The 72,089-nt window shown below is 42.2% G+C and overlaps 1 protein-coding gene across 2 annotated transcripts; it reads left to right on the forward strand.

Annotated features, from left to right (window-relative positions):
* The first annotated feature begins 18,870 nt into the window (after positions 1 to 18,870).
* On the forward strand, positions 18,871 to 48,852 carry RGMB (repulsive guidance molecule BMP co-receptor b). Of its 2 annotated transcripts, none has more exons than XM_090038326.1 (5): positions 18,871 to 19,199; positions 20,517 to 20,649; positions 24,404 to 24,618; positions 29,756 to 30,264; positions 44,693 to 48,852. In XM_090038326.1, exons 2-5 carry the CDS (start codon positions 20,645 to 20,647, stop codon positions 45,359 to 45,361), a joined length of 1,398 nt encoding a protein of 465 aa, XP_089894452.1. In that variant the 5' UTR covers positions 18,871 to 19,199; positions 20,517 to 20,644; the 3' UTR covers positions 45,362 to 48,852. The 2 variants fall into 2 exon arrangements, with proteins under 2 accessions (XP_089894452.1, XP_089894454.1); XM_090038328.1 differs by having other exon boundaries at positions 20,559 to 20,649.
* The last annotated feature ends 23,237 nt before the right edge of the window (positions 48,853 to 72,089 follow it).

A 72,089-nucleotide genomic window follows, 5' to 3' on the forward strand; every position in this document is an offset into this window, starting at 1 on the left:
TTGGCTTTATTTAGTCTGGAGAGAAGACAGGGGAGCCATATTAATGGCCTGGAAATATGTAAAAGTTTACTAAAAAAAGAAAAGAAAAGTTATAAACTTATCTTCACTGGAAATGAGCTTAAGTTGCCTTAAGGGAGATTTGGGCTTGATATCAGGAAGAACTTGCAATGATAAATTAAACTCCAGAATAAATTACACTGTTACAATCAAAAATGGTTTAGAAATGGATAAATCCTTTTTAGGGAAGGGGGTTGTACTAGATAACCTCCTGAAGTACCTTCAATCCACCCCTATTTTCTATGATTCCGTGGTTGGGGCGTCTCAGCATAATATCGCTATTGATAACATCAACAATAATAAATAAGATTATCTAACTGGGGAAGTAATCATTTGAAAGGAGTAAATTAAACAAGTGGGAGATAAGAATGTGCCTATCAAATTTAGGGATGTTAAGAAACTCAGGGCATGTCTAAACAAGATGTTTACCCTGGAGCTGACTAATTAGCTGTGTAGTAAATGTCTCGGCCTTTTACACATGTGCCCTTATTAGAGCACAGGAAACAAATAAATTCTGCAGCGGGGTAGTACATGTAGATACTTTTTGTGCACAGCAGTGCATGCATAGATGCTGTCCTGACTGGCTGGGGCACAAAGGTGCTTCTGTGTAGCACCCTCACGCCCTGGAAGCCCCTCTGCAGCACATCTGGAGCAGCTGTGGGTTGGCAGGCTGACCCCAAAGCCCCCTCCCAGCTGGGGCTGCTCTAACCAGGCTCCACATGAATAAACTCCAGAGCCGATTGCTCCCGAGTTAATTGCTCTGAGGCACACGTTCAAACGGCGCGTACGGGAACAAAAGACTTTGGAGCAATAAGCTCCAAAGTTTACTCATGTGGACTAATTATACATGCAGATGTGCTCTCAGACACATTAGAATAGCTCTGAAGCAGTAAAACGATTAAGGGGAGAGCACAGAAATAGCTACCACTATGGCTGGCCATGCTGCCACCAGCAGCAGGCTCCACTGCCTGGGGCACAGAAATAGCCTTTCATGCCTCTGCTCTGAGGGAGAATAATCATTTCAAGAAGCAGCAACTTGGATGACTTTTTTCTTCAGGGACTTCTACCCATTGTAAAACTTTAGCCCATAAATCTTACCTTCTAGAGATCATATACATCAGGCTTGCCCAACATGCAGCCCTCCAAGCTGTTTTCTGAGGGCTGAAGTGCTGCAATGGGAAACGAAAGTAAACACTGTACTTTTGTTTCAGGAGGTGCTGTGATACTGCTTCCTGTGAGGTCTTTGAATATGGCTTGCCATATAAAAAATAAAAAATTCATGATCCAGCCCCACATTCAAAAAGGTGGGACACCCCTGATCTACATCATCTCTCTCTAGACAACCATGCACTCTTTTTTCTGCTCCTACGCCTTTTTGTAGTCTTCTCTTCTGCAAAATGTGGCCCTGGTCTCATAAGTGTTAAAACAACATGAATTATTGTTATTCTTAATAATAGAGTGTTCATATCAGTAATCTCACTGGATAGCAGCAATGAACTCATCCAGATGGGTACTCTCTTAAATTATGTCAGCTGATGTAATGAAGTAGAGAATCCGGTCCATACTGCCAGATCTCTCTTACAAGGTTTTAACTCAGGGTTAGCTCCACTGTCCCATTTTAGATGTTAGTGAAATCAGAATCAAGTGTGATAGTGTCCTTGTATTAATGAGTCTGTTTTCAGTTTATATGCAACACATTCCTTATCCCTGCTGCTTATTAAGTAAAGATTTTGTTTTCATTTTAACTTTGATAACATATCACACAGATTTTAGTCCCCTTCAATAAGCGATGAGAGTTTTTAATCAACTATAAGAGTGCCCAAATGTTACCCACTTTAAGGGGAATTGGTAAAAATAGTTAAAATGGTGGAGTGATGACTAGGAGGTGGCAAAGAAGGATCTAAGTAATGAAATGGACGATAAAATGAATATGACCATTTGACTTGAACATAAAGAAAGACAACAGAATGTGACATTTAACAGGAAAAAACATTTAAAATACAATAGGTTTTTTTACTTTAATAGTACTAAGAACTCACCTGAAGCATGGCTTTTGTCCATCACAATTAAAAAAAAGGAACAAACAAACTGGAAAGGAATTTAAAGAGCAAGAGAACTGACAAAGGTCTGTAAAATTAAGGCTATGAAGAAAAATTTACATGGGCACCAGGCATAACCAAGCCAGAATAAAAAAAAGATGTAGTGGAGGTCATCTACGTTAATCACCTACATATCCATCAAAAGATCCTATCAAGGAAGAAAGGACCAGTCAGTCAGAGAGGACAAAGTAATGGGATTTAGGTTAAATATTAAGAAAAATTATGAAAATAAGAGCAGTTATGTAATAAAGGAAGCTGCCAAGAGAGGTTGTGGAATTGCTGTCAGTGCACATATTCAAGGTTAGTCCTGACACTCATCAATTACAAAAGGTTTAAGAACAATTAAATTAATCCTTCCACAGAGGAATGGACTAGATGACCCACTAGAGGTCTGTTTCATACCAAAATGATTCTATGAACTATCTGAATCAAAATTAATGACATGCTAACATTGTTGCATGGGAAGTATTAATATTCATTGCTTATCTGACATTCACAACCTGGGGAGAGAGAGAGAGAGAGTGACTCTCTCTTCCAGGATACTATAAATCTGTCCAGGTGTCTGAAGTGTAAAGAATATCTGCAATGTACTCTGGAGAAGAAAATAGAGTAAACATGGAAAGTGTTAAAATGGAGGTTACACAACATGCGATTCATCTTACGAGATCTGTCACCCACCATCCTGCGGCACAAGACTGAAGAGAGTCACCTCTGAAGAGAAAATTAGTTCATTCCTTATTGGAAACAGCTATATTTGGCTGATAGAGGCAGAAAGAAGAACCCAGAGTTGCTTTAGATATGCCTGTGTAATTCCTGTACCCTTCTAGATAGTTTTAGGTTTTTCTGCATTGCCAAGGCTGCAATTCAATATCCTTTTTGATCTGAAGAGTTAGACTATCCAAAGCCAGGGAGGGGGCTGCAGTATTAAGAGAAAAAAAATGATGATGGAGTTGCTTTTCTTTGATGTAATCCTGTCCAGTGATGAAGAATATACACAAAGCCCTATTTCTTTGAATGTTGTGGGATCAAATAAGGAGCAGATTCCTTGCTTATAAGTCCAAACCTGCTTTTTCAGCCACTACACTGCACCAAAATTCTTGGCTTTCTTTCCAAGCCATTTTCTATAGTAGAGCCTTGCCTACTGTCCCCTGGTTTTCTGATGGCTCTCTGACTGCAGCTATTATTATTATTCTTCACACAGGTTATGGACATATGTACATTTGGAGATATTTCAAAAGGGGAACATTGCAAAAGGGCACAGCTATTATGTTTTTATTATCAAGTGTGGACATGCTGAGAACAATGCTAATGCAGCAAAATGAACACTGCATTACCCCATGTTAACGTTGAAGTGGTTTTGCTACGTTTTTCTTGCTCCTGCCTTGTCTATACATAACAATTAGAACGTGACGGCAGTTCCCCTCTTGAAACATTCCCCTTTTGAAGTGCCTGTATGTTTGTGTGCATGTTTGGTTGCAAAGATAATTGCAACCAAAACAGACACCATGGGCCTGACACAAGTAAAATTTTGTCATGCAGTCAGCCACTGGAAGCACTCTACAGCTATGCCCGTACAGAAGTGCATGGTTGCAGAGCTTTTTAAAGGGACTCAGTCCCACAACAATCTGAACCCTCATTATATGAAGGTTCAGACCAAGGCGCGTCAAAGCAGAACACCTGCATTAACTTGCGTCAGCACATACCAGGAGCAGGGCTGGGCTGACGCAATCGAGCACTGCTCCCATTGCTGTTTTCAGAATGGGAGGGATGTGAGGGGGCTTCAATCTGTCTGACCTACCCTTCAGAGTCCTCTGAGGAACCCTCAGAAAAGCTTGCTCCACTCCCTGTCCTTTCTCCCATTCTGAGGATAGCACCAGGGCTGTGGGGGAAAGGGTGGAGCTAGGGGAGAGCAGGTACATACTCTCAGCCACTGTAAACTACAGCTTGATCCCTCAACCCCCAGGACCCAGCAACAAGTGTCTACCACATCAATTGCTTTCTTCATTTATTCATAAAGCATTATTAAAAACAAAAAAAAAACAAATAACAAAAAAATCACCTTTGAAAAAAATGTACATAAGAAAAAAATATGATATTAAAATAGCTTATAGAGTGGCCTCTTCCACACCTTTAATTGCCATTTTTTACCATAGCAGTGCTGTAACCTGAATATTTGGCCATTAACATTCATTAAATGTTTTTTATTATGACTTTAAGAGGACATACCAGCAAGTTCTCTCCTCCTACACTGAAATTCACAGCAGAACCTCTTTTTGATACTAGTGAAGTACAAAGTATCTAGGGAGTCTTATTCTTAGAAAAATTGAAATGTTGTTTGCTCTCTTTAAAGCTAAATATCTTACAGTAGCATATGTCCTAGCAGACTTCCCTATGAACCCAGACTATATTTACCATTGCCTGGATTTTTTTATTGGAGAACCTCAAACCCCTTGGGGTGGGGGAAGGGGGTTACATTCAGTAATGTTATTTTGGGCCCTGTACTGGGTGTTAAATTCTAAGACTAGGACACAGTTACTTCTTAACCAATAACACGTTTATTAAGCCCTTAGCAGTTACAATATTAGTACTATAGTTAGTTAAAAGCCATACAACATGGTTACCGCTCCAAGATTTAACAAACACGGTGTTACTGGATGGTAAGTCTGTGAGGTCTTGCTCAGGGCTTCTGACTTCTTTGTCTGAGTTTTGGATTGGTGACTGGATTTCTTAGGAGTAGGTTTCAAAAGGTAAGCTTTTTTTGCTTTTTTATATACCATATAGCTTGTGTTTTTTAATAAATAAAATTAGCATAAGCCTTTTTTTCTAATGCATATTAATAATGTTGCTTTTGTTTGCTAAATATGGTTACCCTTAACTGGAATTTTTAGTTCTAAGATAATTTTTTCATTCTTAGGTATAGATAGGCTTTTCTCTGACTGTTCCTCTTTTGCCCAGGCTATATTTATTTAATTTAGTTAGCCAACTTCCTGATTAATTTTAAGTCAGGAACAGTATTTTTTTCATCTCTTCCTTTTCACAATGTGCAAGTTTCAACCTCAATTCAAGTTAAGCACACAGCTTAAGCTAAGCACAAAAGTCAAAACCCAGGCCTGAAGGCATGGGTGAAACCAGAGGGAGAGATTTTGCTATGACCATCAGTTTGTCCCATTCTATGTTTGTATCTACTCATTTTACTAGATTGGCAAGAATAATACTTAAATTAATCTATCCACTTCTCCAGGAGTCATGAAACTTAAAAACTTACTGTTGTGTTCTTGAGAGAATCTCTCAAAGAGGAGATGCTGTATTGAGATTGTATAGCTTATCCCTATTCCTTTCCTGTTCGGGGACAGCTTTCAGTGAGACCGTTACAACGTGAATAGACTTACTTCTATCTCTTAATCAAAGAGGTTCTGCTCCAGTGCAAAGAAAGGCTTTCACTGTAATGCCTTCCTAATACTAAAACAAAAGGAAAGCTGGCACCCAATTCCACATTTGAGAAAGCTCCACAACTTCATCACCACTTCAAATTCAGAATTATGACCTTAGTCTCCATAATTACTTATTTAAATCCAGAGGGCCCAGTGGCTGCTCTTAAATATCTGTTCAGGAATGCTCACTTCCATATTTCTATATATCTGGTTCTCAGGAAGTACTTAGGATTCTTGGTGTCAAACTACAATCAGTACAGCATCCTGCCTTTTTGTCTGGTCTTCACAACAGTTCTGGAATTCTTGCTACCCACCTAAAAAAAGACAGATATATGTAAGCAACTGGATCCATGAAAGAAAGGTATCAGAACAGCTGGAAAGAGCCATCTAGCAGATAGTCTAACTTTCTTGCCATTGAATTGAAAATTAACAGAAAGAAATCTATCAGCACTAGCTATAAGAATAGAATTCACAGGGCTTATATTAAACTCAACAATATCTAGAGTTTTATGAGAAAGACATGGGTATGAATTCAGATGCACAACCAGGTAGCTGACAAATTTATACATGAGAGGGGTTTATTTTATGACTCTTCTTGCTATCGTGAAGAAAAACAGTCCTTCATACCTCATGAAGGCATTTGGTTAATTGCAAATTAGTAAGCAAATAATTTTTTTAAAGAATTAAAAACCAAACTAAATTATTATAAATTTAATTAAACTAGTTAATATTAATAACATTAAGTCAATTGAAAAAAAATTATCATTGATAAGGGCCTCAGCAATGCCCCAGAGAGGTGGGAAGCAGAATATGGTCCTTAGGTTAGTGCTTTGTTAACATCAGTCATACATTTTGTAACAGCTTCAGGAGCTGTAGTCAGAGGCAAGAACCCAAACCAGAAAACCATTAAAAAAAACCCACTGAAGATCAGGAGCAAAAACAATTTCACTTCTGTCTAGACAAGGGAGCTCCAGGCTTAGCTTGGCTTTTTCAGAGCTGAAGCAGGTTGGGCTGCTGCTTGTGACTTCATGGGATTGGCTGCCCTGAGCACAGGTCATTCAACCCAGCTGGGATCTGGGACCTGGCCTGGGTTTGCTGCAGGTGACCTGTATTCTGTGAATAACTTGCTCTGATTTCTTAATTGGGACTGGCTGAGTTCAGGGTCCTGACCTAGACTCATTAAATGTACCTTGATTGTTCTTGTGCTTCCGCATCAAGAACAGACTGGATAGAGCAAGCTCAGCTGTTGCTCCATTCCTTCTCATGCTCATGGTGGCAAGAAGAAACTCCCTAATATTCATATTTCAACGTATCATCTTTTTTAATTTCCAGGTATTGTGGTATATTATTACTAGTTAGGATAAATAGTCAGCAAACTTTGGGTAAGCTTTGGGATAGGTTAGTAAATTTTTATTTTCCTTATTTGCTGCTGTTTGATTTCTTAACTGAGATATTTTCTAAGGAGCTAGGTCTTAGATATATCCCATTCTAAGGCACCCATTCTGAAGTGGCAACTTGATCCTCCTGGATCATGGTGTATGCATGAGGGCCACGCAGATCTTCAATACATATGCCTGGGCAGGAATTTTTGGAGGAGTGAAGGCTGTCCAGACCTTGCAGTCTTTGGAGATAGAATCCAAAGGCCAGACTGAGTCCAGAAGTTTGGTGCCTCGATGGCTGTAGCTGTATAAGTGTCTGGGAATTGAACCCAGGTCTCCTATGTGGTAAATAAAGAGTCTACCATTGAACCATAAGGGACTCCTCATTTTGATACAGCATTTCCAATAGACAATGGGCACAATAATGTGGCCTTTTGGGGGTGGGGGGAGCAGGAAGGGACTTCTATATCCCCAGTAAAAGTTTGGTGTTTATGTCTGTCTCTAAAATATATTTAATAGTTAGGGAGGTGTGTCTAATATAGTTTTGTCTGCTCATTCCATGGAGCCAGCTTCTGACTTGGACAGAGCATCTCTCTGGAGGAGTTGCACTTCCTTCCAGGAATTCCACCTGAGTGCCAGATCCATGCGTGCCGAGTTTCATCTTCGGGCTAGGTCACCTTGTTTTCCTTAGTCAAAACTAACTCCATGGTGCAAATAGGTACTATGAGGGCTCTGACGGAGCTTAGTGCTGAGACCTCCATTATACACAGGACCCAAATCTACCAGCCTCTGCTACCAAGAGCGGATCATCTTAATTTACATTGTGACAGATTACTTAGATGCTTTGTATTGGGTCTGTTTCTTGAGCTCTTCAAATTTGCTCCAGTGATGCTCACTTCAACACTGGATGTATCAGTAAAAGACATACTGGCAAGTTCTTTCCTTCTATACCAAGATTCACAGCAGAATCTCTTTTTGATACTAGGGAAATACAAAGTATCTAGGGAGGCTTGTTATTAGAAAATTGGAATGTTGTTTGCTCTCTTCAAAGCTAAATACCTTATCATAGCATATGTCCTGGTAGACTTCCCTATGACCCCAGACTATATTTATTCTAAATGGGCACCGTTGCCTGGAAGGTTCATCGGAGAACCTCAGACCATTCAAGGGTGGGGAGGAAAATGCTATATTTAGTAACGTTATTTTGGGCCTTGTATCAGGTATTAATTTTAAGATTAGGACATGGTTACTTCCTAAACAATTACAATTTTTTTAAAGCCCTTAGCAGTTATAATTTTAATACTGCCGTTAGTTAAAAGCAATACAATATGGTTACCACCCCAAGATTTAATGAACGCAATGTTACCGGATGGTCAGTCTGTGAGGTCTTGTTCAGGGCTTCTGACTTCTTTGTTTGAATTTTGGATTGGTGACTGGATCTTTTAGGAGTAGGTTTCAAAAGGTATGCTTTTTAACCTTTTTTAATACCATATAGCTTGCATTTTTAATACATAAAATTAGCCTAAGCCTCTTATCTAATGCACATAAATAATGTTGCTTTTGTATGCCAAATATGGTTACCCGTAACTGGAATTTTCTGTTCTAAGGCAATTTTTTTTTTCTGACTGTTTATAGCCCAGGCTATATTTATTTAATTTAGTTAGCCAACTTCCTGATTTATTTTAAGTCAGGAACAGTATTTTGCCATCTGTTCCTTTTCATTGGGTGCAAGAATCAACTACGAATCAAGTTAAGCATGCCGCTTAAGCTAAGCCCAGAGGTCAAAACCTAGGCCTGAAGGCCTCTGGGTCCCAATGGGGGAGAGAGAGATTTTGCCTTGACCATCAGGTTGTCCCATTCTGACATTTTAGCTTACAAATTTATAAATGAGCAAAAAGAGTCATAAAATAAAAAACCTATCTTGAAAGCAAAGCAGTGTTTCATAAGTTAAAATAATTAAAAATCAAACTAAATTATTATAATTATAATTAAATTAATTAAAAATCATAATAAAAACTCAAGTCAATTGAAAAAGCCAATCAATTACTAAATTATCAATAAGATTAAATGAAATCAACAGATGATCAATTTATTATATGGACTCAAGATTTATTTAATTAAGATACAGAACATCTGACTTATACTTCTAAAGCAATAACCTAAGGACCATAGTCTGTTTCCCAGCCTTCTGAGGCACTAATGAGGCCCTTCAGCATTAATGTTTATTTCATTTGGATGTTTTAATACTAAGTAGTCTGCAATTCTCAATTTCCCTTTCTGACAGATTAGTTTTAAGCAGAAAAACTTACCCCTGAATATGACACAAGGGAACTTAAGATAGCACTTGCTAGAAATCTGGATGCATGTGCCCTATCACTGTACACACGCATGCTCATTCAAACCACCTAAAACTGTTCTAAAAAGAGTAATAATAAGCATGTGTCCACCATCAAGGAAAGGACAGGACAGGAATCCAGTATCAAATGAAGCATCTAAATGCCAGTTTTCTAGTCATGGTAACTGCAGTTTTTGGCACATATTGTTTATGATCCTTCTCCTATGCATCTGCATGGCTACTGAAATTACATAGTGAGCTGACCTCTGACTGAGCAAATACCTGAGTAAAATAAGTTCTGAAAGTGCAATCTGGGAAAACCAAGAGAGGAAAGCCCTCCCATATTTTACCTACAAGAAATGAGGGACTCAGGCACTTACCCAGTAAGCCAAACTCAGGAGCTCAGCCCAGGGGTAGGTTGAGGGGGAGAGGTGCACCCACCTACTCCTTCTGATTCCTGCTGTACCCTGACTTTATAATGGACTGCTGGGAAGGGCATTCTTTTCAGGCAGTGCTGAGAAAGTCAACTGACCTCATGGGTTACTGTTATCTCTTCACTGCCCAGGTGTTAATGACCCTCTGTCCTTTTTAATGGTTTTAATGTTCCACAACTCTATTCTTTCTTCTGCAATTTTGCTGTCTGTTAGCCATTTCTAGTAATGTCTCTCTTCCATTTCAAAGCCCAGATTATTTTTAGCTCTAGTTAAAAAACTTAACTCATATATGATAATATTAATTCAGATGTAAAAGTGACTGACAGTAAAGTACTGGAGGTACTGTCAAGACACTCAAGAAGACTATATACTGTTCTATGAGTCTAAAGAAGAGACATACATGTAGCTATAATGACAACAGGATTAATGATGCAATATCTTCTAGTTTTGCATAATTTGTTATTTGTCTTAAAACTTATTACATAATCTTGTACATTCCAAGAGTTGTATTTATTATTTAAACTAAATAATATAGTGCTAATCCCCTAGTATATCAATAAAGCACCTACTTTCTCTTTAACTGGAAAAAAGTATGAGTTGTGTTTTACCTGATAATGTGCCACACCATCTGCACCCCCTTTTCAAAATCCTAAATGTGCCTATGTCTCAACATTCCCACTTTACCTAACAGGGGCTTCAACCTATAGCTCTTTAGCTTCCTAACACACTAATCCCTAGACCCTCAGAAGGATCCTTTTGAAGCTGAGCTACTACAGCTTGCACTAAATAAAATGGATAAAGAACAGTAGGGAAGTTTCTGCCCCATTAGGGGAAGGGGAAGTCTAGAACCGAGTCTACTTCTTTTTAGAGCAAAAGCTATGTACTAAGGGTGTGTCTACACATCACTCGACATCACCATAGTGGCGTACTATGTTGCTGTAGCATGTCACTATGATGACATAGGGTGAGATGGGTGACCGGCAGCTACTTCTCCAGACCAGAGCATTCCCCATTTTCAGTGTGCCGCTAAAACAAAGTGGTGGCAAAAAATAACCATGCGCTGCATAGACAGCACAGTACACACAGTTACTGCACCATTTTTAGTACCTCCAAAAGTACTAACTGGGATGCAGTAACACCATCACTATAGGGTGATGTGTAGATGAGCCCCAAGCTATACACCTTGTAACTCATTTGTTCCCTCCTGACTTCATATAACTTCCTGGCTTGGAGGGAGGACAGGTTTAAAAGGAGGGCTGGTAAAGCAGTCTAATCTGCACCTAGGTGGTTGGAGCACTTGCTAAGAAATCAAAATGAGACTGCTTCAAGCCCACTGATACTGGATACTGCTGGTTTTTCTGGAGGTTGCAATTTTGTGACTTCCAGAGCTGTGCTTGTTTGACCAGTGCACAGCTCTGACGTGCACGCTCAGTAGCATTCATATGTGTTCACACTGCATAAGAAGTAGAGTTGCAACTCTGTAAGTGCCAGAAATGGCAGTTTTGCAGCTGGAAAATTGCCATTTGGACATGTAAGTGAAGTAGCATTCTACCTTTTAGCTACTCTTTAGTTTGTATATGTTTTGGAATATCAAGTCCAAACTGTAATATGGGAAATCGGGTGATGTCATTTCTAGTTAGTGCCAGGCAACTTCTTCTTGGCACTGAGTTGATCTGGAGTCTGAGTCTCCAGCTTTATTTGGGAAGAACTTCTGCCAGTGTGTTCTATCGCACCTTTCTGCCCCAACCTCCAACATCTAAACAAATCAAGAGATAGTGATTCTGTACCAGTGGATTGATAATGGCTGTATCCCATCTGGCACCTTGATAGTGTAGTCTAATCCAAGTAATTGTCAGGGGTGTGTGTTTGACTTTAAGTTAGTTTAGCAACTCTTAAGAATCACATTCTTTCACTCACCATTCTGATATCTCCATTTAAGCATTATGGCAGATGTGCTCCAAAAACATGACAAATATGACATTAAAAATACAGGACTTCACAGATGCAGCTATAACCCTCACTCCCTTTGTTAGGCTAAAGTTAATTTGTCTTTACATACTCTTGATATAGCCTTTATAATATCCTTTATTGCTTTGTTGATTCTTATTTTATAACCAATATCCGTTTTAGTTTTGCTCAAATAACTGTAACTTAGCCTTAGTTGAGACTCCATTTTGATTTTTACATTGCTTAACGTAAGCATGACACTGTTTTGTAATTGTATAGGTTAAATATAGTATAAGAGAAATAGTATGTATACAAGGCCTGTGGTATGTGTGGGATGTTTGAAAAGAGGTAATGAAAGAATAAACAGTGTGTGGAAATGCATATGTTGAGACTGTCTAGCTGTCTTGCACCTCAGACTAGAAGGATAGAAATAGCCTTCTGTGATTTAACAGCCAAAGGTTACAGCAATGTCCAAAGATCTGCAGTTAAGGATTGCAAAATATAAGATCAAGTTTTATTTTAATGGCTAGCAACAGATAGAAGAAATTGCAGACCACAAAGCTGAAGAGCCTGTCAATCATAACATCATAACTGAAGAGGAAGATAATTTTGTAATTGAGGAGACATGACACAGCAAGACTTGTATGGGGAACAATCACTATAAAGAGGAACAAGAACAAAGGGGCTTTGGGTCTGTTCTGCACAGAAGAAGCAGCAGCATCAAACATCTGACAAAGAACTGGCTTCACCTTTGTGGTTAACTTGGCTGGCCACCAAGCTAGCCTGAGCATCTTAAGGACTGGTAATATCTTGGTATATGCAGAACTGTCTGTTTGTCCTTTTGTATGTATGTGAATAAATGGCTAGGTATGTGTGAGGGAAAACCACTTTCTGTTGTTCTCTCTTATTTTGTTTATGTTTTCAATAAATGTGGCTGTCACAGGGCGAGGCGCAGGGGCAGCCATGATCCCCCTTGCACCCCTTACCACATCACATGGGCGACCTAGCACCCTCTTGTCTCACCCGCCACGTCTTTGCCATTATGGTTCTGTAAGGGAGGCTGGCTACGATTCCCTTGTCCACAGTAATATGCTGGCACTATTCCCTTATAGGGTGACTCGGTGCACCCCAGCCTTAAGGGCTATACGTGCCTCCTTCCTCCCCTTCAGCACACCCCAAGCCTCGCAGCTGTTCCCGGACATTATTAAGTCCTTGCCCTTCATCGCCCCTCTCTGGCGCCCCTGGGCTCACCACACCCTGGTGAGCTTCTCTGGCACCCCCAGGCCTGTCACACACCTGGCACCCCTGGGCTCATCACGCCCCAGCGCCCACTCTCTGGTGCTCCTGGGCTTATTTCACACCCGACGCTCCTTCACTGGTCATACAATCTGCGCCCCTCTATCGGTGCCTTTGGGCTTATCCCGTAACCTATGCCCCTTTACCAGTGCTCCTGGGCCTGTCACACAAATGCCCCTTCTGACCCTCTGGGGTCGCCACCCTCTCAGGGCCTGTCGCGCTTCTCGCGCCCGTACCACGCTTCTCGCATCCATTGCCCCCCTGGGGCCTCTGCCGCGCCTCTCATGCTTGAGGCTCAGGTGGTCTGCAGCCGTGCCTGGCCCCTTGACCCTTTCCTGGGTCATTTGCCCACACTGGACAAAATATTGCCCTCACAGGCCTATATCGTGCCTCTCACACTCATGCCATGCCTCTTGCGCTTCCTTGCCCCTCTAGGCCTATATAACACCGCGCCTCTCATGCTTCCTTGCCCCTCTAGGCCTATATCATGCCTCTCATGCCCGGGCTCAGGTGGCTCATAGCCGTGCCTGGCTCCCTGACCCTACTTCCGGGTCATACGCCCAACCAGGCAACCGCCCCCATGGGCTGGGGTCCCCAACCCCACGCTCACCGGACACCTCTCCGGCACTCTAAAACGCTGTGCCCACTGTGGTACTGCACCCCCGCTGGGCACCAGGAACCTCCAAGCTACTGGGGAGCCCCCATGAGGCCTCCTCACGCCCCTACAGCCTCACCCAGTCCTCCGGTATTAGTAACAAAACCATGAGCCAAGCGGCTGCAACACAACCACAAGGAACCTTCTGGCTCACAACATAAATTCCGTGCCATACTGGCTCTTAGCCATACCTCCCTTAGGATTCTCTCTTCCCCTGCATCATTGCAGCCAGTCTGCCTGGTCAGGCAGCAACCATCCACCCAACCCACTCAGCTCTCCCACAGAGCTCGAGCTCCTGCTCCTGCCTAGAGGGAACTGCCTCCCAGGCTCTGGCCTGGGCTGTTTATAAAGGTCTGGCCCTGCCCCCCTTTTGGCCATGTGAGCTGCCTGGTTGCCCCAGCAACCAGCACCTGAGCTGCCCTGGTGATTGGCAGCTCCTTACTCCTATTCTAGGAACAGGGCGTCTAAGTGTCCCTGTGACAGTGGCATTGTGCCTTACCCCGATAAGATTCCCGCTTGGTTTAAATTTGCACTGTGGACCCTGTGTGTACAACACCTTCATGAGTTTCAAATGACTTCCTCTAACTCCCAAAACATGTTTGTCATGATCCATGACCAAATTATGATAGTGGTGATTGTCTCTTACTTGATTCATTCTTCTCCTGTTTCTACCCATGTTTTCATTTGAAATATCCCTGGTTTCTCTTATCAGCTAGGAACTTGGGAACCACAAATGATGTTATCTCAAAAAATGTTTCCTCCTGGTAATAAATTGTCTTTAATTCTATGAATGTAAACCTTGCTTCAGCAACATTTTAAACTAATCCACACTGGGCCTTCATGTTGCTGCAGCACAGATTCAAAATCATGGCTAACCTCACTATTCAACTTCAAACCTCAAGGGATGACGAGGTCGAATGGTTATAAACTACTGCAAGACTGTTTCAGGCTGGACATGAGGAAGAATTTCTTTACTGTCCAAGTCCCCAAGGTCTGGAACAGCCTGCCATTGGAGGTGGTTCAAGCACCTACACTGAACCAAGAGTAAATTGGATGCGTATCTTGCTGGGATCCTATGGCCCCAGCTGACTTCCTGCCCTTTGGGCAGGGGGCTGGACTCGATGATCTCCCGAGGTCCCTTCCAGCCCTACTGTCTATGAAATCTATGAAACTTATCCATATAGTATACTGCATAAATCTACTCAGACATCTGGCCTGCATTACATATTTGTCAGGCAGCATGATACTGCTGATAGGAAAGGTTCAAATGGGCCAAACAGGCACATCATATAGGCCTCTGCTGATTCCCCAAGACATTCTTTCATCACTAAACTTGTGGAAATACCCAAAACAGGTGCACAAAAGAATCTTTTTCTCCATCCTTCTTAGAATTTCAGTAAGAAATGCACAAATGTAGTCATTCTAAAGCAGTTCAGTAAATGGCTGGAACTGCATTAGAAAACATCCTCTCAGGCCATTTTTTTGGTATTGCATTAAATTCTCCCTCATCATTATTTTATGCAGTCAAGGGATATAAAGGGTGAATTAAGCTATTAGGATAAGACAAGTTTTGCAAAATATGTGTCCCCGCTAGGTCCAGATCTAAAAAAAAAGTCCTGACTTCTGAAACTACTGACTACCCAGCAGTTTCTACTGAAGCCACTGACCACTGATATTTCTGTAAAGCACGTTGTATAAAGCAATACCGGTATTCAGGACAATAACAATATGTGGATGAAGACTGCCAGCCTTTCTCCAAGTGTAAGAATGACAGCCTTTTTTTTTTGCTTTCCCCACTCATACCTGACTTGGGATACTTTTTGTTTGCTTGGTTTTTTTGGTGCTGAATTAAAATTAAAAATTTATAGTGCATCATATGTTGTTTGTTTCCTGTTTTAGTTATTGGAAGCATGTGCAGAACTGTTCACCAAGTTGTCAGTTTTGCTGTGGTAATGATGCATGCTTACTTGGTGATAATGAACTGAATGGGATAATGACAAATGCTATGTGAAATGGATAGCATGTATGCTGCTGGTGAAGGCCCTTCCTCTTGAAGTCATGAACCCTTTTCTGCATATCAAAAGGGAGCTTAATGGATTACAATAAAGAGTCCTTTATGTGGCAAAGAAAAGCTATTAAGCCATTTTTTCTGCATAAAATCCTTGGAAATCTGACAGGGGAAAAAAGGGAAACACTTTATGAATAAGGTATCTTTAATGTAATATCAAGTCTCTTCTGTTCTAAATGAGGTGCTAGAAGTCAAACTGCATTAGAACAAATTATTTCCTTGGCCAAATAAGTGAATGCTGATTCTATTCAGCCATACATATCAGCTAGGTGTTTATATGTTGCTTTTTACCATGGTATCCGAAGTTCTGTCATTATTAAGGAAACTGGCATTGCAGTGACTATATTGATGCAGGTTAATTTCTGTGACTAGAGATGCAAGTCCTTTTTAGACCAGTTCTGGTCAGAAAACTTTTCAGAAACTTCTGATTTTCTTTGTACTTGTGCAGAGGTTATTCTTCCTTCTTTATATCTATCTGTAAAATGGATACAGTTTACTGAGTCACCTGGGAATGCCTACTGAATGCAGATGTTAATACAGATTGCATGTTAATTTCACTGCTTTAGTAGAATTAACATGTATGGCATCAAAAATGATCCCTGGTGTTTGTGACAGGGTTGATGCTGCAGCTTTTTTTAAAATAAAGATAAAATGTATATGTGAATACATGTCTCATAAGGATATAAAGGTGTGCTTCCTTTCTCATTAAGAATAATAACCTCATAAGGATATCAGCTGGTGTTTGGAAGTACTTCCAAGTTTCCAGAAAGAAGTGGTGATATATAGCTATAGATGTAACACATGAAGTATGTCAATACTGGATCACTGTGTGAAGAGCATACTTTAAGCTTCTATTAGCAAAGATCATTGTACAACTCCAGAATGTTTCCAATGCCTGTTATCTGCAGGGCAAATGGTATTGTGAGGCTTATACTCTTCTGTGCCTTTAATTTTGGCAAATGATGCAGGAGCAAAAGAGATGCCTATTTCTTACACTCTCCTCTTCATTTTTTCTGGTTCACCAGAACCTGAGAAAAGGATTCTTCTAGGTCTCAGAAGTGCTGAAAATCCTACAAAAATCATGAGAAGAGCAGCTGCCTTAGTAAGGCCTTTGTGCTGATAATAAGTTAAAGGAGCCTATTGTAGACCAAATTAAAGGCATTTATTTAATTACTATATTTGTGGTAGACCTGACAAGCTGACTTCTAAAACATATTGACTAATGTTTCTGGAGAGAAGAAAGAACCATGGCTTGCTAGATTATCTCTGTTGTGTTGGCGCAAGCTCAACAAAGAGAAGGAATGGTAAATGGCTGGAACTGCATTAGAAAACATCCTCTCAGGCCAGTTTTCTGGTATTGCTTTGAACTCTCCCTCATCATTATTTTATGCACCCAATCTTCTTTGTGCTTGTGGAACAGGGAGGAAGAAAAACACACGAGACTTGCCTTTAGGATTTTTAATCAAAGCTACTTCTGCTTTGCTGATTGCAGCCGTGGAGTTTCAAATGCTGAAGCAAGTGGGTAAATTAAAACCCCATATTCCTGTGGGCTAGGAACAGAGCTGTTTGAAATGTTTTTTAACGAGAAGAGCATGCTCCTATTGTGTTTCTCTTGAGCCAGCAGATCCAGAGGAGATGCTCCAAAGAGTTCTGAGAATCAAGGCCAGGATGATTAGCAAAGAGAGACACGAGTGCAATTATCTGGCAGGAGTTCATTTGAAGGAGGGCTGGGCTATGGTTGGCTGCTCTAGCCACCTTGCTGTTTCAGTACCTAATGCAAAACTCAGTAAAATCCAGGAAAATAAAGAATTCCCAGGGGCTTTAAATCAGACTTTCAATTGTTGAGCTGGGAAAAAGGAGGGGCTAGCAATTAACAGAGAAAAATGTAGTTGGGGTCTGGTCCTGTTCTGAGCAGGGAATTGTACTAGATTATAAAAGTGGGACATACAAGCGGCATCCAGACAAGTGTGGCCGTGTGGTATCACAAACCCATCTGCGGCGCCATATACTGTACATGCAGGCATTCCCCAAGCTGCTGCCTTGCAGCGCTGGGGGGAGGAGGGTTTGACCCAGGGAGATCCAGGGGTCAAAAAAAACACCCCCCCAAAAAAGTGGGGTGGCACATGTGGTGGTAGCATGCACCACCCAAAAACAGAGCCTGGCTGGCCTAGCTTTTGGCCAGGTTTCCTGCCATACCTGCAGCCCAGGGAGGCCCCCAGGGCCCCAGGTACGGCTGCTGGGGCCAGCATTGTGCTGGCCCCAGCTTTCCCTACCCCATCTAGGGTAACCTGCCACATGCCAGAGCATAGCACAAACATTCCCCTGGGATAGGTAGCAGCCATACAAGGTGTGCTGCTGCTGCTTCTCCCTGGGGAAACAAACATCCACATCCGGACACATCCACAAAGACCATTTTCACAATGTATCTTCTCCTAGCTTGCACAAAGCCACATCCAAGTCTTCCGACCTGGGCTATGACATTACAAAATAATCATCATCATCATCATCATTTCCTGAATAGGTCCTAGAGGGACCAGAGAGATTATACTGTAAACCTAAACCAAGCTTACCTAATGGTCACAAAGCCAAGCTGCCCCCACCCTCCTATGAATGTGTCCAAGCCTTTGCAAGCTAGAGAAGAAATTCTGCACCTTTTCTCCAGACAAGTTCAGTCCTTTAGCCTCAGATCCAGACCAACAAAAAAAGACCTCCCGCCCTCCCCCCAAAAAACAAAACAAAAACAAATCCCAGACATGTAACTGCTAGGACTCAATCAGGAGAGGGGAGGGAAACAGATTGTCTGCTGGCGGCCAAACATCTGGGGAGAACTGGGAAAGCTGGTGTATATGCAAGGGCTGCTAATACCCAACTAAATAAGCGGGTTGTTGGCGGCTGCGAGGCTTTGATAGTGTAACAAATTGCTGAACAAGTGCGAGGGGGTTGTAAAAGAAAGGCGGCCCGCCCCGAGCCAGTGTCCCCCGGCCCAGTAAAGGGCTCCTTTGTGCGAGCCTCGAAGGGGAGCGTGCCCAGCGGCTCCTCCAGATGTGCAGGTACATTCCAGCGGTTGCAGCAGGCGCTGCCAGCTCCGCCAGGGGGCTGCAGCCGGAGGAGGTGGGGCCAGCGCGCTGCTCCAACCTCCCTCCTTGGGGCGGCAGGGGAGCGGGGGATGGAGAGCATCTTCCCAGCCGCGAGGAGGGAATTACTGTGCTCCCTGCTCCCCCCCCCTCCACCAGCCCTCATTTGTTTTCTATAGGTGGCGGAAAGATCACGCTGTCATTAAAGGCACATCCCCCTCGCTTTGTGCCAGCGCCGGGAAGGGGGAGGCAGATAAACAGCCCCTGCGAGGTGGATCCAGATGCAGGCGGCGGCCGGCCGAGCTGGCCCGATGAGTCCCCCCTTCCCGGCGGCCAGCGCCCGCCCGCGCCGCTGCTGAGCGCCCCGCGCCGCCCGCGCCGGGATGTGGCAGCCGGCGGGGATGGAGCCCAGGGGCCGGCTGCGGTGAGTTGCTTCTTTCCTTGCCGGACTTGAGGTTTGCGGATTTTCGCTCCCTTGTTTGTTTGCCTGCCTTGGGGTTCTTTAAAAAAAAAAAAATCAGGAGTTGTTGTTGTTGTTGTTGTTTCCACCTGTCTCTAAGCAAGCGCTTGGTTCTGCAGGGGACCAGTAGGAGCAAAAAGAGAAAGTGGGGGAGGGGGGAAGAAGAAGGGGAAAATAGGTCCAGACGGACATCTGTAACCACTTACATGGTTGCACATTGCAGAGTCCATCTGAGAAAATAAACACCTCTTACTCCGGATTGTTTGTGCCTGATGTCAGCCTGGAGCGGTTCAAGGATCGTGTGTGTGTGTGTGTGTGTTGCAGTGTGTAGATAGAGGGACACACATTGTAATACACACACACGCACGCACAAGACACAGGTTCCTTGCAGTGTGTATCTACATAGATACACATTTCGATACACACACACACTACACAGGATCTTTGCAATGTGTATCCAGCTAGATAGATATACACACATTGCAGTATACACACACACTCTACATGGGTTCCTTGGGATGTGTATCTAGATAGACAGACACACACACACACACATTGCAATAAACACACATTGCAATGTTGCTCTGTGGAGCTTTGGCTTTTTTAGCTGAGAAAAAAAGAGCACTGAAAGGTCATTGCTGGGTTCAGGTCTGGGCACTGAGTGGAGGAAAGGTCACAAGGCAGAGGGGCAGATCCCAGTTTTGCTGTATGCTCTGTGTGGGGCGTGTGCTCTTTGTGTGCTCTGTGTGTGTGTGTTCATTGTGTGCTCTGTGTGTGTGTGCGTGTGTGTGATGCCTGAGATGAGAATGCTGAGCTTCATGTCAGGAAGCTCTCGAGGAGCTCTAAAGAGGCAAGAAGTTGGCTGCCGCGCTTCCTTTCTGCATTGACAGGCTCTGGTCTTGTCAGCCTCACAGTGGATAAATGCAAACTCAGCCTGCCTTAGCCAGCCCGATGTGGAACTGATGGCAAGTAATTGCCATGGCAGTGCCTGAGAAGGTGGAGGGGGGAGTATCTTAAACACATTAGCTAGACTGCAAAGCTTTTAAAGCTTTCTCAGGAGTTTCTGGCTAATGAGAGGTTAACTTTGTTTCGGAGGGAAGATCGTGCTGGTTTCCTGAGATAAATGGGCAGGAAGCGCATTACCTCCCAGGCTCTGGCAAGCGACTTCCAAATGCTTTTTGCACCTGCTATTTTCAGGCTTAGTCAGTAGCTACAAAACCCAGGCTCATGTCAATCTCCTTTATTGGTTGGAGTAATGACCCTTTCCTCTGCCCTCCGCAGGACAGCTCGTGATGTACATGTTCTCAATTATCCGCTGTACAGGTCCTAATTTGTAAAGGGTCCCATCGTCTAGGAGAATAGGATGAAGCTCTGACTCCACAGCTCAGCTGCACACCATAGGGTTAAACATGATGTAAGTACAAAAATATCAGAGAAGTCCATTTATTAAATACTTATTGCTGATACTTGCTGCCTCTGTTGCCAAATAATAGTGGGAAATGGAATGACGTGTTTTGCAAAGTGAAAGTCCAGGTTGGATTCCCCACTAGCCTTCCTCGGCTCACACCAATGTCATAAGCAGACCAAGAGGAGATTCATGTTGGATGTCTGGAAACAGAGATTGTATCAGCAGGGGAACAGTTAAGGCATCGCACATTCCTGCTGGAAAACAAACCATAGCTTGTTTCAAAGCCATGAATGCTCTGGCAGGGGTTTGACTTTTACCCAGTTACATGTTCACTTCATTTTATGCAGTTACATGTTTGCTGGAGCTGGACTCAGTGGTGACAGATGACAGAACAGGGAGAAATGGTCTCAAGTGGCAGCAAGGGAGGTTTGAGTTGGATATTAGGAAAAACTTTCTCTCTAGGAGGGTGATGAAACACTGGAACAAGTTACCTAGAGAGGTGGTAGAATCTCCGCTCCTGGAGGTTTTTAAGGCCCAGCTTGACACAGCCCTGGCTGGGATGATCTAGCTGGAGATGGTCCTGCTTTGAGTTGGGAGTTGGACTATATGACATCCTGAGGTCCCGTCCAACATTCATTTTCTATCATTTTCTCTGATATAATTTCACTTTTTAAAAAAGCTGGGTCTCTGAGCCTTCTGATGCTTGCTTCTTTTGCTTCTTGGCTGTAGCTGGGGGGAAAGCAAGAGATAAAGACAGCTAAAAATCAGGGCTGTGGTTTGTTTGACATCTTCAAGTCACAACAGTGTTGATAGCCACGCACACTTGCTATTGTTATAAGCTCACATCTGAACCGGCTCCTGAACTTTCACCTGTTTTTCTGGTCTTTAAAAGGGCTAGAAAGTGAAAGCTCAGGAGTGGATTCAGATGTGAGCTTATAACAATAGCAAGTGTGCGTGGCTATCAACACACTGTCAGATCTTTGCCTATTCTGAAATACTGAACTTTAACCTTTCCATATTACTGTCTCAGCTAATTTAGTGGCCCTGAGCCTTCAAAATGAGAGCTATCTGGCAGGGCAGTTGTAGGCAAATGTCACATTTGCTGCAGGCTGTGCATTTGGACACTCACACCCATGCAGATGTTAGGCAGCTGAATCCCAAACTTGTCAAATTTAACAATAGCACCCTGGATGAAATGTATGTTCTCCTTTTTTACAAGCACAATTCCAGTGCTTGACCCAAATATTTGGAGTATCTCAAGAGCGCCCTCTATTGTCAAGGAACCGAGCACAGAAGAAAAAGCAGCACCACAGTTGAAAGGAGCTGGAACAAAACCAGAACAGACAAAAAAAACCTACCATTGCCTTTATTGAGAGTTTTGCTTGCACATGAGTCTCAGATCTGATTTTAACCGAAGAAATAACTTGAAAAAATCAAGAAACAGCCAATACATTTTTAAAGGGGGAAGTGCAGTCTGTGCACTTTGTTGTGAACCCTGCAACCTTTCTTCTTTGTTGCAAGTAGGAGAAGTTAGGGTAGGAGTCACAGCTGTATCCCTTGACACATCTTTGGGTAGTTCATAAAATCAGAAAACGAAGCTTGGAAGGGACCTAGGAGGTCATCTAGTCCCACCCCCTTTCTCAAAGCAGCACCAGCCCCAACTAGATCATCCCACCCAGGGCTTTGTCAAGCCGGGCCTTAAAAACCTCCGAGGATGGAGATTCCACGACCCGCCCCCCCAGGTAATTTAAGCCAGTGCTTCACCATCCTCCTAGTGAAAAAGGTTTTCCTAATATCCAATCTAAACCTCCCTTGGTGCCACTTGAGACCATCGCTCCTCGTTCTGTCATCTGTCAGTTGTTTCGGGTGTTTTGAAGAAGAGGAACTTACAAAGCAAGTGGCCAAAACCAGGACTGTGGGTAGCAGCTGATCTAATCACACTTGCTCCAAGGCTAGCGGCAGGCTTGAGAATCAAGCAGCTCTTGTCTGTGAGCTGTGCTCCTGCCATGCTGATACTGTGGAGACACAGCTGCAAGCCTGAACTGTGGGGTGGGGCACAGGGATTCAGCTCTTTGTTATGGGCACAACTGCAGTAGGGGTGACAAGGAGGGAGGGAGAGCAGATCCGTTTAAAACGTCTGTGGAGTCACCTGATCGGAGTGCCCTGGGAGCAACACTGAAAAGTTGCTATGGTGCAGGGCAATTGGTGTGAAGAGAGCTTTTAATGTAGAAAAACACGCAAACAGATGAGTTTAAGGAATGACTGACTCTTGTGTTCCTAAACTGGTTTTGCTGCTGTTTCTACGCAGCTGAATGAATCCCCCCTCCCCTTCCTAATGCCTTTTGTTTGGCGTGGGTCACCGGGGCCAAGCAGATTTAAATACAACTTAAACAAAGGAAAAGGAGGGGTGGGGGGAGCAGATTGCCATGGGACAGAAAATCGGAAACGTCAGGCTAAAAGCCTTTAATTATACGAAACCTATTGACTGGGACAGGGATGGGGGATTCATCACTGATTATTATTTGAGGCATGGGCGTGCTGATTACAAAACTGGCTTTTGCCCCGTCTTGTCACCTCTCACAAACGGAGCGGCCTCCGGCCTTGAAGGAGGGGGGAAAAGTTGTGTAATTAAGCCTGGCCCGAGATAAACCACGTTAGTTAGGGAAGGAGGACGAGCAAGTGGAATTTACGTGTTGAAGCCATTCATAGAGATTATTACATGGCACTTCACACTCCCTGATAACAAAATTGCCCATTGTTATCAGCCTCACACAATTCCCTCTCCTCCCGGCTCCTTGTCTGAGATGCCTAATCAGGGGCCTATGCGAGTGTATCAAAGCATGCCGCAGCCCTGTAAAGCTGGAGTGGTTGCCTTGCAAAGGTGAGGGGCATTTCGAGATCCCGCTATGTAACCGCTGAAGAGATGAGGAAGATGCCGGCGTGGCCCAGCCTAACACAGAGTTCAGCACGCCGGGGGCGGAGTGGGAACAAATCCCCCGGGGGGCCAAGCCGCCGGAGACTAGACACAGCCCGACCCTCTCGGCCAGGAGGGGAGGAAGCGATTACGAGCAAGCGATGCCTCCCCGAGCCCCCGGCGCTGGCATTCGGACTCGGAACGCGGGCAAAAGCCAACGTTCCAAATCCGAACGCTGGCGAAGAGGTCCAGCGGAGCTGATTGGCCGCGGCGATGACTCCGTGTCAAGGCCGGGATTCTAGCAGGAGAAGCGTCCCTGGGCTCGGACCCGGAGCGGAGTCGAGCGCAGCGGGCGGGCAGGGCTGGAAGAAAGCGCGTGAGCGGGCGGATCCGAGCGGGGGGCTGAGAGCAGCGATCTCCCCGCCAGGGGCTCGGGAGGGAAGGTCTCTCCGCGCCCAGCCTGGCTGCTGGGAATCGTCTTCAATAAAGCCGGGAGGCGGGGAGAGGAGGGCGGGGATCCGATGGCAAAGCACCTTGCCAGCCTCCTCCGCACTCCGCCGGGGGCTGGGGGAGGAGAGGAGGGCGGAGCGGGGGATGCTCCTACGAGTAGCGCGTCGGTCTCGTTGGACTGGCGGCGCAGGCCAATGGCGGGCGGGGGCCGGGGAGGGCGAGTGCAGAGCCGAGATTGATTGGGCGGCGGGGGAGGGAGGCGGGGCAGGGGCCGGGCGCCTGTGGGCAGGGGAGCTGGAGCTGGAGCTGCGCGGGGCTCGGAGCAGCACTCACGCTCTTTGTGCTTCCTCCCTCGGCCGCGCCCGGCGGCCCCTGCCCGGCGCGCCTGGGAAGCAGGAAGAAGAGGAGGCTCGGAGGCCCGCCCGCCTGCCCATGCGGTCGCCCCGGTCCCGCGCCGCCGGCGTCCCGCAGCGCTGCATGGACGGGCATGGGGGAAGCAGCAGCCGCGCCCGCCGTCGCCATCGCCGGGGCTGAGCCGCGCCGCCGCCCGCGCCCGCCGGCCCGCGCCGCCCTGCTGCTCCTGCTCGGCCTCGGGCTGCTGCTGCGCACAGGTACGGCCCTCCGGGGACGGGGCGGGCACCCGGGACCTGCTGCTCCCCCTCCCCGGCTCAGCCCGCCGGCTCCCCGGCCGGAGCGGGGCCCCAGCCCGAGTCCGCGCTCGGGTTCCCCTTCCCGCCCCTGCCCCGGCTGGGCACCTGGAGCCTCACGGGGGTGGGCATGTTTCCTCGTGGATAGGCTTGAATTCCCGCTCTCCCAGCCCCACTCTGATCCCGGCTCTGCAGCAGCCGGAGCCCCTTCATTCCCCTTTGGGCCCTTCCCCAGTAGCACTTCATGGGCCTAGGCAGCCTGTCTGGGTCCTCGGGGCTCCTGCCCATCAGCTGCCGGGCAGCCCTCACCGCCTGCTCCTTCAGGGCTCCCTCTGAAACCTCTGGTTGTGAGGGAGCGCCCTCTGCGCCTCCCACCCATTCTGTTCTTGGGACAAGGAAAGCTCTTCAGAGCAGGAGGAAAGTTTAAAGGGGCTCCAGACTGACAGAAACGGGCCTCTGCTTTGCACCTGAAGGACCAAAGTAGATTAGATCTGGTTTTAAGGAGCACGGAGTGGCCAGCAGCCTTTCTAGGAAACGCGTCCTTGGCTTTAAATTGACATGGTGTAATAAAAATCCAGCCTGGTATCAAGAGGCACTGAGTCATGGCTTTGTTCTGCGCTCTGCCACGCGTTGATGTCAGCTGGGCCCGCTGATTCGTTTATTTGTTCTGATCATTTTGGAGAATAAGGTCCTCCCTGTTGTGTCTCTTGAGGGCTCTTTCCTGGAGAAACCTACGCTCTGGTATCTCCGGTTACTTGTGATGACAGTGATACAAAATCCTTGTGAGCTCACATTTCTTGTGTTTTTTAAAGACGACATTCCCGATTTGGGCACTCATGACTCTGTGACAGCTCAAGCAAATGGGTCACAGTGAAAAACCAGCTGGATTGAGTTCCTGGAGGGAAAACTCTGCTGACGTGACTGGAAGCTGTGGAATAGAAAAGACTCTGACATAAGCTTAATTTCTTTACCAGGTTAACCATGGCAAATTGGCAGAGTTTGGCTCAGAAATTGGCGCTGTTTTGATAGTGATGCTATGTGGGTTTTTTCAGGGAAGTTATGAAAATTGGTAGTACTTTACAGCCCTCCATAAAGTCCATTGCCACGATGCAGGTCTGGTCCTGAAAGAGCTTTTACTTTCTTGCTTAGTACTTCCTCTAAAATGTTTATTATTTCCGTAGAGTTGTTCGCCTGCTGAAGTGATTGCAGGATTGGTCCTCTGCAGAATTTAGTAGAGTTTCTTGCTTGCTTTCCCTCTGTGTGGTGATGGTCCTCAGAGCAGTGTCCAGCTGCTCTGAAATGGGGTCAGTTTTCTTTAAATTGCAAAGGGGCCAATCCAGGCGCTTCTTTATAGATAAGCATACATCACTACTGTACCTTTTACTGCTTGCCTTGCCTTTCCTGTATAGTTTAATTTACAGGAATGTGTCTTTATGCTTCTGTACTTCATGCCCTTATAAAAATAGTATACAGCAGTGCAAATTGAAGTACATACACTGACCTTTTTTGTGATATTGTTTGGAAGGAACTTGGCGTAGGATTTCTAAAACATCTGTATTGTTAATGGAGGAGCTGTACTGAGCCCGTTCCTAAATGGCATCTTGAAGCAGTTATGCTTTACATTTGGATTCTGGAACCAAACCATTTTATAAGCATGTACCTGTAAACTTTGAATTCCTCCTCTGGAGCAGAAAGCTGTTGTATTTATGTATTTTTAGCCGAGCTTTGTGTTTCCTGCATGAAGATCAAATGAGAAACTGCTTGCTTACTCGTACACTTCATGGCCTTCCTTGGCTAGATCGTTGAGGCTGTTTTGTTGGGTTTTTTTACTCTGTGTTCTCTTGGCATTGTGACAAGACATTTACTTTAGCTACCCATAACAGGCAAAGTGCGCATTGTCATTATAAATTCATGAACACTGGATATTTCTGGGTGTACAATGTGGGTTAGTTGTAGTAAAGGAGGGTCAGCTTGGGATAGGGGACGGAAATGGTAATCTTTTCTCTCTTCTAGCTCCTTTTGAATTTGAGATAACAAATGGATTTAAAATTTACTTTAAGGTTACACAGAGCTGCTCATTCCCTCTGCCTTTTAAATGTATTTTCACTTAAGAATACTTGTAACCATCATTTTTTTTTTTTAAAGGATCCCCCTGCCCCAAACGCACACACAACTTCTTACACCACGATGCCAGAGAGCACCAAAAAGTTAAAATTGGGGAGGAGTATAAAAAGGGGCCTTGATGGGAGAAAACCCAATATATTCCAACTATATTCTTGCTTTTTTTACCTTCTCTATCCCAGCATGCGCGCACACATTATTCTTGTCTGTCCACGCCCCCTCTTAATCTTAATATGTTATGACAGAAATTACAAACAAATGTATACACAGCTGAATTTTATAGCTCATAAAAAGAACAAATGGGTACAACATGTTTTAGTGGGAAGCTGCTGATGCTTGGGCAGATATTTTGTCAAGTCTTAAAACTAATCATTTTTAACTTCTGCCGGCCACTTCTAGTGGCCACTTCAGTATTGATGTCTGTTCTAGTAAAAAGCTGATCATTTGGGGATTTATTTAAACTCTATCCTGTTCTCTAGAGTAGGGCTCATGTTTCTTTTTGCTCAGAAATGGAAATTCCCCATCTTACAACCCTTAAAAAATAAGAAGTAACACTTTATATTCTACAGTAGAAATAGGTTTCGTGTAACTAGACTGTAGAGTACTTAAACTAATATTGTTGTCAGTTTTCTAATAGGAAACCTATCTAGCGGCACACTCCAGTGTGGGAAGGAGTCTTACTTTTAAGTGTAAAGAAGGTGGAATAACATTTCAGATGTTTCCTCTTTCTTAACATTCCTGCCTGGGAAAATGTAAGCTATGCAAAGCTGAGGGTTCATCTAAAACAGTTGTATATTGAAAACGTACTCTTATACCTTCCTGGCAGACATGCAGTGGTGGGGTGGGAAGTATGTAAATGTTAGATTTAAGCCTGTAGCTCTTGCTGCTTTAACTGGATGTGGAATATAGTACTTCTGACTACCACTTGCAGTAACTTTTTGTAAAATAAGTATTAGCTTAGTTTTCCCCCTGCTTCACATGCTGAAGATGATGGGGGATAGCTGTCTTAAAATGCTAAGGTTATACAGTGACCTCTGGCTAAAATTTGGAAAGTCTCTCTGACAAACTTTTGTTCTTTCCATATATTGTCGTCTCTTAGAGATGGGGACTGTTGTCTTCTGTGTTTGTGCATGCATCTGTGTGCTCCTACTGTACAGCAGATAATGCTAGAATACAAAAGCAAATTGGTATTTAGATCATATTGGCTTCTAAGGTAACACTTCTTAAAACAGGACTTGTGTGTAGGGAGGTTGATTATTCTCCCAAACATGCGTCTTGAAAACCAGTTGCCAGTTTGGTGTTTACATACTCTTTTCCCAAGTTTTCAACACTTGCTGTTGAATAGCTGATAACTTCCCCTATTCAGTGTAGTTTTGAAAATCAGTATGTGTGGGGGTTTTTTGTTTGTTTTTTTTCCTAGCTCATGTCTCCAAGTAAGCATGGTTGGATTTTTTTCTGTAGTATACTATTGTGTAATATGCATTGATTCAGGGTTTTCAAATTCTAGTTCTAATTCCAGTGAAGCATGTTTCCCCTTTGGGGAAGCGTACAAATTCCAACACAGGTTCAGTCCCCACCTCTGGCAACCCTGGTTCTTCATTCCATAACCCATAAAAGTGGCTATCTTTTTCCAAGCACCTGCTTTTGCTCAGGGGCCCTGGTGGTGTCTTGTTTCCCTTCCCACAAAAGTTGATCCGTGGTAAGTGTTATGTCTAGTTGCAGCAAGACCACGGGTTTTTTGGTAGCCAGCTTGCAGTGTGCAGAGCTGATTTTGCAGGCATTTTGTAGTGGCCCTGCCCCTCGGCAGTGATTGGTGAAAGGTGCTTTTACTCAGTCTACATTATTACCACTGTCTTTGCCCCAACCAATGATTGGCAGAGGGCACCTTCACTGAGTCTGTCTCACTACTGATTGGGGGTTTTTGGGTTGATTTTTATGGGAAATCGCAGCCAATGTTGGATTTCCCGGCAATTGTGGAAAATACTGTTTTTAGCAGTTTCTGTGAAATCTGCAAAAAACGCAATTTAGGTAGGTTCCTAGTTACATTCAAGAGTAATATTAGATGCAGAGTCCATCTTGGTGGGTTTGAGAGCAAGACAGTAATGTTGAAAGAACAGAGGAGACAAGGGAAACAGATTTCTTTGCTGGGATTGTAGGTAATACCCCCTTTCCAGAAGCTAAATGAACAAGTGAGGTGAAACTTGTTTTGCTGTAGTTTTGCAAACTGTAATGTAAATCTAATGCCTGTGTTTTAGCACCTACTGTGATATTTTTTTCTTTGAACTATTATATTGCTTGGCTATTAGAGCTGACAACTGTATGTTTGAACAGGTGTAGGGTTTCTCACTGTCTGTAGCAAGGACTACTGAAACTGTGGCTATGGCATTGCCCAAGAATGCAAACAATCTAAGTTTTATGGCCTGTATTTTTCCTTTCTTGAGCAGGGTGTGACTTTGATCTCTGTTTCATTCAGCTCACTTCCTGGAGCATAAGGTTATTTCTTCAAACCTGTCAGTTACCTTCTGCCTTGTTCCCCTCACATGAATAGGACTTACCAAAAAAGCTAACACCTTTAACCAGCTCATCATGAAAAGCGTTGAAAGACTAAATGGGAGAGTTGGTTGTTGACTGATTAATTTAAGCATGGAATTGCAACATCATCTTGATATAATCTAGAGGAGAAATGCTTGGCTCATACTTGGCAGGCATTAGTGTTTTACATTACTTACCTGCTATTGTCTTCATGAAAATTAAGACATATTTGGGTCACCTCAGCCTTTGACAAAGGCAGTCTGTATCCCTGTAGTGTTTTCTGAACTTTTTTTTTTTTTCCTCTCTTCAGAAAATTTCTCAAGGGAGAAAGGGGGAAGAAACTGTCATAAGTAACCCTAAGCTTGATACTGTTTAATGTCTAGGAAAAAATATGATGAGTTGTACTCTAGAATACTTGATACCTCTTTGCCTTCTGTTCTCTGCTTAGGTGACTGCCAACTACAAACACCATGTCGAATCCAGAAGTGCACCACAGACTTTGTATCATTAACGTCGCATCTAAACCCTGCAATTGATGGCTTTGATTTGGAGTTCTGCAAGGCCCTGCGGGCATATGCAGCCTGCACCTATCGTAATTCCAAAGTCTGTCGTGGAAACCTAGTCTACCATTCTGCTGTGCTAGGGATCAGTGACCTCATGAGCCAGAGAAACTGCTCCAAGGATGGGCCGACGTCCTCTACTAACCCTGAAGTTACCCACGATCCCTGCAATTATAGTAGTCGTACAGGAGCCAGAGAACATCGGGGAGGGGAGCAAACTCCTCCTGTCTACCTTTTTTGTGGTTTGTTTGGTGATCCCCACCTTAGGACTTTTAAGGATCACTTTCAGACATGCAAGGTGGAAGGGGCCTGGCCTCTGATAGACAATAACTACTTATCAGTGCAAGTGACAAATGTGCCCGTGGTCCCAGGATCCAGTGCTACTGCTACAAATAAGGTATGAACTATACTTTTGCTCTTCCCACCACCTCCCCCCCAACCCTCCCTGCCCTCGCAGCTGTATTTATTTGTAAACACTGTGTGTGAAACCTGCAGGGTTTTTGGTTGTAGCCATGTTGGTCTAAGGACATAGGCAAGCTTTCTTTGCAAGTTTTCAGGCACCAAATACCCTTCTTCAGGTATAGGGAGATGCTGTTGTAATTCTGAGATCTCTAAGGAATGACAGAAGTGTGTGAAACCTTGTACTGTGAAGACTGAAACACTTAATTTTCAAATGTAAGGGCAACTGTAAAATCTTATGCAGTAGCTTGCTAATAAACTGAAAACCTTAAACCTTAAAAAAAAAAAAAAAAAAAGTCATTTGTCTCTTTGGGGTGAGGTGGGGAGAGCTCTTAAATGAAAAGGTATCTCTGGCTCACTCAACTTGTAAAGAGGGTATATGGTATTATTTCAGCCATAGGTGGAACTGGATGGTGCCTAAGAATTCTGGTTTGCTGTAGTGTTGAGTGTATGGAAAGGGGGGAGTGTGTTTATTTTTAGATGTACTGCATTAATGCCCCAACTGGACAGTTATAAGCAAAGCAATATTTCCATGGAGTCTAGCACAAACAGAAAGGTTCCAAAGAATACAAAGCTCTTAACAAAGACTAAGGAGAACAAGAGAGTAAACTGTGAAGGGGGAGAAGTACTGAAGTGGATATTCTTTGTCCCATGACCTCATGGCATAGTGTTGGGTGTTGTTCAAACTTGTGATTTTGATAATTTTGTAGCTCAGAAATGTGTGTGCCCAAATTTGTTAAGTGTGACCCTTAACATGGCAATTATTTCAGCTGATGGAGGGAAATGTTTCTGCATTTGACAACATGTTGAATAGGCAGTTTCACTCTTAGTTTCATCATTCATGTCCTTCCTTCATCCCCTGTGAAGGTGTTTATAGTAGCGGTGAGCGCAGCAAGCAGGTGTGTATCCAGAGAAAAAAGAGGGATGGGCCCTGGCATGTTTTGATGTTGTTCTTTGACCTATCCCAAATGTCCAGGAGTAATTGGGCTTAGATCTTGAGTGGTGTATCAAAAAAGGTCTTCTGAGAATAATCAGCTAAAAACAGTTCAAGCTGACATACCCCTTTAACAGTGATGATTTTCAATACTAACACATTGTTAAAGTATGAGGAAACACCTAACGGATGCTGTACCCTGCCTGGGTACCAATATCAGTCTGGTCTTGAGGCTTTCTCATTACTGTTGCTAGATACAAGGCTGATCTAGTTCTGCAAACCTAACCCTGAAGCAGCTGTGCAGTTGAAGAACAGTCTTGTTGTTGAGTCCTGGATCCTTGTTGTGTTCTGATAGGGCATATAATGCTCACAGTATTGTGAGTGAGACAGATCTCTTGGTTGGGTAGTAATGGTACTAATTTTAGACAGGCTCTTAAGAATTCAAAAATGGGGATGCTTTCAAGTTAGGCTTGAGCCCAGGACACAATCTGCATTCCAAAATGAATCCTGAAAGAGGCATGTTTTCCCTCATCAGCTTCTCAAAATAAACTTTGGAAACTTTAAAAAAAAAGAAAAGAAAAGAAAAAAAGGCAGTTTACTGAAGCTAATTTTTCAAGTTGTTTAAAGTTAGGAACACAACAAGTAGTAATGCTTCAATCTGAAAAGGCATTTGTGTTCAAAATGTTGCCAAGTGACTGTACCAAATATCCTTACCAGAGGGAGGTTTTCCTGATAGGGTTATGATGAAAAATGAGTGTGCGTGTGTGCATGTGGTCAGGTTGTGGCTTTGAGCCTTCCTTTCCTTCTCATGTCCTTGTGTGACAAAGTATTTAGCAAAATTGGCAGATTCGTTAGACAGGGCCGGGCTGTGATCCCTTCTGTTACGGCTTCAAACTTGTGACTTTTGGGCTGCTAACTATGTGCCTTCATGCCTGTGCCACCCCGGCCCTCCAAGCTCTGAGCAATATTGTTGGTTTCAGTTTGTTGTTGAAGGCTGCTATAGTTTGTTCTGATGGAAGTTTTATGTTCATAAACAAAATGAGCAAGTGGATTTGAGAGAATAAAAATCTGGAGTCGAAGCGCTAGTTTATACAATGTATTACTGAGTACATTACATCAGTTTGAAAGTGCACCCCCCCTTTCCCCCGTCTGTTTTTTAACTATTTTCAGTTTTTAACAATAAGATTATTCATCTCTGTCCGAGCACCTGCAGGCCAGTTAAACATGCAGAAGCAATTAGAGTGGTGAGGTTCCTTTTAGAACGTCTGAAGGACTGTTATTGGCACCAGCGGCCACGTTACTTGCTGTGCAGTACTTGAGGTTTTTCTTTCCTTGCCAGACAATCAAACTCTTATCGGAACACCTCTTTGTGGGAACTAAAGGCTGAGTTCCTGCTGTGCTAGAAGCTTTGCAAGATGTATGTTGCAGTCTGTCTAATGCATCTTTCTGAGCCGTAGATTTCTTTACTAAGCAGGCTCTATGAAATTATTCTGTCAGTGCAAGATTAATTCCTAGAAGACGTTTTCTGCTGTCATCTTGCATCTGGTTTCTGATCCTGGAGCTGCCACTACTTTGTGGTAGCATGTCTTCTCATCATACTATTCTCAGGTTTAGTGTTGGGTATTGTTTAAAGGGCTTCTTGGGTTAATAACTTCAAAACTGATTACCAGTGGTGGTAATTTGGATTAATCCATTTTAAACCAATTTTGGATTGTTTAGACTTTGCTCTGCAGTTCTCTGAACCATGAACAGAAGTAAGCCCATTTCTTACTAATGTGACTTCCAGAACCTCATGCTTTAGAAAAGTTGTGTAGTATTGTGGGTTATAAATACTGTATATGAATAATGGAGGTTGTTTTCATTGGTCTTACTGTTCAGAAACTCATCTTCAGCCAAATTCTACATGAGATCAAATGCCACTTGGTGGGGTGTCTTGCTTCCCCTTCACAGGGAATGAACAAATGAATGAAAATTCAAGGCATAGACTGAAAGTTTCTTCTACATGTCTTTCTCCCGATTTGAAAAAGGTATGGGGCTTTGAGAATTTGGGTAGATTTGGGGGAATGATTAACTCCTTCCATGTTCAGCTTCTTGTTAGAATAGTTTTCTTAAGGGCTAATCTAACACCATTGGCTGTGTCCATTACCTTTTGCCACCTCGATAGATAGGTAGAGCGTGCGTGGTTTTGGTCATCAATAACTACCTTTAAATTTTTCCAGAAAAAAACCTGTCCAGTGGTTAAAGGAGTTGTGTCTGCAGAACTCTACCCTACTCACAAGGCCCGTGAAACAATGATGACTGGAGTGGGCTATTCAAGTTTGCAGAGTGAAGAATGCTAGGGAATCATCACTTTTTGATTTTTGGTAGGGCCTTCACTTCCATTTTCTTGGCTAAAGCTGGCTGCTATTTCTTTTATTCCTGTATCAGGAAAATGCCATTCCAAGTAGGAAGGTATATCCTTGTTTACTTCATACTTGGTACTTGTTGGCAACATCTGTCTGTCACTGCTTTGCATGTTCTTGATGCTGGCAGCAATGACATCATCTGTTTGTTCAGAAGAAACTAAATTAAAAGCTTCGTATTTTCTGTCCCTTTCCAAATCCTATATTTGTTCTGTGCCCATTGATGTGACTCGGGTGCCTTTCAGATGGAGGACAAATAATGGGCCCAGTGATTGAGTGACCTGGGTTCAAGTTCCTACTCTGTCACAGACCGCCTGTCTGACTTTGGGCAAATCATTTAGAGCAGTGACTCCCAACCTCGGGTCGTGACCCAAATCACCCCTCACTCCGTCCCTCCTGCCTGTGGGACTCTCCCGGCACATGGTCCGCGTGACTGTCTCCGCCACTACCCCCATGATCCCGGCCTGGCCAGGGCTCTGATGGTGCTGCCCAGGCACGACTGAGTCGGCGCGTGGGTCACAACCCGGATTTAGGGTTGCAGCAAAAAAGGTTGGGAGACTGATTTAGAGGCTTTGTGCCTTTAGTTTCTCAATTGGGATAATAGTACTCCAAGGATAAATAACATGAAGATGTTCTAGGTGCTTAGATATTTTGGGGAATTAGGGCCATGTATGTATATTATGAGAAGATTCTACTTTCCTTTTGTGGAAAAGTGGAGTGAAGGGAAGAAAACACTTTTATTCTTTCTTCAGGTAGTGAAATGGAACTTAATCTTTTTAATGGGACTGTTCTTCGTTCTCCACAAGTAGCAAAAGGAAATGATGTTGGAGCTTGTTCTCGGCCGTAGAGACCTTCCTTTTGAAGTAGCAGTGATCAGAAACAGAAGAGGTCTGTTCTTATTTGGGTGGATGTGCGGACACACTGGAAGCAGGCAATGGAAAAATATTGAGTTTAAGCTATGGTGGGCATAATGAAAAGGTTTTGATTCCAACACTGTCCTTTTAGTTGCATTAGAAGTATAGAGAAACATTGACAAGTTAAGTGGTCTGTCTCTCCCAGCCAAAATCTCTTTAATATATTTTGCAATCTGGCTTCCATTTTAGCTGGAGAAAATATAATTGGACTAAGCTCACTGTACTTACCCTCCTTTGAATAATTAATATTAAAAATGTTCCTTTTGTAGTTACCATTCAGTTGTCATTCCAAGCAGGACCATTGGATTCTTGACCACATACAGTATTGTTTTGATCTCTACAAGCTTGTTTCCTATGGCCAAGAGGAACTTGGTTTTAACTTCCAGAAATGGTCAAATTTACCTCTGGGTGAAATGTGTGGAAGGTCCTCAGTGCAGAACTTAACTGAGTTAAGTCCAGTTGCAACGGTCCAGCAGATGCTTTTAAGAGAAGAGAACATACAAGAAAGGGCTAAAAGTAAAAGGCCTGAGGCATCCTGCCTGTGCAAGTCATTTCTGTGGATGGCCTTGCAAGCTGATTCGTGATCTAGTCAAATGAATCTTCAAGCCATTTGTGCCTGCAGCTGCTGATTTGAAATTAGAAGGTATGTATGTGCTGGTTCTCTAAGGTGAGTTGAAATATTTACTTGGAAAAGGATTTAGACTAGACTTCTGCAGCCACAATCATTGCCTTTTTTTGGGATAAAAGCACAGGCTTTTGGAAGTGCAAGTTTCTTCCTGAGTAGCTTCCCAGTGTGTTTCATCTTGAACCTTGTATGTCCATCACTTCTAGAAGATTTGTGTGCCCATTTGGTCTTCTCCTGGAAAATTTGTAGCAGTTGTGTGAAAGATCTTTGGTATTGGGGAAGTGGGAGGGAGGGAAGGGGAAGGATGGGGAGTATTGGTGAAATGCCTAGCTTCCACTACTAAGGATTCATAGTTGGCATTAAAAGGAAGTCCTATTGGAGTAGGAGGACTCATGACTTAAGTGATGGCTAGTCTGTTGTGTGGTGAAACAAAAGAGGAGGGATGTGTTTCTGAAAGAAACAAGCATGTACCTCTGTTTTTGGAAATAAGTTTGTTTTGGAAACTCCTTTTAGAAGTGGTTGTTGAGGAGCAGCTTGGAGAATGTGGGAAATATGGTTGAGGAGATGAATGTCGTCTCAAGGTTGGCTAGTTGAGCAGGAACTAAAACGCAAAGAGAACTTTGCTACTAGTAAAAGTAGATGCAGAACAATCAGTATCCACTTGATTTCTTACTGGTGCTTATATATGTACAACTGTGAATGCAGAAAATCCTTTATCTTCATGCAGTTAATCTATTTTTGGGGGCAGGACAGGGCAGGGATGGTGCTGAAGTACACATGAGTGGGTGGCTTTTCCTCCCATATAGAGGTGTGGATTTAATTTTATGATTGCCTGACTGTTGACGTGCATTCTTAATTTTTACATGTTTATTTGGAGTTGGGTGGGGGAGGAGTGGGTGGACTTCTCTTCTTCCCACCATCCCTTTTCAAAGAAAAGGGGGAGTATTTTACTGCTGTATCAACTTTACAAGGACCAGTTAAGGATCACATAGCAGAAAGTGGTGGTTATGACGGTCCTGTTACTTAATAGAGTTGAAACTAATAGGGCTCTGTATAAATAGTCCTAAAAAGCTATTTGACCCATTTGCTTGATTATGTTATTTTCTTTCTGGATTCAGGAGCTTTTCCTAAGTGATTTTTTTTCCAAAAGAGATTCAAAACCAAAATCTCTCCTAAAACTAAACCCTGCTTTCATCTTTGTTTTGTGCTCCCCAGGCTCTGTGTTGATGAATCCCATAGTCTTCCCCATTTGCCTAAATATCTCTTGGTGATTGATCTCAAGTATGAAGAGATTCAAGTAACTGCTCATCAAGGAAAGCTGAATCCTAGGGAGTGGTGCAATGAACTATTATTGATCCCCTTTTTCTCTGGGATCTAACTTGGTGACAAAGTGGGCTGTTTTTGGTTTTTGTTTTTTTGGATCGCTGGTGCCTCTTCCCGGGTGTGAGCTCCTTCAGTTTTCATGCCTACAATCTGGTGGCATTCTGAGACGCACAAAAGAAACTGCCATATACCTTGCAGTATATGAAGTTTCCTGTACTGAGTGTTTGAGGGCTAAATTCATCCCTTCACATTACTTGCTGACTTTCAACAGGATTTCACCAGAGGTTAAATCTCTGTTAGAATAAGTTTGGAGATGAAATCTCCTGACTTCAGTGTTGGCTCTAAAAGTATTTCAGTCACCATCATAATTGGTCTTCATGACTTTTCCCTTTCTCCATCCTTCCCCCCCCCCACACTGCTTTATTATTGAGTGTTGTGATGTTTTAATCATATTTACATTTCTAAGACAATAACAGTTGAAATGTCTGCCTTTTTCCTGAGGCAGAAGAGGAGTTGGACTAAAAGATGTCCTTTTAGAAAGAAGTTGGCCAGGGATGGAAAAAGAGAGGTCAGTTCTTGGAGCATGCCAGCCTTGACAGTACCACTGTTTCTGTTGCAATTCCAGGGAAATTGAGGTTTTAAAACTTGAACAAACATTAAAAGGTTCCCTAGTGTCATAATGTCCCTTGTTAAAATGCTGGTTTTGTAACTCTCTCACATCGTTTTAGATAATCCACCCCAGTGCACCATTGTACCTGTCCATGAAAAGCTCTCTCTTCATGCTAAAGCTAAATAAAGATGCTGCCATTCCTTTTAGTGCATATGGGATTTTATACTTAAAACTGCAGATCTAATAAACACTCATGATAAATCTCATGTTCAAGATGAAAGAAGTAGTGAAGTGTGTGTCCTCTGTTTATTTCAAACTGCAAATTCAGCAGTCTGCCTGACTGCTGTGCCTTGCTAAGATATACAGATGTGAGCTGGATAGACCTGCCTCGATCCCTCTGTTTTCATGCTGCTACTTCTCACCAAATGAAACAGTAGTAAATTATCTTGTGGCACGAGGGAGAAGCAGCTTTAATGACCATGTTCTGCTTTTATAAACTCAAGTGTTTAAGCCTTTGAATAACTGCATAATTTCTGTTCTTTTTCACCCCTTTAATTAGCCTGACTTTTATGTACCTGAATTTTGATTGTAAGTTCTTCAAGGCAGGGACTCTGTGGTTTTATTTGTGTTGGGAGGAAATGGGAGAAAGAGGGGGTGGTAGTAACTGATATTACCCATGTTACAGTAGGACCCAGCTAAGCACAACTGTGCTGGACTGCAAATGACTGCACAGTGCAGTCCCTGCCCCTAAAGGATTATCATCTGAATAGGCATGGAGCAATGAAGGTACTTGCCCCCATCCTCACAGCAGGCTCATAGCACAATGGATCTCCTACATTTGAATGGGAACAGTCCTCCAAAAATTAATCAGATCTCATCAGTTGGCAACTCCTAACCACTTGAGTGCCATTTCCGTCCCCCTGCTGCCCTTTCTAGCCCCCAGCCCTCTCTGTTTTGATGGGCTGTAAATACTTTTATTCTCTAGCTTTTTGCAAGTTCAAAATGAAGAGGTTTTTGTTTTGTTTTTTGTTTTCTGATTTTTATCCTGGCATCTAGGCAAAACCCCTCTTGGACTTTTGTAGGAATTTGTTTGCATTAGGTCCTTAATGTTGCCTTCTAGATATGGGAGAGTAGATTTGTACTTGGTGTATCATTGTGGGGAGGGTTAGGGAAGATCCCAGGGAGTGTAATTATTAAAAATGAATGAGGACAGCCGGAGTAGTTTGGCTGGAAGGGGGTGGGCAAAGAGGAGGAGAAAAATGTTTAACAAAGGCATTGATGTTTTAAATGCACAGCAGTATCATCCATCAATAATAAATGGTGTGGTATAGTGCAAACGTGCCAAATTGAGTTATTGCAGTATATGGATTAGTTCATAGAAACCAGCAAGCAATACTGCTGGTGTGTTGAGGGTTACTATTTCAGAGACTATTCAAAAGTTTCCAAGGACACAGCGTGCATATGTGTGGCTTGTGTGTGTAATAGTGTACATGTATAAATGTACACGTGTGTGTGTGTTCAGTTTCCATAACTTGTAGGAGGGAGGGAAGAGACTTGGATGTTTTTGGGGAGATTGAGGAAGCCTGTTAGAAAGTCCATAGATGAGGTAAACAGGCGTAGCAGAGGAAGAGGGTGATGACTAAATGTCAATAATTGCTATCTTGACAGTGGGTTTAGTTTTTAAACCATAATTCTGTTTTTCCTCCTCTCCTTTCTCCATCATGCCCTTCCCACCCTCCCCTCCTGCCCCCCACCAAATAAAAACCCCAAACTGGCTAAGTTTTATCTCCCTTCATGCTTTGTTATGGAGGGTAGGCATTAATGTGATTTGAATTAAGGGATCTGAAGAGATTTGCATATAAAAATCACACCCCCTTTTTCCACCCAATATCTCTGTTCCTAAAGTAATGGTACTTTGTTGCTTCAGCCATTTTTAAAGGTAAAATATGCAACTGTGAGGTCAGAAACTACCATCTTTTTCTTTATTTTTTTTGAACTTTTTTGAAAAAATTTGGTATCTTCAGAATAAAACACTCGCCTCTTTCCTGTTACTGATACTTCAGCATATTTTAAGGACTGAATGCAAGAGTTAAATTAAGGCTTTACTAGTACAGTTGCTTTACCTCTTTCAGGAGAAAGATGTAAAAGTTTATTTCTCTGCAGTTGTGGAAAGACCACATGTAAACAGTTGTGGGACTCTGCACTGAAATAACATACAACCACACCTACTAGACTTGCACAGTAGTACCATAGTTGCATTATGGGACTCCTCCAAACTATGGTGACAGATTATTTTAAAAAGTATTGACAGAAACATTTAAAAATGTGTGTTTTACCCTAATCCAGAGAAATCTGTGAGAGGCAATAAGATACCACAGGTAGTTCCTCTGAGCAGTGGGAAGGTGCACCTTCAAAAGCTGAGCTTCTGCTCTATGCATAAGAGCATTGTGTTTATAGAGAATTGTGATCACGATTGGTAAACTCAGGGCAGAGAGAGTTTTGATCAGACCCCTCAAATATGTTTTGCCTTTTGCAAAGACTTAGCAATGCACATTTTTTTCATCCTCAGATGAAATACCTAAGGCCACAGTGAGCTGCCCAAAACTGGGGAATATGACTTTTGGATACGAATTTAATTCTTGGTGGTGTAATTTTGTCCATCAGAGGGAATAGGAGAAGTTCTATTATTTGGGCTTTTGACTTAATGGCAGTAATTTAAGAGCTCTGTGTGTGCCTGGAGCACTGATTTTGTTTGTTAGCACCTTTTATTAGTATTATTAATAATACTGAAAGGTGCTTCTGGCACTTGAAATTCTTTTATGCCTTAAGATGAGACAAGGAGACCCTCTTCTCAACAGTAGAGAACAGCAGTGGGAGAGTTTACACCCTACAGTACAAATTAATATATATGAGAATAATATAACAAATGGTAGAATCAGGTGCAATGCTGTCATGAAATAATAAGAGGATTGGATATCTGCAACTGTTAAACTGCAACTTGGTGATGAGATTGGGGAGAAATTTACTTGCACTCGTTCCTGGAGTCTACAGCAGGGTTGGGCTGGAGAGGAAATAGATTGTCATAGTATAGAGAGGCCCTTACGCAGGGGTGGGCAATTATTTTGGCTGGAGGGCTTCTTAATGGGTTTTGGTATGCTGTCAAGGGCCTCAAGGGTAGCCCTGCCCCTTGACAGGTGCCCCATCCCCTGGTCATTATCATGGGACCAGAAGTCCCGCCTCCTAGCCCATGACCTTTGCCACCAGAAGTCCCTGCCCTTGTCCCCAGAAATGTTCCTTTAGGGATTGGGGTTTGCTATCTTGGAACCAGAAAAAAACCCAACATTATACAGGTTTCCTTTGCTTTATGCAGGTTCTGTGTGTGTGAATTTGCTCTTATGCGATGATCCTTTTTTATACCAAAAATTCATTATATGCAAGGTAAATTCACTCCTATGCGATGGGTGTGATGGAAGCCTGCAGTCAGCTGCTTTGTGTGGTGCATTGTGGGAGTGACACACCAGAATGTAGTCTGTTGTGTAGATCTGTGCTTCTCGCTCACTGTCTGCGACATGTTTCTGTAGTTGCCACCCACACTATGATAGTGCCCTGTGCTTATGTATACTGTCTGCTGTTGGCGAGTACCAGAATGGTCTTGTAAAAGTGGTGTAGAAATGGGTCTGGGGGTCAGTACAGTCGAGGTGTTGGAACAACATCCCTGTTTGTTACATTGTAAAGTAAGTTCCCTGTATGTGAATTCAAGTTGCGCTCTGTCTTCCAGGAACGCATGTACAGCATAATGCAAGGGAAACCTGTATACTAAAAATCAAACATCCACAATAACATATTTTTAATTTTATTTTTAAAATTATTTTTGTCCTGATCTGTGTGTGTTTTGCACTGTGCATATAGAGGTGATTGCATAATAGCTTAAAATGAAGTCTTACTTTTGTATATTGGGGGGTATGGGTGGGGAGGTGTGTGTGGGTAGATGGGTATGGGGTTTGTGAGAAGCTGTCCACTGCCCCACTGGACAGCCCAGAGGCAGGAATGATGACAGCAGAGACCCAGGGCAGCCCAGCACAGGCTGCAGCAGGAAGAGCCTGGCAGTGGTGAGGGAGAGTGGCCACTTTTCTCCTGTGCTGAGCAACAGCTTCTGTCCAGTGCTGCTGCTGTTGCTGAGCCTGGGCAGGCGGGTCCAGCTTGGGCGCAGGGCAGGGCTATGTATGCAGTTCCCTGCCGGTACCGCAGGGCTGGCTGGGGCCAGCGGCAGCAGGGCTGCCGCCTGGGCTGCCTAGGAAGGCAGTCAAACCATGGAGCTGTTCTGCTGCATGCCCAGGGGGCGGCAGGACACACCACCACCAGACAGTGCCTGGGGGACCTGCCGTGGGCTAAGCAAAGCCTTTGCATGGGCCAGCTCTGGCCTGCAGGCCATGTTTTGCCCACCCCTGCCCTTGGGATCTCTATTCTTCCTGACCCAACCTTTAGGGCTGGACTGTGTGTTGCACATCTTTGCATTCCAGGCATGTGTTTGGGGCCACTCTTTGCAAGTAGATCCTTTGGCATAGCCTTATTGATATTCCCAAATAGATTTAGCTGGGAGACCTTGCAGGATGTATGTGAAGGTCTTGACCCTCTAATAGCCATTCAGCTCACATTCCTTGTATAGCACCATCACAAGGCTGAAGTGGGTTTGGAGGCCTTTGTTCTTTCCTTGAGCATATGCATGAGTTGTTTTCTGAATCAAGAAAGCAGAGAGACCTTCCAGTGACTGTTCCGTATTGATTCCTCTCATATTTTGCAAGGTCCTTTGTTTAAGTGTTGTTAGAAGACAAAGTACATTGGCCACATCCAGACTTCCTCTTGGTACTCACCAGGAAAAGAGAGACTACATCCATCTGCAAACAGTACCAACGGACTTTTAAATTTTACTTTTGAAAAACAAAAGACAAATTGCTCGGCTGCTGGAGAGAATTAACTCAATCATAGAGCAAATTGATATGATTGTTAGAGAATGAGGTCGGTTATTATATGGAGTAAGTAAAGCCATCTGTACTGCTAACCGCACTCGCACAGGTGCTGAGTAGACTTACAGAACTTCACTTCATCTGGAGTGTAAATCACTCGGCCATTGTAGAGCAACAGTTGTGCTGATGAGAGTTTTTCCTGTGGCCTTGCTATCTGTGCGTAGGGCCGCTAGATTCATCTGTGTTTACAAGGCACTCTTTTTGTTGGAACTTTATTTGCTGAATGAGGCACAGAAGTCAAAAGGACTCATGAGACCAGTCCTACATGCATCTCTCCTGTGTTGTCCTGGCCCAAATCTTGATGTTGTAAAGTGGAGTGGTGGCTTGCTGCAGGAGACAGAAGCACCAAAATTTCTCAGGGAAAGTACTTGTACGCTGTCTGGATTTTGAGCAAAGCCCTTCAGTCTCAGCTGTGGCCTACGGATATGAATTTAACAGATTGCTTGACTGCAGCTGGTCTCAAGCTAGCTGTATAACTGATTAAAGCAAGGAGAATGGTTGGAAAATTCCAGGCAGACAACACCGGTGGGAGCATGTGGAATTAAAATGGCTAGTGCTGCGTGCGCTAATGTTAACCAACTGGAGCAAATGAAACCTTAAAACTAAAGTAGCGGTATTTTGTGTTTGGAGAAGTTCTGGAGCAGGAGGGGGGAATAAAGGAAGACTTCACTCTTATTTACCACAGGCATGTATGTAGGTGCAAAACTAATGTTTTAGTTTTCCTTCTCCAAGAGGATGGAGTTTATTCAGACTGCCTGTAATCCAGCTTCTTATTACCCTTTTAACTCTTATTGTGAGCAGAGAAGCCAGAAACCAAAGCTGCTGTGTGCAAGTGTGGTGCTTACCTGAAATTAAAATGTGCAAAGGACTGCTGTAAAATAAAGATTTTAAAGAAATTCATAGGGTTACTTGGAAAATGTCCACTGTAATGCATTTTTGTAATACTTCTGAATCTTTTGGGAACGTGCATAAATGATGCACTGAAAACAACTGCTTTTTTCCATCTACTTGAACATAGGCTGGGTATGTCAAGGCTGAAAATAGTTACCCAAATCCTGCCAGTTTCCAGTGAGGAGGAGTGGGGAAGGGACCTTTTAAGCCCTTTTCAGTTGCTTCACAGTTGAGAAGGGAGCTGCAGATTTATTTACATTCACATATATGATATTTAAAAAAAAAAATCCTCTTCAAAGCTCTCAGATTGCCAGTACTCAGTGTGCCAATAATTTATTTGCTTCCTCCAGCAAAGACTGAAACTGGAGGACTTTTATTTCTATTGTATTTTGTTTACAATAACCTTTTAAAGACTTGGTTATTTTGTAGGAATCACAAAAGAGCAGTAACTGGCATAGACTTTGAATTTGTAAGTCACCTCTTAAAAGCAAATGATCATTGTTCATTGTCTCTTTGACTTCCAAGCAATTGCTTTGTAAGCCACCTGTTTTATTTCCCCTTTGTTTGTAATACATATGTTCTTTGGCTGGTGGACTGGAAGTGTCAAATCACCCAGTTTACAAGTCTTATAAATCCAAACACTGCAAATAAACAACTTTTGACGCGATTCCTTCCAGGGAAAAGTGTGACTAGTTGCTGCTTGCTCATATTGATGGCAGAAGTAATGCAGTAGTTCCACAGTAGCTTTGGTTTATCATAGCTTAAACTCAAACGATTGTTCACCAGAGCGCCCCAAGGGATGACAAGGTTGAACAGTTATAAACTCCTACAAGACCATTTCAGGCTGGACATAAGGAAGAATTTCTTTACTGTCTGAGCCTCCAAGGTCTGGAATAGCCTGCCATTGGAGGAGGTTCAAGCACCTACATTGAACACCTTCAAGAGAAATTTGGATGCCTATCTTGCTGGGATCCTATGACCCCAGCTAACTTCCTGCCCTTCAGGCAGGGGGCTGGACTCTGATCTTCTGAGGTCCCTTCCAGCCCTAATGTCTATGAAATCTATGAATCCTGGCAACATGCAGGACACAGCAGTTTCTTTGCCTAAGATCACAAGGTCAGTAACGGAGTCAGAATTGGAACATGGAGGTTACTGATTTTTTCCCTTTGCACTTACTCCATCAAGGCATATACTTCTTTCAAGGGCAGAAGCTGGCTGCTCCACAAGGTGTTGTGGTGTGGGAATTTTGGTGCACATAACTCCTTGCAACTGCAGAGGGGTCCTGAATTGTTTAAAAAAAAAAAAAAAAGCATTAGAAAGGAGGGAGTCGTCATCCTGAAATACCCAACCTTTCCCGTTCCCAAGCTCCTCTGCAATTGCTGGACACCAGTATTCATAGTATTCGGTACTAGTTTAAGAATAGCTCTTTATAAGAGTCACCATCTTCAAGTATGTTAATTTTAAAATTTTAAGAATGCTTTTAGATGATATTACCAAGCTGTAAGTGTGAATGATGACCAACATGGGTACCTCCTTTTTTTTTTTTTTTTTTTTTTTCGCTTCATCATGACCAGTCTACAACTGTGATAATGGACCAGGATGAATTTTTTCTTTCTAACTTTCTTTCTTTTCTCATCTTCCAGATAACTATTATCTTTAAATCATACCAAGACTGTACAGATCAGAAGGTATACCAGGCAGTGACTGACGATTTACCAGCAGCTTTTGTAGATGGAACAACAAGTGGAGGTGATGGTGACACCAAGAGTTTGCGCATTGTGGAGAAAGTCAGTGGCAAATACGTGGAAATGCATGCCAGGTACATTGGGACAACTGTGTTTGTGCGCCAGCACGGGCGCTACCTTACATTGGCTATTCGTATGCCAGAAGAGCTGGCCATGGCCTATGAAGAAAGCCAAGACCTGCAGCTGTGTGTGAATGGTTGTCCCTCAAGTGAACGTATTGATGACAGTGGCCACTTACCATTGCCTGTCATGGGGCAACTTCCTCCTCATGCAGGCTCCACTCAGCCCCGCTCTGTGTACACACTGGAGAGTGCCACTACCAAATGCCACGAGAAGATGTTAGTGAAGGACATCTATTTTTACTCATGTGTCTTTGACCTGCTCACCACTGGTGATGCCAACTTCACAGCAGCAGCCCACAGTGCCTTGCAGGATGTAGAGGCACTGCATCCCAGGAAAGAGCGCTGGCACATCTTCCCTAACAACGGAACCAGTGGCTTTGTCAAGGGAAGCAAGTTGTCTGTTAGTCTTGGACTTGTGTGCTTGATCCTTGTTGCATTTTTGTAGGGTTTTTGTCTATAACAAAGTTTTAAAATATATATTGTCATAATATATTGAGGTAAAAGCTAAGAGTATATATGTATATACCATGTATATGAAGGGATGTTTGTCTTGGGACGCCCACCAGACTGTACATATTGTGTTACTGTTTTCACATATGTTGGATGTAGTATTCTTTGTATCAATTTTGTTTTGCAGTTGGTGAAATGTTTTATAATGTCCCTGCGTTGGGATCTGATAGAAAGCACTTTATTTTTTATATATTAAATATTTATGTGTTTCTGGGTCATTATGTATAATACATATATACGTGTACATAAACTACAACCAGTGGTCCCTCTAAGCATTACCTACTTCTACAGAACCTTTTTTATATTAATGCCTTTCAGTGGGTGTTCTTCTTTCCATCCTTAATTACTCTCAAGTCTATCACTCATTTTCTCTTATGAAAAAGGCGATATCTTACTGTTGTCTCTAGTTGGATCATTCAACACCCAATCTTTATTCTGTCTGTGAAACAAAATATCTTTTCTCCATTACATTAGCAAAAACAAAACTTCCCCTACTAACATTAAAGAAATCAGGGGTGACTGCTAATGACTCTTATAAAGCAGCTATGATGTGGGTAGAACAGATTTGGTAGCATGCAAGGGGTCAGCTAATTTCATAGCATGATCTTTTGAAAGTTGCTCTTCCTAAATTAGTACTATTGGTTTCATTCTAATGCATTTGTGCAATAGGGATTGTTTAGCCACCTTAGCTCCAGGGGAGCGCCTGGTACTTTTTAAAATCATGTGGGAAAAGTAGTTATATCAGAAGGTGCTGGATAACTTCTTCTGTTTTAAACATCCCTGTTATGGCACCTCTTTTTTTTTTTTTCTGAAGTAACTTCATAATGCTTTGGTTGACAGAGTTATTGTTAAGCAACCTGTAAACCACACTTTTGTTTTGGGTGCTAGCACATAGAGGTAAGGCCTCCCACTCATATTCTCTACACAAAAAAGGAATAGAGTTGATACTAGCAAATTGAATCAATTTACTGCCTTGAATTCTGGCAAGAAAATAGCACAGCTCTAGTATATAAAGATTATTGACCTTTTTTTAAAAAACAAAGACTGACACAAAAACATGCTTGTGATGGTAACAGGTCAGACCTTTGGAAAGAGTTTATATGAGATTAGTGGATTTCTGCCTGTGAATAACGCATTCAAACACTCTTTCTTCTGGTATGATAAAATTCAGTATATAAACTTGATGGAGTCGCTCATTTGGGTAAAGAAGGTTTTATGACTTTAAGAACCAAATACTTGTAATTTTGCATATAATGTCTAAATAGCTTCAGGACTATCAGTTGAGCATTTTGCAGAGGTTTGCTGTTGGCAGAGAAACCAATTAACCCCTTCCTGGAATGGGTGAAAGATGCAATACCTGCATTGACCTAAGAGGTTCTAAAAAATATTTGGTTTGGCTACTCGGTGTGGAAGACCAACCAATAATACATGCTACAGTATTATAGCTAATCCATTTGCTCTGCTTATCCATTTGCTGCCTACTTTCCTGTTTTAAAACCTTTCAGGTTAACTCAGTCCAAAAATGACTGCTGGTAATCTGAGTCCTGGTCTAAAGTAGAACTGTTTTGCTGCTTAAAACGTTGCAAAGAGATCTCCATATTTTGGATGGCTGAATTTTCCCCATTAGTGGATAGAGTTTAAACTTGTTGTGGATGAATTTTGGGGAGCAAAGCTAGAATTTCTGCTCAGTGCAGGCACATAGTAAATGATGTCTGTCTACTACTTAATTTCCTGTGTCCCCAAATCCCATGCATATACCTAAACAAATATCCAGGAGGCTCACAATTAGATAAGTAATATTTCAGAAATATAGTACTTCCTTTAAGGAGATTTCATTTTCTTGTTCCTGCTGTGGGAATTCTTGAGAAAATGTTATTTGCACATGTTGGTTCTTGAAGTCCACCATAGCCAAGAGAGCTTTAGTTAATGCCAAACATATGGATATTTTGAAGCTAGTGAATGGTCCCTGGAGAGAACTTAAGCTTAGAGGGAACACTGGTTTTCACAGACACACCAAATGGCTCTTTTAGAAGGCTTCAAATTTTATTTTTATGCTTGGAAACCCCACGATGTGTCAGTCTTTGCAACGACCTTTTAGATGTGGTTCATGGATATACCAATAAGTATATGTTTGTGTAAAAGAGTGACTGTGCAGTGTGTAAATACTTTAAATTATTATGATAGAAGAATAAAAGTTACATACCATGCTGTGGAATGTTTGTAATGTGGTGTTGGTGACCCCTGGTGGATATACAGAAAATCTTTGTGGTCGTGACTGTGAGAAGGGGCTAGCAATCCCCAAACCAAAAGCCCCATATTTTGTTTTCAGTCAGTCATTTGCTGTGCAAGAACATACTGTACACAATCTTCATGCTCACTTGCAGACCCTTATTTACCTCTTGGAAAATGAACTGTGTAGTGAAAATGATGATAGTAGCTGCAAAAGGGTTCAGTTTTACTGAGTGGATGGTGTATAGGAAGTGATTTCGGGGAACAGCTAATCACCATCCAACTCGTGGAGATAGTTGGCAAGTTGCAGATACAGTGGTCTCCTTTAGTTGTTTCTGTTTTGAGAGAGATTAGAAAAAAAAAAAGAATGGTATTCCCTATTTCAAGGATATGTGATATCCTTCAGACCAGAAACACCCTTGGAAAGAGAATTCACCACTGTAACTGTAGACGGAGGTGAAGATTTAAAGAATGCACAGTGCTGATTGCTAAATATGCATGGGATTGCTGATTTTTAGCGGCCAAGAGTGACAGCATATTTAAAAACAGACGGTTTTAAAAAATGTGTTCTATTTGCATATAAGGGATTAATATTTTTTATATCCCTTTCCTTCTTCTTGCTGTAATTGGATTAAGTGATAAATAAATTGCAGATGCCATATTTAAACCTATACAAGCTAATACCTGTAAGTATATGGAAAATATTCAAAATCTAATGTGTGCTACTAATGCATACAGGGTATCACATGAGTTGTTTCAAATGTGCTGCCAGTGTTTGAGAAGACAATACATGATATATTTTAGTTTCCATAATCGTTACTGTACTATGATGAAGGTATCTTTTCCCTGCCATTGCATGTTTTAATTTTTAAAATGTTTATCCAAGAACATTGCTATAGATTATACTAAATGACTTATTCTGTGGCATTTGTTACTATGATGTCCCCTTTTACAGCATCATGTGCATGAGAGAAGTGTCTCCATTTTACAAATGAAGAAACCAAGGCACAGAGACTGAGGAACATAGGAAGCATGTAATAGCATCCAACAGAATATTAGATTTACAGTCCTAATCTGGTACCTTTTTTTTCCTATGGACTGAATTTGGTACACTGGGTACTGAATGGGGCTCCTGTAATATAAATGAATTTTATAATCCTCCTTGTCATTCAATGGTTTATCGAACAAAAACAATCCCTCTCCTTTCTGCATGTTCCTTCACAGAAAACCTGGGGTTGCAGTCTGCGTATTGCAAGACTTGCCCAGAGGTTGTGGCTCCATTGAGACTACTGGAAAAGCAAACTCTGAGAGAGTATTTCCCTAAAACCATCCTGAGCCCAATGTTAATCATGCACCTTCTGAGTTTTAAAGAAGGTTATCTATCTAGTGCTCAGATACCTCAATGAATTGATTTAAGTTATTCAGTAGTGTTTACTTGATCAGTTTTCTTAATATTATGCTGCTAAATTTTCTGCCTCATTTACATTTATAAAGAGAAGAATGCATCAGCGTTGTTCATCAAATATTTTGTATTATTTAAGTCATTTTGAAAGCAGTTCATACACAACAACATAAGTGTCATCTAAAACTGTACACATAAATTCACTGTAATGTTAACAGGAAGGAACAGTTGCATCTGATCTGATTTCAGAGTTTACTTTATTGAGCTTTAAAACTGTTGATTAGTGAATTAAATATGACCATTAAGATTGAATAGATACTTTTGGAGATGCACACCAGGAAGCTACTGACTTGATAAGTAACAGTAAAGACATCTCTGAATAGGACTGATTTTTTTTGTTTGTTTTAATTATTTTTTTTTTACTGATAGGTGTTAGTTTAAGTATTAAGCAACTGCTACGCAGTTTCCATTTTGTTTTGTACACAATCGCATGTCACTTCACACATTACTGAAAGCATTAAAACTATATCTGCAAAGGGACATAGGCAGCTAACTGCCACTTGAAGTACTTGTGTTCAAACTTTAAATAATGAAAACCTCTGCTTAACTTTTTGATAAACCTGGGAATTCCTAAATTCCCTGGTTACACAACCGGTAGATGCATAAGTCCCATGGGCGCCTACATTTGTGCTGTTCGACAAGGCACGCAACCACTCACGTCCTGATGGGAACTAGCAGCCCCGTCTTCTACAAGACGCTTCCTAAAAATCACATATGAGGTAGTTTCACCTACAAGGCCCAGTCCAATAGGTATTATCAGAATGGGTCTTTTGCATAGATGTGGCATGGAGGAGATACTAGGCTTCCTCAGAGGTAGGGACCTACTGAAATCATGGTTTTGCAATTTTTGCAGAAACTGAAAAATGGCAATCTCTGTGATCACCGCAGAAAGTGGTATTGGCTTTCCCAGGAAATTAACAACAACAAAAATTCTGGCTCCCCCAGTGGCAGCCAGCAGTCTACCCTGTTGCTGTGGCCCAGCCTCACAGCCTGTCTGAGAGGGGAAGGGACGGGTTTGCAGGGTGGCACAGAGGGCAGTAGCCAAGGTGGTGACTGTCCCCTTGTGCCTCTCTGCCAATCAATGTTGAGAGGCAAGGCCATACAAAGGGCAGCCAGCAGTAAAAATGGCAGCTGCCCTGTTGTGCCACTTCCCCTTGGGGCCTCTCCAATTGGTGCCAAGGGGCAGGGCTTCTCCATCAATCAGTACTGAGGGATGGCCCACTGCAAATCGGCTCTTTGGGCCATGACCAAGCCTCAAAAATTGCGCTCTCTCACTGCAAGTTAGGTCCCTACTTATAGTCCAGTGAATAGGAAGGGGTTCAAATTTCTCCTCTGGCTTAGTTGGAGCAAAGCTTAGATTTTTTTTTACCTCTAAGGAGAATGCTAACAACTGAGCTTCCTCCATTGAAACTGTTCCATGTTATACAAATTAATCGGTGGATCAACATGAGGACATAGGTGCCTAAACCAGAATTACAACTCAAAAACTCCTGCTCAACAGGTACCTAATGTGCTAAAAATATGTTGTTTCATCTGGAAACTCTAGATGGTTACAATCTGCTTCTGCACATGCCCAGAGCTGCCCCAGTCTGGGCAGTGACCCATCTCTCTCTGGCCTAAGCCTCATTAGGAACTAAGAATTGCCCCACTTACACCCTGGGCATGCTCACAAGTCTGAGCATACCCAATATATAACTGAAGAATTGGGCCCCTTGCAAAATACAGTTGTGATCACCTTTTTAAAAAATGTCATTAGAGGAGGACCTCCCACACCCCTTTTATAGCATTGTGTAGAGTTATAGCACTCATCCCTTTTTAAACACAGATACTGTGAACTACTGGGACAATATTTTCGAAAGCCTATAATGTAAAATATTTAAACAATCATATTATTATTTGCAAGCACTGTGAGTGGGAACTTCACAAGGCTTGCTTTTTCTTGGAAATGAATCAGCCTGTATATGGGTGTATTCTAAAGGGATCAATAAATATCCCATCAGGGGATTAAGTGTGTACACCATGACCAGTAATTTCAGACACACATACCCCACTGGATTAGTGACTCTCACATTCTTTCATCATGCATATAGCCCTGAATATTTTAATCCCCTCAGTAAAGAGGATTGTGTCCATCACTGATGCCCTTCCTTTGAGACTTATTTTAAAGTCTTTCAGCAATTCCTGTAACAAACTTTCTTATTCACCAACATAGAAGAAACTCTTAATATAGATTCAAACAGCCATCGTGGGACTGTGGCTAAACATTTGGCTTTTTTCAGTTCCTTTATCTTTTAATTTTGATCCACTTAAACATGCGCGATACCCTTTGTGCTTCTATTCCACATAGGGGTAGAGAGCTTTAAAAATGAAAATATTTTCTACAGCTGGGTTTAGAACTACATGGTAAAATATCTAATTTTACAATTACCAAACAGGAACTGAATGAACCTTTGTTCAAAAGCACTGCTATTGACCCTCTTAATGTTGGAAAAAGGCCATGCATCTGGTGGTGCTAAACAGAAGATTCATTCAATACGTTAAAAATTCACATGCTGTGCAACAGCTCTTTGCTTTTTTGCTAAAGTAACTTATTTTGTAAGTGAGCAAGTTGGTGAAACTATACCCAGAAAGAGGATAGTTTACAGCATAATATAAAGAAGTTCACAGATAGAGCATTAGATTAGGATTCAAGGTAGCTAGGTTGTATTTCCAGCTCTGCTTCTGCCTTGCTGTAAGACCTTGGGCAAGTCACCTCAACACTGCTGGTTCCTGCTCCTTCCTGGTATCTGTCTGGGGGGCGAGTTTAAAAATTCTTTGGGTAATGGACTCTCTTGCTTTGTGTTTGTATAGAGCATACCATATGGGGAGGGCCCTGACACAGGTGGGGTTTTCAAAATTATAGTAGAATAAAGATAATGGTAAACAACACAAAGCAGGCTTGCAGCTCAATTTTGCCTGGGGCCTCTTTCTTCTAAAACTGAAATCTCCCTGTAGTGAATGACAAACAATGAGGATATGGCAAGGGCTGAAGGGCCCTGAGAACATTGTACCTGGCAGATGCTCCTGCAGCACCTGGCCAAGGCACCCTTGGAAAGGTAGCAAATGGAAAATTATCAGCAGGCTATTAAGACATCTTTAGCAGCTTAAACTAATTGTGAGTTGTTTTTCTACATTGTTAAAATGTCATTAAAACGAATGTTGCTGAGCAAAAATAAGCCATAAATTGAATGTGGCAAAGATATGCATGTGCATAAGAACCAGAGTTCACATTACAGGACCAGCATTAGTCCAAAGCTGAGGTATCTGAACAGAGCTGACTTGACTGGTACGTCCTTGCTGGACCTTCCAAAATGCAATATGGTTCTTGCTGAACTCATCACATGCTACAGAGTTATGACACTGACCATTAAAGATTTTGTATCATACCTGCTCTGAAAATTCATTTTGACCAAGTCCCCTCCCTTCCAGACAGTGGACTCATAACAATGTGGTGCTTAATTTGAGGAGCAATACTATTTTGACTCCCTGGGAATGGAGAGCTTTCAGTATCTGTGAATAGACATCATGACCTTATGTTACAAATGGAGAGAAGCTGAGAAATGGAGGGGAGTGGGTGGGGGGACACACTCCTTATTAGTGGAGTGTTAAAATCAGCCCTTTTATTAAAGAAGAAGAGGTACAGAGATACATTCCTCCCATGACAGCCTTTAGTGGGCTTGTATGGCCTTCACAGCTGACACTAATTGTTCCTGTGAGGAAGTGTTTAAGGGCCAGTGGGGAAAATTGATGGCCAATAAACCTGGCAAGGCCATCAAGGAAAAGGCATTTCTCCAGGGTTGCTGGAAAGCAGGACAGCAAAGCCATGCAGTGTTGGAGCAAGTCCAACCCATATCAAATATACTGCAGGTGCAGCTGCAAACAGAGCAACAAGTTTGACAGATATTAAAAAGCAACCTCCAGGCAGTCCAGGCACCACACTATCATCCCCAGTAGCACTGACTGCCACTAATGAAAGGGAGGTAATTTTGTGAAAATGCCAGCTAGGTAAAATAATAGAGGAAGTAGTATGGGAATTAAGGCTACCTGAGCTAGCTTCCAGACTATGATCCAGAAAAAAAATGGAAGGGAAGAACATAGCCCCTCATACTCAGTGGAAGATTATTGCCAATGTACAGGCTTAGCTTCAGGTCCAAAGAGGGAAAACTGCAGAAAAACAGACCAATAGTTTGTCTTCTGAGTCAGATAGTGTGAGGTTATATCAGTCCCCCCTGCTATTGTTAAGACATTGAAAATGAAGCTCAGCTGAAGGCTGCTAGGCAAGCCTTGGAGATCTCCCTTTTTGGCAGAGAACAACTGATAGCTAAACATAAAGAATGTCAACCAAAAGGAAAACAAGGATTGTGAGAATGTGAGTATATATATTGTGGAGGGGTATAGCTTTATGTTTCCGAATGCCAAACAAATTCAACAGATGTTATTATATGGATTTCAAGAAAGGCATAGGAAGAGAGTTGTGCTTTTGTAAAGGTTTCCACCTCTGAAAAGCATGCTAGTTTGAGTACCTCAAAGCAAGTCCTAGAGGAAATGGACAGGCACAAGCAGGGCATGTTCCAGTAGGGACTCCCTGTTGGAGTCTGATTACAAAAAAAGGAACATACAGATATAGGGGAGTGCTTTAATAAGTAAGGGTCTGTAGTGACTATCACAGGGGGGCTCCAGGTCAAAGCCTTTAGGTCCTTCCCATCACACCAACTCAGGGAGATAGTATGAACCCATGAAACCCGGGGGGAACCTCAGTGTTACAATTATTATGACAGGTAAACGGTATGTTGGAAGATACTGGGACATCTAACAGCATTTTACCTGTGGAATTTAAAGCAGGTAGAAAGCTAAAAACCCAGGAAAGTCATGAGTCAGCTGAATTTACCATGTGGCTGACCTCAGTCCACAGGAAAGGTTCTGGTAATTTTTTCAGAGTTGCAAGCAGGGGATTGCAGAGCAGCTCTGTGCTCAGGGCAGCTGTGAGGCACCAGGCTACCCCAGCCTGTTGTCATGTGTATCATGTCAATCCATTCAGCTGTCCCTGAAATGACACCTATTTTGAGCCTGCCAACAAGGTGGCACCTCAGGCAGCTACCCCTCAGTTATGCTCCTAGTTAATGCTACTGGTTGCAAATAGAAAGAAAATTTGGGAAACAAATTGGTTTAAATGGTTATGCTTAGTGCAACTACAAGACCTTTGAATGTACAGATATGTTCAGAAGCTTTAAGGAAATTGATGGAGATGGGTCACATGGCTCCAGCCTTTAGAGGCCCAGGGTCTCTCTGTCAGAAAAGAGATAGAACATAATAACAGAGGAATTGCCTGCATTAGCAAAAGTCAGATGACTCAATGTTCTTGATGGGACATAATCATGTGATAGTCACCAACAGGAATGCTTAACTTGGCCCACGTGCAGGCATTCCATTTCTACTGGGAGAACTGCCATTCTAGACATGACAAGCTTACAAGTGTTTGTTCAGTTTCTTCTGGGGGAAATATGACCTTCCAGGAGATGTTCCAGGTAATAACCTGGACCATCTCCCTTGCAACCCAGTTTTTCTCACAAGAATGAATGCATGTATACTCCCCTCCTGGTCTGCTCTGAGGGGAGGAAAATTGGGGTTGCCCTGGGTTAAGGACCTTTGCACTGCTTTCCTCCTCTTCCAGACTGGCCTGGAAGGTGAGGGGAGTACTGGAGTACCTCTTCCCATCCCTTCCCAGACTAGACACTGTCTGGTCAGGGAAACAAGCCAAAGGCTTTGCTCCCTGTTTCCTCTGCTCCCTGGGGAAGCTGTGGTGCCATTTTTGAAGTGCCGCATCAGGAAGACGCTCCCCCCCCGTTGTATTTGAGAGATCTACACCCACAGTGCAGCCTTACATTAGCTTGGCCTCACAGTTGATTAGACAATGAGGCAAGAGGTGGGTATTGCATTGGTTACAAGATCAAAGGGCCCCGAACAAGCTGCACTTGATATATACTATACTGTCTTGTAGCATCAGAGTGAAGCATTCTTGGAAAGGTAACTGCTGGAAAATTATCAACATGACAGGAAGTTACGTTCTGCGATGTCTTATTCTAGGTGTAAGCACTTGTTCTAGATTGTTAGAAAGCTGCTAAAGTTAATGTTTCTGGGCAGAAACCCATAATGAAAGTGATGGAAGATGTGTGTGGTTACATAGCAGGCCCAGTTTTGTAACAGGTCTGTTGTTAGGGTGTAGCTTAAGTGCCCGAAGTATCTGAACAGAACAGCCTTAACTGGTATGTCCTCAATGGACTTCCCAATGGGTGGCAAGGGTGTTGCCAAACTCAGTCTAAGCTATAGTATAGGGATGGGAAGCTGCTTTAACGGAGTTTAGCTCCAAAGGGGCCCATTTGCAACCTGGCCATCTCTGCCCCTGGACCCACAGTCAGTGCTCCCCCCCTCCAGTGTCACCTCTTCTCTCTGCCACCCAGGTGAAACCCCTCAGCTCCAGAGTGATGCTGAGCCCCCTCCCCACATCACCAATGTCTTATTGCATTTTCTCAGCAAAAAGACCTGCATCATACCTGCTCTTCGAGCTCATTTTGACCTTGCCTCAGAAGGGCAGATTCATAACACAGCCAAGGCAGAGTTGGTAAATGTTGCATCTGTTAACTGCAATGTAATTGTGGACAATAAGTCTCCTCTCACAAATACTGCTCAGACAAACCCAAGTGATAATTTTTTTTGCATAATCCCACCTCCAAACAGCTTCTCAGTAATTCATTGTCAAGCATATAAAGGGTATAAAGTGACAGCTTGATTTTAGATTCAGGGTATATGTTTCAAAAGTGCCTAAGTGGCTTTCAGTGAGACATAGGCATCCAAGTCAACTAGGCACTTTTGAATATTTTTCCATCAGTCTTGAATGGGCATGCTATGTCTTTTAGCATCCATCTCTCACCTACAATGTAACTGTTCATGGTACAGGAATACAATTCTTCTATTCTTGCCCCTTCTTTGATTTTCCACCACACACAACTTTGAATTTAGGGATTCAATTTCAGTTTCTCATTGAACTGCTAACCCTGTCCCTGCATTCTTGACTCTAAATGAGGACATTTCCCCTTCTGTCCTCCTCCATCGCATTTGCAGATGCTTTATTTTCTTATAAAAACACTGTTAATGACATTTTCATTCAGATAATCAAAAAGTACTTTTCCAAGTAATAACTGTCTTCTCAATGAAGTACTAGAAGCTAACGTTGCTATCTACTCCTAAGTTCAGGGAAGTAGTCACAGTTCTTTCTTCTCTATTCCCAAATATAATGCAATTATTAGAAACAAGAAGTCAACATAGACAACAAAAAGCATGCAGCCCATAATAAATGAGCCACATTTCATTGCTTATTGAGGCAGCTTTGTGTTACTTAACTTCCCTGCATTTATAAATTTTCTAGATTCTAAGCAAATTAGAACAGGGGCAATTCCACTTTTAAAGCCACTTTACCCTATCCCTGGTGATCTGTAAATAATAATCATGCCAATAAATGGAGGAAGACAGAAGGACCATGCTTGTCATTGATTCGGTTATAAAATAAAAGATTGTTGTTTTGACCTGTTGTCTCCCTAAGCACTCTCAACATATGGCCTGCCTCCTCCCATACAGTGGTCTTTTCATTAGTGTACACTATAATTTATCCAAACATCAAACTTAATTTTAGCATTGGGCTTCTTCTAATGAAAGCATGTTAAATTAGGTAGGCAGAAAGCTACTGTATCAAGGTCTGATGGTACAACTGTTTCCTGCCCCAGCTGAGAATAATTTGATTTGGCATAAAGGGACTCTGCAACAAAGGGCTTTTTAAATCCACCTGCCATCAGGTTTTCATGCCAAGTTGGCTTCTCTAGAGGAAGAGGATGGATTGGTGCCACTAAGGGCTAGTTCCCAGCAGCTCTCTCTGGATGACAGTGATGCTGAGAAAATTACATCAGGCAGGTTTGCTGGAGAGCACTTTGGATCAATTGCACATACAGATTGAAGTAGATGGGAGATTCTTGGGCTCAGGTGGTTCAGTGTATGCGGTCACAACCTTTGGATACTCTTGACCCCAATTTACACATTTTTATTTATGGTTGTGGGTTTTGCAGAACCCCAAAAGAAATTAAATTAACAAGCCTGACATGGTAATAACCTAATAAAGTTAGATTCATGCCACAGGAAAGATGCATTTATTATAGCTCATTTGCCACCATCTCCTAGAAGAGCTTGTTGGAGTTCATCAGGAACAAAGGACTATTCAGTAACAAGAGAAAAAAACAGATTAGTTCTTTTCAAAGGACTAAACAATAACACTTCCTTCTCTGTAATTTTGGGCATTTGCCAAATGCTCTAGTTCAATCAGTCTGTTGACTCAATGTACAGTTTAAAGATAGGGCATATGGCATAGTGATGGCCACAGATAATTCTGGATTTTTTTTCCCTGGTAGTTACAATGTTGAGCCCATGCCTCAAAACAGTAAAGCAAATGTATACGTTTACTACTGTGAATAGTTCCACTGATGCAATGTGACTGCTAACGGTATTAAACACATACATAAATTTGTTTGCAGGACTGGGGCCTTGTTAATTAACGCTGTGGATTAACTGTATCCAGGGGTCTCAAACAGACATACTTCACTGTCTGAATTTCAACTACAAAGTTTCGCTTTGTATCACAAAAGACAACTTTAAAAAATGATAGATTCATTGGCATCTCTTTTATCCCAGGGATTTCCTATCAAACGCTGGTGGACATATATTGTACAGGTCTATTGGATTGACAAAAAACAGGAAATAAAGGAAGAAGGCTGCTAATTTGTCTTTCAAGTCACTTTTTTGAGTCTCAGTATTTCATTAGATTCATAATAATGTGTGTTACATTACAATTGGTATAAGGTAGGACACTAGGCATTATAGTGTCAGAATCCCAGCTATGAATTCCTTGGTTTTTCTGTGTGTTCATTTCGTATTTCTTAGCCGCATCATTTCAATTTTTTTGCAGTAATTGCACACTGGGCTTGTGGTAGGGTCCAGACTGGGGCAACAAGGTAGTGTATTAAACATGCTGATTCTTGAGAAATGGGAATTGAACAGGAAAAAAAACATAGAGCGCCAGAAACAAATCTATGCTACTTTACACCAGCTGACATTCTGGTTCACTATCTCCTAACTCTGGAATGGGGCAATGAGGAAAACATGCTTTGGCCCAAACCAAACTCCATTCTTAGGTGAGTAAGTAGCTCTTATATGGATAGTTTTAGCGGTATAAGGGGCATTTCAGGCCACTTACAGAGATTTTAGATCCGCCTACCCCTTGAGAAGGTATATTATTCTGTAACTCAGAAAAATGGAACAGGGGGAACATCCTCAATGTCTATTCCAATAGCCTAGGGTAGGGTGCGTGGGAGCTTCTAGGCCTCCTCCCATTCAGAAAAGGTTTGAACCTATGTTTTTCACTGCCTAGAAAAGTGTCTTAGCCACCTGTCTATGGTCTAGGGAGGACTGCAAATATACTCTACCCGTCTTGTTGAAGATGGCTTAGTGAGCAGTCAGAGGTGAGAATATATAGGACCAAGAATAATCCAGAGGGTGTATGGCTCAGTGCCTGAAAGAGAGAGCATCTGAAAGACAGGTTCTGGCTCAAAGTAGAAGCTCCTGCCTGAATAATGTTTTTTATTGGTCATATGGACCATATATTGGTCACTAGATACATAACAATGAGATAGTTCTACTTCACTGGCTTTCCTGCACTATTTCAGGGACTTGCATACAGTTCACATGCTTTCCCATTTGGAGCAAGATGACAACAGAGGATAAACAGCAGGAGCATATCTTTTCTGAGCATGCTCAGAAGGGCAAGGCAAGTAGCATATCTAAAATCCATGTAAGTCACTCAAAATGCCACATATGCATGACTGAAGTTAAATGTATAAATGCTACTTGCCTGGCCAAAGCAGACTTAGATTTTGACCTTCCTATTTAGCCTCTGGATCATTCAGATTCAGAAAGTGAGGGTGTAATTATAATTCAGACATTGTGCGATACTGCTCATTTGACTGCATACAAGATGCATGTGGTCAGATACATTATTAAAAGAGACATTATGATCCTTTCACTGGCAATTATTTAAAAGATTTAAATGAAAGCTTCATAGAGGACCTTATAAACCCCAAAGGGTACAAAAATTCAATGCAATGATATTAGTAAACCAAAAAATTTCAAACTTGGTCTTGTTGACCAACAAGCAAATCTTGTAAAATAACCTAATGCTGCAGTGGAGTAACTAGTGTTATAAGCTAGTCTTATTTGCACGGCATTTCCAGCATTAAATTGGTTTGAAAAGGAAGTATTGTATAATTAATACTAGAGTCTGGATCCAGAAAAGGGCTTTGACATCTACATTTAGAACTGATACCCCTAAACCTCCACTCATCTGTTGCTTAAACCTGGAAGTGTCCATAATCTGTAGGCACCAGTTTTCAGTAATACAATTCTTCAGGCTTGTCAAGTTCTGCTTCTGCCCATTCCCAGAACTGCCCGTCTTTAAAGGACAGAACTTTTTAAAGCTGTTCCATTTTGCAAGAAAGAAATTAAAATGTATTGGGATGGAGGAACAGAACAAGGGGATGACATTAGCTTATTAGTTATGGCACCCAGATAGGGAGGTTACATTTGGATTGGAAAAGGTATCCAGGTCTTTTTCATTTACAGCATTGGTTATGAAAAGCATTTAGAATGAACACTGTCCCATGCTTACATTTGAACCTGATTCTTTGTATGTCTGGAAGATTACAATGCAGACTAAAAACACATCCATTTCAACCAGACGCCAGTCAGAATGGCAGATCCTACCTATAATGCAATCCCATGAAAAAAGGGGTTTGAAATATAATTAGTTAATGTTTCAAGTCCGGCAGGACTAATGGGTTTTGTTTCTGAAACTGATGGGGTGCAAGGAAAATTCCAAAAAATTAAATCATATGCTTATGGCTGCCTTTATTGCTTGCAAAATAGACAGCTATGTGTTTCTTGAAATACAGCCTCCACATTAGCAGTACGGTGAGACTCTCAGAATGCGTTGTAATATTCTCACCTGAACATGATGAAAGCATTGGTCACTGTGGGTTGCTCTTTGTCTGACAGTAAGAGATACAGACTTCTGGTCCACGAAAGACTGAAGAAGGAATTCCTCACAGTTGTCACCTGTACCCAGTGTCAAGGTATTAGCTAATGACAAAAATATATGGATGTACATTGTGCTAATTATGTTGTTTCATTACTAATTTTGGTTGATATTTTAAAACAACATGTTTTAAGTTACAATTAGTTTACCATCAGTTTTATTCTTAGTATCTTATGAAGTGTTCAGCTATATTACAAACTCTTAAATTTAGACAGGTTTCCATGAAGAAGTTACTGAACAATAAGAGGAGGTGTGAATTTACAGCTTGCCAGCTGTTTTCACCAATGCCTCACATGGACTTTCCCAGCGCTAAATCTTACTTTAGCCTCATCCACCTAAGTAACATTGACGTAGCATGTAACTGCAATTTCTGGCACTTCTGTACAATCTGGATTCCACATAACTATGCTAATCTCTTCTGAGCATGCTCAGTTAATTGTAAAATGGTTGCATGGATAGCCATGCCATTAGAATCACTCTGGCATACACATAATACCATAAAAGTCCCAGAAGAAACAACAATTATCAGATGCTTGGTGCCAGACAAAGAGAGTACGTCCTCTTACTCAATGTTTACACTTTTGACCTAGTGGTGAGGGTACTAACCCAGAAAGCAGGAGACCTGGTGGGTTCTAGTCTCTCTCTCACACAGGGAAGCTTTGAATCTACCTCTTCTACTTCTAACAAAGGATCCTTCCCAAACGACCAGAGGTTCTCAATCTTGTTAGACTTGACACAGCCCTTGGGAAATGCCAGTTCCTAGTTTTCACTTGTTTTTTGACTATGGAAAAAATAATAGAGTAGCTTTTCCTGTTGCAAAAAAACTCAGAAAAAACATACCAAGTCACAATGTTTTCAACACTGTAGATTCCTTTTGGAAAACTCTGGGTTTATCTTGTGAATCATGTTTGACACCTAACAGTGCTAGAGCATTGAGAACTGCTGCAATGGCCCATAGGCGCAGAGGACTTACTTTTTGAAGCTGTTTCATTGACCAGGCCAGAAGATAAAAGCAATCTAGAAGAAGTGGGGTTTAGTGATCGATGTTGCCCTGGATAGGTGGGGGCCTTGGATTTTAGCCCGGGCTCCTGGGCCTAGTGAGGCAGACATTATCCCAATGAGTATTAAATGCAAAGTGGAGTAAGCCAGCTTCAAGAAGAGAGCTGGACAGTACTTAGGGCAATGCCTAGTTCAGCAGGGGCCAATGTTTTTGACAGGTGTGCCAAAAATTAACCCTGCATCCTCCTCACTTGCCACCTCAATCTGCTGCTCTGATGTCTGCTTCCCGTCTGATCTCCTGCTTTGCTTTCTGCCCTATCGACTTCTGTGAGCCCAAATCTGCCATGTGCCACACACAGAGGCTGCCTGTGCCATTTATGGCACTCATCCTGCAGTTAGCTACCCCTAGCCTAGCCCGTGGCCTGGAGGTTAGATCACTCCACTGGGAGGTAAAGGATAGAGGTTCAAACTTCCTCTGAATGAGGAGGGCCTAGAACCTCAGTCTCCTGTTCCCTGGGCAAGTGCTGCAGCCACTAGACTATTGAACTAAAAGATAAGAGGGCTGTCTTTCTCCTTCATTTTGCTTTCAGCAGGTACAAACACAAGATAATCCTATTCTACCATGGGTAGAAATGGATTCCAATCTGTGAACTAGTGCCAAAAATTTAGCTCTCCTACACTTTCATGTACCAAAGTGCTAAGAGTGTCCCGTTAATGCTGAGTTGCTACTGTGCTGTACATTCCAATCCTTGCTCCTTGTGTGCAGTTACTTCCCCTTGGAGACAAGCCCTTAGAAAGTGAGTAGCTAAAACCTGATTAAGAATAAAAAAAAAAATTGGTATGCTTAGAAAAAAGGTATACTTACCTCAAGTCTTTGCATGTACTTTGCTACAGAGAGACTATGTGCTTGAATAGAGGCAATGAACACCTGAAAAGGGACAAAAGAATTTCTGGTATGAAATCAAGAGCATGCAGAACATAACCTGCTCCCACAACAGGGACTGGAGGCAGGTGCAGTTTGGCTGGTATCTTCTGTTTAGAGGTCACAAGAAATAAGGAATTCAAGGTCTTCCCTTAATCCTTCAGTTTAAAGACACTTCTGTCTATTGATCAAAACAGAGAGGAAAAAGAGGAGTGTTCTCAACTGCCTGTCTCCTCTGTGCCAAAATGCAACACTGAAAGCCCCAAAAGTCCAGCTTTCCCCAATTCACCTTTCCCTTGGGATTTCTACAAATCACTTTTCCTTTAAAATAATAACATATGTAAAAGCTAAGGGGTAGCCTAAAATTAATTGAAGTTATAGTAAAAAGAACAAGGAACAGGTTAAAAACTGGATTATTTCTCATTTAATTTTAAAACTTTCACTTTTTAATTAACTTTGGCTCTTTAACATTCAAAGAGATGCCTCAGCCTCCCTGGACACTCTATTGCTGACCACAGGACTGCTGTTTTCAAGCAAAAAAAATAATTAAAAACCAGTTTGAACAGGCAATTGTGGAACAAGACATCATCCACAAACTGGACTGTGTAAAGTATGGTTTAAATAGGGAATATGTATTCTTATCCCATTGCTTGGATTAACTTTTGTGACCCACTTTGTTCCTCTGGATTTATTGCTAGTTTGTTTTTCTCTTCTAGCAGTGGCTGCCTGTCTCTCTGTCTCTTTCTCCCCTCCCCTCCCCTTCCCTTGTCTTCTGTATTCAAATTCGTCTCTTCTTGTACTCTGCATTGTGCAAGTTCTTTCACAGCATCTGATGAAGTGAACTTGGGTTCTTAAAAGCTTGTGATCATATACATCTTATTTAGTTAGTCTATAAAGATTCATATCTACCCTGTATTTTGGAAACTAAGGGCATCTTTACATGTGCTCGGGGGTGGGGGCAGGGAAAGTGCTTTAATTAGAGTGGTTCTCGGGAGCCGCCCTAATTAAAGAACCTGCAGCATCTCGTGTATTCAGCATCCTAAACTTAAAAATGGTGGTGGGTACATTTTAACTAAAGCTCGTTCAACAGACTTTAGTTAAGGAACCCCTACCACCATTTTGAAGCATGTGGATGCTAAATACACAAGACACCAAGGCTGATGGAGCATGCTATTTATACAGGAGCATGTGTCAGAGCAGGCATCAGGCACATGCATAAGTATCCTAAGAGACACTGTTGTTGCGTTTAGGCCCAGCTTCGTGCAGGGCACAAGGGTGGGATTCTAAGATGCTCTAAGTCACATCTGGCAGCTGGGAGATTTCACAAGAACCATTATATCATGGTTGTAAGGGAGCTTGGAGGACAGCAGACTGAACCAAATCAACTCCTGCTGATCTGAGAAAAATTGTAGCTCTTGTTTTTTGTGTCATGAGTAGGTTGTCCATATGTTCCAGATTGGCACTGGCAGTCCTGGATTTCAGAAGCTGTCTCAGCATCCTGACCACTGGTGAAAACTGAAGCACAAGTTCCAGATTGGTGCAAATCTGCCTGCATGTGTCCAGCTCCTGATTCAGGAGCCAGGCATGTGCAGGCAGGTTCACACAGATCTGGGATTTTCATATCAATTTTCTCCAGGGAGGTCAGCCAATTGGCTGCTACCTGGTCCAGATTGCACTGGGCTGCAAGCAGAGGTACTTGTACAATAGAATAAGGGCGGGGGGGGGAGGTAGCCCGAGAGAGAAAGAGAGAGTGTGTGTGTGCACACACGCTGGCACCCCAGGCACTCCCTCATCCTGGATTTCTCTCAAATTATTATGGTCACCCTTGTCATGCATGCCTTTAGAGGGCAAAATCTTTATGAACAGGAGTGACAAGCTATCTATGCGCCAAGCTTTGAGGTGCTGTTAATTAAACAACATAATAATTAAAATGGATTTCTCTCTCAACAGAAGTGAAGGAAGTGCTGTCACGAAAATTACTGAAAACTGCATTGGGTGAAATGCAAAGAATAAATATGTGCTGGTAGAGGGGTGAGGTGATTAGCAATGTAGATAGCAGTTGTTGCCTTATTTGGATTACATTGTTGTCTTGTATCAAATTCTATCCTGGGTGTGTGTGCTGGAGTTGTCAGTTGGTGTGTCCATGAATCCTTGGTTTTCTCATATTAGATTTACAACTGGTGGCAACAGCTTCAAGATGGGTAAGAAAAAATGCATTGGTCATAAAGATTGGACTAGAACCTGTACCTAGTTATCTGATGTTGAGCTCTTTCCTCATGTGTGGACTGATGAGAAGGTAGCTCATGGCTGAGCAGTATTGTTGGACAGGGATGTAAAACCCTTTAGCAGCAGCTCTTTAGTATAACATGCAAGTCTTACAAAAGCGTTTGCAATGGCTATGACTGCAGATTAGCCCCTCTGAAATACAGCCAAACCCTGGTAATGTCTCACACATTGGACAAACAAAAGCCTGGGGTATTAAGAGGAGCTGACAACAACAGGAGGCGCACACCAGGTAGCATTTGTGTTTCAATAGCTTTGAGGGTTTATCATTTATACCCTTGCTTCTTTTGTGTATTTATGTTTCTTCAACAGATTCATAGATGATAGGGACAGAAGGGGCCTCATCAGATCATCAAGTCTGACCCCCTGCCCTGGGCAGGAAGGAGTGCTGGGGTCAGATGACCCCAGCCAGATGCCTATCCAGGCTTCTCTCGAAGACCCCTGAGGTAGGGGAGAGAGCCACCTCCCTTGGGAGCCATTCCAAATTCTGGCCACCCTTATTGTGAAGAAGTTCTTCCCAATATCTAGCTTAAATCTGCTGTCAGTTTGTGACCATCTTTCCTTGTTACCCCAGGAGGTACCCTGGTGAACAGAGCATCTCCAATTCCTTGCTGTGTCCCCCGTAATGAATTTATAGGTGGCCGTGAGATCACCTCTCAGCCTTCTCTTTTGGAGACAGAAGAGATCCAGGTCCCCTAGGCTCTCCCCATAGGGCTTGGCCTACAAACCGTTAACCATACAAGTGGCCCTCCTCTGGACCCTCTTGTGGTTATCCACACCTTTCTTAAAGTACGGTGCCCAAAACTGGATGCAGTACTCCAACTGTGGTCTGACCAACGCTGCATATAGGGGAAGTATCACCTTGGATCTATTCATCATGCATCTGCTAGTACGTGGTAAAGTGTGGTTAGCTTTGCTGTTGATTTAGTCACACTGATGACCCATGTTCATCTTGGAGTCCACTATGACTCCAAGGTCCCTTTCCACTTCTGTGCTGCTGAGAGGATCATTCCCCAGCCACTAAGTGCGCTAGGTATTATGTCCTAGGTGCAGCACTCTGCATTTGTCCTTGTTGAACTGCATCCTATTGTGTTCAGCCTACTCTTCCAACCTGTCCAGGTCCACCTGCAGTCGTTCCCTACCCTCTGGTGTGTTCACTTCACCCACAATTTAGTATCATCCACAAACTTGGACAAAGTACACCTCATCCAAGTCACTGATGAAGACATTGAAGAGTACGGGTCCAAGGACCGAGCTCTGTGGGACCCTACTGCTCACATACCCTTCTAGGTTGATACCGAACTGTTCACCACCACTACTCTCTGGGTGTGACCCCCCAAGCCCATTTGCCACCCACCAGACTGTGTAAACATCTAAGTCACAGCCTCTGAATTTATTTATGAGAATGGGGTGAAATACCATATCGAAGGCCTTATTTAAATCCAAGTAAACGACATCCACCTCCACTCCTGCATCTAGGCATTTTGTGACCTGGTCATAAAAAGAAACCAGATTAGTCAGGCATGATCTACCTGTTACAAACCCATGATGGTTGCCCTGCTGTATTATTTTTCCTGCTGGACTCTCACAAATATGATCCTTGATATTTTTTGAAAGACTTTTCCAAGGATGGAGGTGAGACTAACTGGCCTATAATTACTCAGATCCTCCTTCCTCCCTTTCTTGAAAATAGGGACCACAAAATTGAACATAAGAAATGAAGTAAAACTGGAACAATTACAGAATATAGTTTTTAGCATATGAATTAACTGATGGGAGAGGAGGCTATTATCATTACACAAAGAAGCTTAAGCCCCTCTAGTTTTCCCGCCCACTTCCAAGTGGCATTGAGCCTGTGTTTTATCCACTTTCTCTTCCTGAACTTTATTTTTTTCCCACTTTTTATTAATAATTTCACAAGCACATCCTAAAAGTTATTCTACTACACAATAAAAATTCCTATAGCTGTAGAATTAGACTGCAAACTGACTGCACACATGGCACTAAAGCCATAGGAAATCCAGGAAGTACTTTAAAACCCCTTGCACTGAGCAAGCACCTGGCAAGCTGATTTTATAATCATTGAGAAAAGTATAATTTTATTTTGCTGCTGTATATCTTTACATAAATTTCTTTAGCAAGGCAAATTACTTTGCCAATAATTGTCTGCTGATTCATTCTTGAAACATTCGATAATTGTGACATTAAGCAATAAGTTTACCCAATAGAGATTGCTTAAGTGGTTTCACTTATTTAATTATTAGATTTATCTGTTGCTGTATTCAAAAGCCTCAGAATGGCTTACAATAAACAATCCAGAGCAAGAATTCTTCCAAGTATCATTTCAAAGTCTCCAATTTCCCCTTTACCTTGAACTCCAATTTGAACACCCCCAACCACTGCTTCTCTACCCAAACATCTACCCAAGCAAACCCCGCCACCAATCCCAGCTATACCTCCCAACCCTTTCTCATATATAATTACAAGAAGTCCTTCCCCCCACCATTTCTCACTCTACGCCCACACAGTCCCACCAAACTGCCTCAATATCGAGAGACCCCCCCAACATCCTCTCCAAACTTGTACCCTCTTTTCTACAGGTGGGCTGTGGCCGGCTCCCCTCTCTTAAAAAAAACAAAAACAACACACCTAACTCCCCCTCGTCCCCTAGCAAACAACACTAAATTCCAAAAATTCCCAACAAAAATGGTAAAAGGAAAAAGAAGATCATTGGTTAGTCCCTGGTGAAGTATGATGCTGGCATTTAACCATTTGTGACAAAGCCTGGAGATTATAAAGAGTGTTGTTTGGCATTATGGTGTATGGAAGTCAGCCACTGATGATGAAAACTGTGATGAGAGGCAGAACGTGATTTCAGGAGAGAAATCATGCACATTTGACTGTACCAGATACAAGCTAGGATATGACAAATATAAAAAGGAATGTGCACTAAAGAGACAGATTGACAGGGCTCTCCCTATATTACCCTGGCTGGGAGATGATTTAAGTGAAGCACAACCTGCTGTGTTCCCCATGAAGGTGGCAATGTCAAGCTATAGGTATTATTCTGGAAGAAAAGTCAGTTTATAAATAATATATTAGTTGAACTTCTTTTTGTGCTATTAAGAAAGAAAATATACTGGATAAACCTATCAGCCTATCAGGTTATGCACAGACCTACGAGTTTGAAAGAGGAGTATGCGGTTTCTTTAAAGCTGTCAGCTATTCATTTCCTTTGCAGTCCAAGAGCTAGGGAAGTGCCTCAAAATTAAGAGAAAACATGGATGTAAGCTAATTCTTGGGCATACTATAGGTCAGACAGAGACTGCTTCCCAAATGGGTCCCAGGGCAGATTAGTTTTGCAGGCAGTGAGGGCAAAGCAAGCAATGTGGAGATCAACCAGAGATAAGTTAGACCAGGGAAAGTAGGAAATGATTTTGTAGTAGGGAGAAATCAGCACCTTTTTGAACAGCTCATTGCTGGGTCATTGGAGTGCTGGGGTCTTTCTTTTCTCTCCCCCTTCATTAATTTGAATACATCTTACTCAGCAACAGGGTGGTGCTGCTTCAAGAGTCTGTAAAGCAGCTCAAGAAGCAGGTTCCACTATTCATACTATTGAAACTCTACCCTGACTAGATTTGCACATAAAAAGGGAGGCAAGGGAGCAACTGGAAAGGTAGGAGGTGGCAGGAGGATGTCCAGACCCCTTTCCCCATCTCTTAGCTTCTACAGATACTTCGCATTAGTGGGATTCTGCTTGTTTTCCTTTAGCTGGTGTGCTGCAGTCCCTTCCCCTACTGTACTCATATTACAAATAAGATAATTGTAATTACCCTCCAATTTTTCACTGTCTGATAAATAAATATCCTCCGAGTTCCAGGAGGAGTCATTCATATTAAATACATTAAGAATAGTATTTTTTGACATTACTGTCCACTACTAGAAAATTAAAATAATCAGTATTTAGTTATTATTCAGGCAGACCTGTATATACAAAGAATTGACACCTTGGCATCTTGGATATCGTGGCATAGGAAGAGCACCTGCATAAAGCCCCCTGCTGCTGAATGTCACCAAAGCCTCATGTCCATGAGCTAGACCCAGTGGTTCTGTGGACCAGATGCAGCCCGTGGGCTGTAGGTTGTGACCCCTGATCTAGACATATTAGCTTCTGTAACCGTCTTCATAAACATGTCACAGCCCTGAAATTTCTGAGTTATTCTTCAACCAACCTATTGTTTAACACTGTACCTGAATGCATACTACCCTCTAGTGGTTTGAATTGCTTCTTTCAATTTATTGTCAGAAAAGAATTGTGTTTTTTCTCTGAATGGATGAGTATGTCTTTTATGAAAATAATTGTGGTGAAAGACTAAACCAAAATTAAAACCATATTGTAAGAAAAAAATTAGTGTACAAGATAAAAGAGAACAGCAAAATCACATTGGGAAATGAAATGGTTCAAGGAAAATTTAGAAAACAAAAATCAGAAGTAAATAAGATACAGGAACTTTTTACTGAGATCTAGTCCTTTCAAACAGATGAAGCAAGCACTTCTTGGTAATGTTGGTAATACCACTCCTTAGGTTCAGCTACTAAAATCATATACAGTTTTTTTAAATGTCATTTTTCAAGTGATTAAAGTAGTTGTTCCAGGGATGTTATTCAGTTACTCCAGGAGGGTAAATGATCTATGCAGGGCATGGGAAGGGTGAATGATATGACGATTTCTCTTTTAAAATTTGATCCACTCTATCAAAAAGTTTGATAATACCTGACCTATGAGATTTATTTGATGTAGATGTTGGGTTTTAATTAATGTGGTAAATTGTGCTTTTTAAATCATTTTCACAGTAAAGAAAGGACTAAGGACTTCATCCAAAAAAAGAATAAATGTCTAACTTGAGTGGCTGACCTTTCAGCGTCAAGATAATACATTATAGGAGTTCAGCATTGTATTTAGTAAAGCATAAACTAGCTAGAAAATAATAACAAAACTTAATATCACAAATAGATTTTAAATGATTTACGCTTAATTTTGAATATTTACTATTTTTAGTTTTCTGAAAATATTCTGTTTGTATTTCACAGTCAGTTGGCACATCTATTAATGTTATAGATCATCACAAGCTTTCATTACACAGTACGGCTCTCAGTTATGAATGGTAAAAGTACATGATTCATAATTAAAATAGGAAAACTAAAATGAACAATCCCACTGAATTTCATTTCAGTAGTGTAAAGTGTGTCTGGTTTAAGTTGATCCCTTTTGGAGTAGGAATGGTGATGGAGATAGACTTCAGAAAAATGGAGACACTTCCTGCCATAATTGTGTTGCATGTGCTAGCCTAAAGGTTGTAGATGGTAAGTCTCTTGGGGATGAAGTTGTTTCTTGCACAGTCCAAAGATGTCACTGTGTAGGCTGTTGCTTCCCCCCCATGTTGTGGATTTTCTGTTGTAAACAACAATTTTTCATATCCTCTATGTTGTGGTAGCATTGGGGTGATATTGTAGCCATGACGGTCCAAAAAATGCAAGAGGCATAGATTTTTTGTGGGTAATGTCTTTTATTGAATTGTGTATCTATGCAGTTGGTCCAATAAAAGATATTACCCACAATAGTCCTTGCAGTTAGTATGGTATCAGAATTTTGTAATTCCACTTAAGCATACCCCTTGTACAGTTTGTACAGCATGTTTTTTCATAACAAAATAAGAGTTTGGTAGTTAATTAGGTATGAGGAAGCAACTATATCATGTGTACCTTGACACTTTCTGCTGCATTTTCTTTTGCCACACTTTCTTGTAGTTAAACAGGGTCAGGGTCAGGGTCAGGGTCAGTGCCCTCTAGTGGTTAGGCCATCAACATGGAATATAAACATTCTAAGTCCTGATTTCATTTCTGGCCTTAGCTCAGCATATGATTATGGTTCAATTGCTTACTTTCTCTTTGATTAAGTCACTTGTATACCACTATTGTACAATAAAAGAAAACAAGTCAGCCACCACAGTTTCTCAAACAGTAAGTCTGAGTGAAGAACAAGGAAAAAAAAACAAACTTAAGCACGCTTACAAATAGACTAGCATTGTATTATATCTTGAATGATAATAGTAGCTACTTTTACAATCATCATTTATTATACAGATATTTAAGGTGGGATTTTTTACTACCATTGTAATGTGCAAAGGAATCCTAATACACTCAGTCGTGAGCATCAAAACAACATAATATCTACATAATAAGTTTATGAAGAGATGTTACAAAAAATTATCAGTGTTATTGCTCAGAAAATAAAGGTCTCTCACCATCCACATGATCTCTGGGGCGACTATTCTTATTTAAATAAGTTGGTGACATTTTTTTTCCTATGCAAATTACCAATATTTATTTAGCTGCCTGAAACTCCTAGACTTTTATAAAAATAACCTGTTCATAATGATTACTCCTATTCAGGTTAGACTGTGTTTAAACTTGTTTACTTATTTGATCTAGAATATAGAAAGGGAGGTAATTTGCAAGGTTTTTGAAAGGCTTTTTGTCCACTAGATTCCAGACCTGACCTGTGCCTGAGCTCAGAAATGTTTAGTCAGCAGTCTCTTGGGGCTGTCCCTTTACCCTTAAATACCCACCCTCAACCCTTTTATAATGATGTTAAACCATTAACACTCAGTTCTACTAACATAAAAATCCCAGTTAGGTCTCCATATCAGAACTAGATGCCACAACAATGGAGTAATGACTAGTGAATATATGAAATGAAATTGGATAGTTGCTCTACAGGTTTCAGGAATAAGGACTTGCAGCCTGTTACCTGACTTCAGACTTTCTATGAGTCTGTGAATGAGTGCTCTTTCTTTATAAATGATCTGTCAGATTGCTTTGGGAACCTGAATGCAAATAGCTAATAAGCTGATTTAAGATGCACCAGTCCTATAGATGTTTCACTTTCTGATGCAAGACAGATGACATTGCTCTTCCCAGCCTGTTTATATACTACATAGCTGATATATAGAATTCCAGTGCTTGCTTTCCAAGAGAGCAGCAGAAAGCCTTGCAGACTCAAACTGCTCTGAACTTTAGGATATAAATGTGGAACATAGCTCAACCCCATTCATTGTATCCGAAGTCAGCCCATGCAGCCTAATCTTGATTAGTGAAACAAGACACCTCTGAACTTGCACAGATTACATTCATACTGCATCTCCCTTGTCCTCAGTCTAACTTCTAGGAGCCAGAAGATGTTGCTGTGCATATAGGTTCCTTTATACTCTGGTAAGCTGGGACACTATGGTTCCCACCATGGTTTCTGGGCAAAATTCGAGATTGTTTTTTTTTTGTCAAGGTAAATCTCTTCTGAAGAATGTATGCCCTTGCCGAATTGGAGTCTAAGACTGCTCCTATGAACTGTCACAGACTCACAGAATTGTATGAATGAACAGGATCTCAAGAGATCAATCTAATCCATCCCCAAGCACTAAAGCAGGATCAAATATATTTGGACCATTCCTGATGGATGTTTATCTAACCAGTTCTTAAAAACC

The sequence above is a fragment of the Crocodylus siamensis genome, chromosome 3 (assembly GCF_052110815.1).
Source record: "Crocodylus siamensis isolate JL-2025a chromosome 3, ASM5211081v1, whole genome shotgun sequence".
Lineage (NCBI taxonomy): Eukaryota > Metazoa > Chordata > Crocodylia > Crocodylidae > Crocodylus > Crocodylus siamensis.

Bases quoted from the DNA above. Each gene is read 5' to 3' on its own strand.
- RGMB (XM_090038326.1), top strand. The intron at 24,619-29,755 runs GTACGGCCCTCC...TTCTCTGCTTAG, and splicing joins CGGGCTGCTGCTGCGCACAG to GTGACTGCCAACTACAAACA. The intron at 30,265-44,692 runs GTATGAACTATA...CTCATCTTCCAG, and splicing joins GTGCTACTGCTACAAATAAG to ATAACTATTATCTTTAAATC.